This window comes from Arachis hypogaea, chromosome 15 (genome assembly GCF_003086295.3).
Source record: "Arachis hypogaea cultivar Tifrunner chromosome 15, arahy.Tifrunner.gnm2.J5K5, whole genome shotgun sequence".
NCBI lineage: Eukaryota > Viridiplantae > Streptophyta > Magnoliopsida > Fabales > Fabaceae > Arachis > Arachis hypogaea.
The window spans coordinates 12,441,455-12,513,543 of record NC_092050.1 but is presented as its reverse complement, the minus strand read 5'-3'; the positions used below and the strand labels follow the sequence as shown (position 1 = coordinate 12,513,543).

At 35.3% G+C, this 72,089-nt stretch overlaps 4 protein-coding genes across 7 annotated transcripts in view; 3 read left to right on the top strand and 1 right to left on the bottom strand.

Annotated features, from left to right (window-relative positions):
* Positions 1-2,467, top strand: part of LOC112749504 (zinc finger CCCH domain-containing protein 44) — an 8,185-nt gene extending 5,718 nt beyond the window's left edge. For both annotated transcript variants that reach the window (XM_025797769.3, XM_025797768.3), the window contains one exon: positions 76-2,467. In XM_025797769.3, the coding sequence (XP_025653554.1) occupies positions 76-2,291 (2,216 nt within the window). In that variant the 3' untranslated portion in view covers positions 2,292-2,467. The remainder of the gene's footprint in view (positions 1-75) is intronic.
* Positions 2,468-29,241: 26,774 nt separating this feature from the next.
* On the top strand, positions 29,242-33,232 carry LOC112749503 (uncharacterized). 3 transcript variants are annotated; one of them, XM_072218607.1, is made up of 7 exons: positions 29,242-29,369; positions 29,464-29,951; positions 30,140-30,219; positions 30,704-30,812; positions 30,981-32,597; positions 32,734-32,791; positions 32,921-33,232. In XM_072218607.1, exons 3-7 carry the CDS (start codon positions 30,209-30,211, stop codon positions 32,923-32,925), a joined length of 1,800 nt encoding a protein of 599 aa, XP_072074708.1. In that variant the 5' UTR covers positions 29,242-29,369; positions 29,464-29,951; positions 30,140-30,208; the 3' UTR covers positions 32,926-33,232. The 3 variants fall into 3 exon arrangements, with proteins under 3 accessions (XP_072074708.1, XP_025653551.1, XP_025653552.1); XM_025797766.3 differs by having other exon boundaries at positions 30,631-30,812; XM_025797767.2 differs by having other exon boundaries at positions 29,270-29,951.
* Positions 33,233-52,431: 19,199 nt separating this feature from the next.
* LOC112747912 (uncharacterized mitochondrial protein AtMg00810-like) lies at positions 52,432-52,884 on the bottom strand. Its single transcript, XM_025796121.1, has one exon. The coding sequence runs from the start codon at positions 52,882-52,884 to the stop codon at positions 52,432-52,434; it is 453 nt and encodes a 150-aa protein (XP_025651906.1).
* Positions 52,885-62,195: 9,311 nt separating this feature from the next.
* LOC140179116 (uncharacterized) lies at positions 62,196-63,398 on the top strand. Its single transcript, XM_072217738.1, has one exon. The coding sequence runs from the start codon at positions 62,196-62,198 to the stop codon at positions 63,396-63,398; it is 1,203 nt and encodes a 400-aa protein (XP_072073839.1).
* Positions 63,399-72,089: the final 8,691 nt, after the last annotated feature.

Genomic DNA, 72,089 nt, shown 5'->3' with positions numbered 1-72,089 from the left:
TTTCTTTATTAACCTTTGTTTTCATGCTGTCCAGATAATGCTTTTCTCATGGTAACTATGGCAATATTTATGTAGATGGAAATATATGGTCGAAGTATCCTGGTTTTGACAGAAAAGAGAAGGAGCCCACTTTGCCTAAAAGTTGTGATAGTGTCTTGAATGATGATGGATGCAAAACACAAGATTTTTCTGCTGCTGTCCATGAACAGAGTGGCAATGCCTGCGTGACAAAAAGTCAGATAAAACCTAATGATACAGTGTTTGATGATAACCCTAATGTAGTTGTGAAATCAGAACCATCTGGTGTTGCGTTGGACATTTCATCGTCTCCTCAATCTGTAGGGGTAGAACAGTCATTCAATGATTTTGTGAATGATAAATCATGGCATTATCAGGACCCAACTGGGAAGGTTCAAGGACCTTTTTCCATGTTGCAACTGTTTAAGTGGAATGCAAGTGGAGGTTTCCCTCCTAATCTCAGGATATGGAGGATAAATGAAAAACAAGATAGCTCTATATTGTTAACCGATGCCCTAAGTGGGAAGTGTTCCAAAAATGTGTCAATGCCATATTTCAGCCAACTGCTGTCTTTGGGGATCAGTGGTACAGTGGATACCAAAGAGGATATTAAAGATTATAGTCAGGATGGTTGCAGCACTGCAGCAAGGAATGAAACTCGTTCAGACAACCAAATTAATGAGCAGAACAGGGAGCTAAAGGTGGATGATACTCGTACCCAGTCTGATGGTAAAGATGAATCTGTTAGGAGCAATGGATGGCAGGAACAGCCCCATGCATACCATCCACAACCTTCAGTGGCCATTTCTGAGAATATGAAGGAGAATTCTGATAAATTAAATGAAGGTAATCGGATTGGGGGAAACTCTGCAGATAAAGGGAATCCTGGTTTGAACAGGACTTCTGATGGTCAGAGTAACAGTGGGCAGAGTTACCAGAAGCAATCATACAGTGAAGATAATTCAGGGCAATCTTCTGAACAGAACTGGAGAGGCCCTCGTGTTAACAATTCTTCCAATTGTGTGGTTACCACATCAGCTGAAGTTTTGGTTACAAAGACATCACCACCTAAGCTAGGATTTGATTTACATAGTTCTCCATCCCATCCTGACCAGAACTGGATAGGCCCTCATGTAAATACTTCTTCTGATTGTGTGGTTCCCACATCAGCTGAAGTTTCTGTGCCAAAGACATCACCACCTAAGCTAGGATTTGATTTGCATATTCCTCCATCACAGCTTGAACAAGACTGGAGAGACCCTCATGTAAATACTAATTCCAATTGTGTGGTTACTACATCAGCTGAAGTTTCTGTGACAAAGATATCACCACTTAAGCTAGGATTTGATTTGCATAGTCCCCCATCCCATCCTTCGACGTGGCAAGCATTCATCGGTGAGACCACTGACTTTAGCTCATTAGTTGACGTTGATGAATCAGTCTCAGATCTGTTAGCTGAGGTGGAAGCAATGGAATCACTTGGTGGTGGTGGTGGTGGTGGCGGCGGTGGCTTGGAATCTCCCACTTCAATCATGAAATGTGGTGAGGAATTGACTGACAGTTCTAAAAATGATTGCCTCAGTTTTGCAGACGGGCTTAGCCCAGTACTTGATGCAGGTAAAGGTGATGCACTTAGCTCCACTGGTGATTTGCACTTGCAATCTCAGTCAACAGCAGCAGAGGAACCATTGCGGCAAGCAGATATACATCATCATCATCATCATCATCATCATCATCAGAGAGTATCTGGGGAACATTCTTCAAGGAGTTCTGAAGTTAAGGTGGGTACAAAGAGCATTAGTGTTTCAGGTTATCAATGGGAATCAGGCTCAGAAAATTCAACCATTGGTCCATCGACTGCAACCTGGAGCATTGCTACAGACCCCACTTGGAGAGTCGGGTCAGAGAATACAAACTTGGGATGGAGTGGAATGGATAGAGGAAATGTGAACATTGGCTGGGGAGTGGGGCAGTCAGCAGTGCAGGAGAACAGGAGCACAAGTTCATACACTCCTACAGTTTCTCCAAGCTTTGGTGGAAGTCAAGCAAGATATGGCAGCGATCGACCTTCTGTGCCTAGAGATCGGGGTTTTCATGGTCATGGTAGGGAATCAGCTGTTGCTAGAGGCAGAACTGCGTGGAACCGGCAAACTTCAGTTGGTGTTGGAAACGGAGGCTCACACAGGCCTCTGCCCAAAGGGCAACGAGTCTGTAAATTTTATGAAAGTGGGCGCTGTAAGAAGGGGGCATCCTGTGATTACTTCCACCCATGATTTTGGGTTCCACTAGGCACTAGCATTGGTCAAATTTGATTTTTGTAATCCTTAACACATCTGGAAGTTGTCTATTTCCAATTGTTGTAATTTAACCTGACAGTAATAGTCAAGTGGCATAATTTTTTTTATAAGAAACTACTGTAGCATATCTGAGGTTGGTGATTTCCCACTAATATCTCGTGTATCCTATTGTCAATTTTACAACTCTTTTCTATGTTAGTTGTGATTCATTCTTTAGGACAGTAATATTTTTTCCGGGTAATGAAAATGAAAAAATTTATTATCCAATTCGTTCAATGGCTTGCTGGAGCTGAGAAGCAAAAAATGTAAATCTAAGGTGTAAGCTTTTATTAATTGATTTCATATTTCCAAATATCCGGTGGCACTTCTTATTTTATTCAGTTATCATGTGTGTGGTGTTAATGACTTGCATATTTAACTTTGTCTTGATCTCTCTCTTGTTATCATTTCAAATTAGATTCTAATTGTACTGCTTGCAGAGCCTAGTGCTTGAGATCACATGGTCTGGATTTGTATCTATGAGGAGAACAGGGCAATGAGAAGGACAGAATGATTACTTGAAGAGGTACTCATCCTTAAGTCTTCCATCCAATAAGGTTGTGTTTGGGCATTAATCATATGAATCATATAGGTTAAAGGTGTTGATACATTTGTGAATGTTTTCCTTGAATGTTATTTTCATTGGCCAAGGATTGTTGATGTCATCATTAGACATGAGCGATATTAAAGGAAAATTACCTTATTATTATATTATAATCAACTTGTCTTATATTGTAATCACCTGTAAGAATTGCAATGTCAATATTCTCAACCATTAAAGAGCAGTCGTAAAGTTTGGTATGCTACACTTGTGTCCAAGAGTCAGGATGTTCTTACCGCATTGTTTAAGGAAGTAGGAATCCCAAGACGAGAAAAAAGGAAGTAGGAATTCAAAGTGTTGATTTCCAATGAATATATTAAGGCTAATGTCTATTATGACTATGAAAGCAACCAAATTTTTATCTCAAACAAAAAATAGACACGTGTCATAATTTTGTATTTATATATAAATTTTAGTATCTAACTGAACTAATTTGAACAATAAAATTAATTTTGAATGTTAAATATCAATAATTTATTTTTGCGAAAATGAAATTCTTTTTATTATTTAAAAACTAAATTAAAAGAAAAATTATGTGTTTATTAAAATTTAAAAATAGTGTTATTATTAATATTAATTTTAAAAAATTGAACACAATGAATAATGATACTTCTTTGACATGCTGTGTCATAAGTAGCAAGAAGAATAAGAAATCGAAATATTTGGTAACTAAAATAAATTAGTCTAAAACAATCAAAATTTATTTTGTTTAATATTTATTAATTATTACAATAATTAATAAATATTAAATAAGACAAATTTTAATTTTTTTTTTCTCCTTAAAATTACAATACATAAGTACTTTAAGCATGGTAACTATTAACTATACTTAATTACGTATCATAGAAGCCCCCATGTATTTAACTTAGCTTTTTCATTTAAGCTTTTCAGTTTTAGTATCTTAATCAATGATTATGAAATTTGTTAGTGCAATCCTTTTAACATTGGGAATTGAGATGAAGCAGTGAATGGACAATGGTGGCCCTCATGATTGTAGCTTGACCCTCTGCACTCTGCAGTACATTAAGCAACTGATTATGTAGGCATAGCACGTGGACCGTTCCTTGCAACTGGTTTGCTTATTTTTATCTCTTAATTACAAGTACCATGCATGTAGCTTTTAATTTGCACCGTGACGGAGAAAGCATCTTCTTTCTTTCTTTCTTTTCCTTAATCCCACCACCAATTCGCTGGTTTCAACTTTCAATAATAATCGTTTCTTAGTGGATGGATACTGCCACGTCGCTTTATTCTCAAGGTTGAAAATGAATACCTGAAAGGCTGAAATCAATTTAAGCCGCCTCAAATTAAAAAAAAAAAAATGAATGGCTAAGTTCCTATTATATCTATATATAGTGCACATCAATCTTAAAGCACAAGCACTAGAGAGTAAATAACAACTAATTTAGTAGCGTATATAAAACGTATCGGCTTGCGTTAACTATATCAAGCAATATTCTACTTGTTTTCTGAAAAAGGTTGATGTTTAGTTCCGTGTTCTTGTTGTTAAACGTGCATTTCTTATTATACGTTGCAATTTAGTTGCTCTAAGTTGATTAAACCCAGTTTATTAGAACCTAAAGTAAATATTAATTGACCTATGAACTAACTGAAGTTGAAAAGACACGATTAAAAAGCATTTTACAATAATTTCCTTAAAGAAAAGGCAAAAGACAAAAGTTCTAAAATCACAAGTCCGTGGACTCGCGTGATGTAGGGAGTAAATAAATAAATGTGTATATTCACGGCAAAATGTTATTATGTATGGGCAGTATTGTAGTAATAATTGATGAACAGAATGCCTCTGCTCCACGTTGAAATGACTGGTCAGGTACAAGTTAAACTTGTAGTGGTCGCTGGGTACTCGCATAAAGAAAGGTAAAGGGAGGATTATTGGTTACTACCGTATTTGTTCTTTTGTGAATCCAAATTCTATTTAAGAATTTATTATTGGAGTATACAGAATATAAGATTCGAATTTCTTATACATACTTAAACAAAATTAGTAAGTTAGCTACTAGTCCAATCCAAATTAGCTAACAGAGGATTATACTTCGATTCGTCAAGTTTGTATAATGCCATGTTGTTTTTTTAAAATATATATATTTAACTAACTCCATGTTATTTAACTCGATTGGGTTATTACTTATTAATAGGGTCGTCAATATTGAATCGCATTTGTGCTCTAAATCTAAAGATCATCCCAATCTTAAAATTATTTTAGGGTTTATATACCGGTGTCATGCAGTTGATGCTTCTTGACTAATTAGCTTAACCTTTTCTTCTCGACAAATTAGCTTAACCTTTTCTGTTTCCAACCCTTTTCGATATTCTGATTAACACATTATTGAGCAAGTCAATTTTTTCTGGCTTGCATGTGTTGGCTTTGGCTATAAGCCATGTATAGATCCTATATGGGGTTTTATAATAGAATATGTTCGAAAAAATAAAAAACGAGAAATATAGGATAAATAAGACTTTATTGTTTTTTGTCATTACTTAGTCATTAACTCAATTTTTTTAGTATAATAATTTAATAATATATTTTATCTTATACTTTTTAATATTAATAATTAATTATAATAACCAAAAAATAATAAATTTTAATAGTCGTGCTCTTATGTTTCAGGTAAAAAACCACCCAAATATACATTGAAAAAGTGAATGGTAATAAAGAATGTATATGATTACGTATTTAGGGTACTCCCTGATGTTTAATTTTGATTTCCTAAAGGAGAATAATAATGTCATAAGACGAAAGTCAATGTACCAGCCATATTGATCAGAGCACAACCGCCCCAGCATACAGTAATAAATCAAGAGTCCGTTTGTGGAGCTTTTTTAGTATAATTTTTAAAATTAAATGATAATTTTTTAAAAAGTTATTTAAGTATTTATAAAAAAAATTAAAAAATAATAATTTTTTATAATAAAATTTTTTATTATATTTTTTTAAATAAATATTTTTAAAATTATAAAATCAAATATAAAATAATTTATTTATAAACTATTTTTAATATAAATATTTATTATTTAAATTATTTTTTTAAAAAAATTTAATTAAATTATTTATTTAAATTGAATCAAACGTAATAATAACATAATTTTTTAAAGATCTATTGGACTGTCCATTCAACTCGTTTTAAGTATCAAAACAACCCACAATTAAGAGGAGTTTAGATTAACAGAACAAGCAATTGCATAGGCGCATACTGTAAGCTTCGTCATGAAATCAATTTTTTTAAAAGTTTAAATTAATAAAAAATATATAAATTATTATATTTTTTAATTTGCATGCAATTTACATAGCTTTTTTTATATAATTTAAAAATTTGCATAGACTTTTTTTTTATTTGTCTAATATTAATTTTTTTTAGGAGTCAACAAGAATTAATTATCTATAATATTTTAGTTATAAAAATTATAATATCATATTATAAAATTATTTCTTCTAAAAAAGATGAAAACACTTGAATAACATGCTTCTTCATACATTAATTAGTCACAAAATGAGTAGCATTTCATGGTTTGTTCCTGCATGCAAACACACCAAGTAGCTAGAATGTTTTTTTTTTTTTAGTTCATGCAATATCTCTCAATTATAAGTCAAAAATTAATCTATCAAAAATTAAAATTCCATTTAAAAATTTGTTGTTGATTAATGGGTTGTTGCAACACATGATTCAAAACTGAAATTTAGAATATAATGTTAATGATAATGCATGGCATAGACATTGTATGGAGGTCTTCAATAATTGCCCCAATGTATATATTATATTACATATCAGCAACGTTAAAGGAGGAATCAAAGAAGAGCAGAAACGTAACCTTAGCTATATATGGTGCATGCATCATTTCCCCAACAATCATTTCAAGTCCAATTTCAGTCTGATAAAATATGCATAATTTAGGGAACGATGTTTGTCTTTATCTCTTGTTTATGATGGAAGTTGGAAGTTGCTAGCATCCCACATATAAAAAGGCGTGGAATTCAAGCCACCATGATTGGAATAAATAATAGTAGCAATATAGATAGATAGATATATGGTTTTCTTATAAACTCAACGTGTCCCAGATGTGCCTTTGTTGATATAAGTTAGCCTACTATATATTAGCACATGCTATTCTGTTTTGTGTGTATATATGACTGCATGCAATAATACCAACAAGAAATTAAGGAGCTTTATAAGTTCAGGAATCTTTGTATAGGATCTGTTGATGCTAATGTATGTCTATAAAAAGGAGATATTTTAAACAATAGAGATATGTTAATATAATTATTGATAAATATTAAATAAGATAAGTTTTGATTATTTTTTTTTATTTTTGTTGTTACTAAATATTTTTGTATATATATATATTGAGAATCAATCTGATATCGAAATCCAAAGTATTTATGATTGTTATATTTTATTATGGTGTTTTTATTATGTAAAAAATTGTGGTAAAGAATAAATATTACTATATTAGTTATCACTTCTAAATTGATTATGTCATTTTCATTTAGGAGATCTTATTTTCAATACAAATCAAAGTATATCCATAAAAAATTTGTCAAATTAAGACTAACAATATAATATTTAAATTCTAGCTAATTCTTTATTTTTAACTAACTTTGGGATTATGGCTTTATTATCTCCATAACTTTCTCATGGGATCATGCTTGGATGTTTTTCTATAATTGTTTTCTGAAGCCAATGTGAACGGGACCTATTAAATATTGGGGAGGGGGGAAGCAATATTAGCCATAAACAATGTATATGCACGTGAATCACATATACTCTCATCTACCAGGGAAAATGGAAAAATGGAAAATATTCAACCCGGAAGAAGAGGATATTTTATTATACCCATGAATTCAACATTTGTCCAGCAAAGCCAACCAAAAAAATTAAATTGATAATTATATTTCTTCATCTTCTCAAGTGATAGAAACCACAAGTCACACCAAGCATTTATCACGACAACATGGTTTACACCTTTTTTTCTTTGGTGGATTTAGGGGTAACATCTTATTAGCTAGCTAACATCAATAATGTGGGATCTTCATGTCAGGCACAATGATAGTGACGTAATTATCCTTATTAATGTGAACAACCGTAATTATCCTCATTTGTTATAACACGAGAGATTAAATAATTCATCACGCGCTCTTGTCATTATAAGCCCATTATATATACTTATTTAGGAATAATATATAGTAATGTTGATGATAAAATTGGATACATCGGAACTTTACATCATAATAATAATAATAATAATAATAATAATAATAATAATAATAATAATGGTTTTGTGAGTAACTGTTTTTATAAAACTAATTAAAAATACTAAATAAAGAATATTTTTTGTTAAACATATAAATTAAAGCAATTTTTATTTTCAAATTTTTTATGTATTTAATACATTGGAATATCAAACCCTTTTACTTTTATTCTCTTAATTAATGTCCTTAAGACACTATTTAACTTAGAAAAATTCTAATAATAATATAATAATTAGTATTTTTCAATTAAAAGTACAATATTTTACTTGTGAAATGATAAATGAATCATCTTAAGTAAAAGATAATATCTCTGTAATAAAATCAAACTATATGTGATTTAAATACTTGAAGCAAATATGTTTATTAAATTTAAATGCAACTTATAATTTGTATTAGGATTTAGTTAAAATATATTTTAATAACATATGTTAAAAGTATAAAATAAAATTTATAGTAAAATATACTTTAATAATTGTCGGTAAAAAAAATTCAAATTGATAATCAGCATATCAAGAATGTTGTTTGAATATTATCGAGCAAGTTTTTTAAAGTTTATCAAAAAGAGGTTATCGACGAGTAATGTGGACTGATTGAAAATGTTTGTCGAGTACAAGTCTTCGTGATCGAAGCAGTGATTCCATGATCGAAGCAAGTAGAAAGGTTAAATATTTAAAGCAGTTGAAGACGATTATTCCATCATTTATATGGCAGGAACGGTTACACTTAGTTTTCTCGCACTCCCACATCTCCAGCGACTTTCTGAGTTTGCTTAGAGCTTTCTTTTCTGTAGGATTCCTTCCATGTCTTTTAAATTCCTTGTAATCTTTCTTTTCTTGCAAATTTATTTGTTTCTGCAAAGTTTTTCTTTCCCTTCCTTTAATATTTTTGCATTGTATTTGAATTCAAAGTCCTTCGACCTTGTTGAAGGCATTTTATTGCTTTTCTTTCATTTGAAGCCATTTACTTCGTTTTCAGCAATTTCAATTTTAAGTCATTTACATTCTTTTACATTTCAACTTTCTCTTTATCTTTTCGATCAAGGAATATAATCTTTGGTGCACAACTCAAAAACTAGTACTCATGAAGAGGAGTAGATTTCGCTCTCAAATCACTAGATATTGAACTAGCCTAGATTTGCAAAAAATCTGCATAACAAATTAGCACGTCCAATGGGACAATTTTAAAAAATTGTGTCAAAAAGATTATTGTAATAATTTAGTTTGTGCGACTTAGAAGCAGAAAAGTTATACATATGGTAGATGATATTTCTAATACTAATATTGGATCATCTACGAATGATAATATTCCTGTGGTAGTTGCTCAAATGTCTATGGAGTTGACGTCGCATATGGAGGGTACTGGTAGCACTCAAAACCCAGGAGTTGTGTCTAGAGAAAATATGGTAGTTATTAATCCACCTTTGCAGAATAATGGGCGCAATCAACGCCCATGAACTTCTCAAATACAAACATAACCGCCTGTAAGAATTAGTTAGCTCCCTTTTGGTCTTCCTCCTGATTATACCCCACCTATTAGTAGTTACGTACCTCCAATTAGGTTTGAAAATGCACAAGGAGCGGTTAATAATTACCCACCAATACATCATCTTGAGTCTGCCTATGATTATCAGGTAGGGTCGACATCGAATAATTTTGGTTCGATGGCAGCAGTTCGACAATATGTCGATGAGAGTCATCATGATTTGGTCAATTTATTGACTCAACAAATGACTACTATTTTGAACCCAATGATGGCTAATCATGAAAAAAAATTTGAGCGTGTGGCGAGACAAGTCAAACGAATCGCTCAGATTGTTGATTATGATGAAGGTAATCGTCAAAATATGGAAGCAAACCTAAGAGATTTAGGGATTGATCCGAGAGATAGGATTGATCATATAAATCTCGATGGAAATGCTCCTCATATAATTCGACGTGATCAAAATGTGGATGAAGTGTTGGCTAGAATGCGAGTTAAGCAATGTGGTGAACGTTATCAGGTAACAAGAATAGTTGAAGATATTTTTAATAGGGTTAAAATCAATGTGGGATTTAGGAATCAACCATATTTTGTTTTCTCATTTTCTGTTGTAGTGCAGATGGCAGAAGTGCCTAAGGGTGTGAAGAACCCAAAAATAGTAACAAACTGTGCAGGAGAAGTAGGTGTATCGACTACTGAGCATGTTGCTCGATATATGGTCGAATTAGGCAATTTGACAAATGATGAGAATTTGAAAATGAAATTATTTCCTTTTTCGTTGACGAAAAATACTTTTACTTGGTTTTCAAATTTAATACCCAATTTGATTGTGACTTGGGCACAGTTGGAAAATGCTTTTCATTCTCAATTTTATATAGTGAATTGAACGTGACAATTACGGATTTAGTGGCTTTAAAACATGATGATGAAAAATCAATCGATGATTTTATGATCTGTTTTAAGAATGCCCGAAGTTGATATTATGTTTCACTTCCTGAAAGTGAGGTAGTGAAGATATCCACTATGGGATTAGGGTTTATATTTGTCGAAAGTTGCTTACTGTACATGTACCTGATTTGGCTCATTTAGTTGAAAGGGTTCGTCAAGTAGAAATTCTTTAGAAAGAAAAATAAAAGTTCAAAAATGAGAAAAAGTAAAAAAGCAAACTTTTTTGCTAGAAAAGAAAAAGTTTCATATGTTGTAATGAGATCTTCGAGTGAAGAGTCTGATTTTGAATTTCCTGAAGTAGATTTGGCTGAATTAAAGAAAAGTCCATCTTACGTTTCCTCTTCGCTTATGAAAATTGCAAATGTTGAAAAATCCAACGATTTGAAATATAAGAGTGGAGAAAAGTATAGTTTCGATATTTCAAAATAGAAACAGATATTTGATGTGTTGCTTAAAGATAAACAATTGATTTTGCTAGAAGGCAAAACTTTACTTTCGATAAAAGATTTGAAAGAAAATCCTTATTGTAAATTTCATCAAGCAACTAGCCATTCAACTAATAATTATGTCCGTTTCAAGGACTTGATCCAAGAGGCAATTATGGAAGGAAGGTTGAAGTTTGATGATGGTAAGAAAGATATAAAGCTAAGGTTGATACTGATCCCGTTTGTAACAGCTCAGACCACCCGCTAGCACGATATTGTTCGCTTTGGCACACAAAGCCTCACGGTTTTGCCTTTGACGATAGGGATGATAGCCAAAGCCCCCCACACTCACTCGTCAAAACGCTTCATGCTACGGAGAGGTATCCACACCCTTATAAGGCATGCTTTGTTCCCCTCTCCAACCGATGTGGGACCTTACAATCCACTCCCCTAAGGGAGCCAAGCGTCCTCGCTGGCACATCGATCCGATCTCTGGCTCTGATACCATCTGTAACAGCTCAGACCACCCGCTAGCACGATATTGTCCACTTTGGCACACAAGGACTCACGGTTTTGCCTTTGACGATAGGGATGATAGCCAAAGCCCCCCACACTCACTCGTCAAAACGCGTCATGCTACGGAGAGGTATCCACACCCTTATAAGGCATGCTTTGTTCCCCTCACTAACCGATGTGGGACCTTACACCGTTGATGCTGGAGAAAAATTTGTTGAGCTTCATTTCATGGGGATCAATATGGCTGGCTTTACCTCTTATGAGTTCGACTTTGCTTTGGGAGACTTTGAAACCAATGTGCGCACAATATATCCTTGTGTGGGTGAAGGATTATTGAAATTTTTGATGCAGCAAAATTAAAAGATTGAGATGTTTATTTGTGCCCTCGATGTAATGTTGTTTTCGATGCTGAAGCTGCATCGATTTTTGAGAAGGAAAGAATGAAGAAAGAATTAGCTCATAAAGAAGAACAAATTCGTCAAAGGCGTCTTTCTCGAAGGTAACAAGGTCAAAGTTATCAAAATCCCCGAGGGAACTTTCCTCCTTCGCTAAGTTACTCACAAGTTTTGGGAGTTCAATGGATTAAAAATTGCCAAGAGTTTCACAGTCAAGATGTTCAATACAAACGTCAACCCCAAAGAGGTCATCGAGGTTTTAGTCGAGGTCATTATCCATATCCTTGAGGAAGGGCTAAAGAAAATCGAGGTGGAAGATATGTGCGTCAAACAATACCAAAAAGACCATCGATTTCAACAGATAAGGGGGTTACCCTTCTGTTCATACTCAATTAATTTTTTTGTCTGATAGAGAAACTTATCCCAAAGGGATTCCTTTCCCAGCTAAGGTTGAAAAGGGCAAAGCTTTTGTAGTAGTCCTAATTGAAGTTAAGGAGAAGGACGCTGATCTTGATAAAGAATATTTTGATGAAGGAGATGAAGATATGGTGAGTACTATTTCTATCACACCAACAGAGTATTTGGGAGAATATGAAGGAGATTTGAGCGAAGATTATGATGTGGATGATGAAGAGGCTTTTACCTTTGTATGTGAGGAGGAAGAGTTGGGATGTTTCAAAAAGCCAACTAAAAAGCAAAAATCGCATTTTTGGCCTCTACACATTAGTATTTGTATGAGTGGTATATGAATCAATAAAGTATTGATTGATAGAGGAACAACAACCAGTTTGTTGCCAGAAAGAATATTGATGAAAGTTGGAAAGCACTTCAATGATCTGATTCCTACTAATATTTCAATTACTAACTATGGTGGAGTATCGACACCTGCAAAAGGCATGGTAACTCTCCAAGTTCAAGTAGGATCGTCATCTTGAATGATTGTTTTTGTTGTAGTTCCATCAAAGGCTAGTTATAATGTATTGCTGGGTTGGGATTGGATTCATGATGTTAGGGTTGTACCTTCGACTGTGCACTAAAGCATCCTTCTCTGGATTGATGAAGGAAAAACTGAAGTGATAAAGACAGATTCAAATCTTTATATAGAGCAGATGCATGTTGACTTTAAGGTTTATAACGACAAATTGAAACCACTTAATGTTAACAGGATGCTCAATTATTATAATTGCGAAAGCTGTTTTTTAACTTCAGAAGGGCTTAATGTGAAGCTGCGACACCCAAAGCTTGATTACACACCTACTGGTTGGGAGTGAAGGTCAAACACTCAGTTCGATTGTATCTTGTCATGGCTAATGGCCAAGATGTATTAAACTATCTATGTTCTTTAAAAAGTTATTTAGATAATTTAAGCGTCTCTTATATTAAGAATGATTCTTCCGATGAAGTTGAATCAAATAGTAATTTAAATTCAGTATTTTCAATTCCTAGTATAGTTTTGATTCTTAAAATTGAATCTAGTTGTGTGTTTGATGTTACATGTATTTTCATTCCTAAGGTTAGGATTATGGACCAGTTTGGCATATTTAAAGATCTCAGTTTTGTAAATAATTCGATTGCTGACTCAGTCAATAATAAAGTTTGCTTTTTTTTCATATGATCCAGTCGATCTCTCTTTCGATTGCATTTACGATTTGGAGCCTTTAGGTTTTGAAAAAACTTTAGTTAATAACGATCATATCAAAAAAAGGTTTCAAGTCTCAAGATCCACTTGGAGAAATTAATTTAGGAAATGATGGTGATTTTAGACCTACATATATTTGTAAAAATATTGATGAACAATTTTGAGAGAGATTGATTAATTTACTAGTCGAATACAAAGATTGTTTTGCTTGGGACTACGATGAAATGCCTGGTCTAGATCGTTCATTAGTGGAACATACATTGGTATTGAAACCATTTTCTCGACTTGTGAAACAGGCACCTCGACGTTTTGCTCCTACAATCAATCTTAAAATTAAAGAAGAAATCGAAAGACTAATCAAAGAAAAATTTATTCGAACAGCTCGCTATGTCGACTGGGTATCGAACATCGTGCCAGTAATAAAAAAGAATGAAAAACTTCGCATTTGCATTGACTTTCGTGATTTGAACAATGCTACTCCTAAGGATGAATATTTTATGCCTGTAGCAGATATGTTAATCGATTCGGCAGCTGGTAATGAGATTTTGAGTTTCATGGATGGTTATTCTGGTTATAATAAGATTTTTATAGCTGAGGATGATGTATCGAAAACAACTTTCGATGTCCTGGTGCTTTGGGGACTTATGAATGGGTAATGATACCTTTGGGTTTAAAGAATGCTGGGACAACATACCAACGTGCTATGAATACTATTTTCCATGAATACATAGGAAAATTTATGGAAGTATATATCGACAATGTAATGGTAAAATCGAATTCGATGGATCAACATCTCGATTATTTAAGCCAAGCATTTCAAAAATGTGACAAAAAGGTTTGAAAATGAATCCTTTAAAATGTGTATTTGGAGTTTCGACAGAAAATTTTTTAGGGTTTATAGTACAAAATAAAGGAATTGCAATCGATCAGAATAAAGCCAAGGCAATTTTCGATTTTCCACCTCTTTCATCAAAGAAGGAAGTTCAGTCGTTTTTAGGAAAAGTTACTTTTTTGAGACGGTTTATTTCTAACTTGTCTGGTCAAACCCGTATTTTCTCATCTTTAATTTAAACTTAAATATGAATCTCAATATTTACTCAACAAGCATTCAATTCGATCAAGGATTATTTGTCGAAAGCGCCAGTGATGGCGACAGTCTGCCCTCTCGAACCTTTAAAATTATATATCACAGCTTCGACAAATACTATTGGGTGTATGATAGCTCAAGATGATGAAGAGGGGGCATGAAAGAGCAATTTATTGCCTAAGTCGAGTACTATCTGACTTTAAGACAAGATATTCTCCCATCGAGAAGTTGTGTCTTTCTCTTTACTATGCTTGCACAAAACTAAAGTGCTATATGGTTGCGAAAACTATAAAGGTCATTGCACAAACTGACTTAGTAAAATACATGTTATCTTACTCGATATTGAGAGGTCGATTAGGAAAATAGATTCTTGCTTTGACGGAGTTTGACTTACAATATGTCACAGCCAAAGCTGTTAAAGGATATGTCATTGCAGATTTTTTGGTCGATCGAGCGAATAATTTTAATGACTAGGGGGCAAATATTGTTAATATTGATTTTGAACCTTAGAAGTTATATTTTGATGGATCGACATATATAGATGGTGTTGGTGTTGCCATTTTGATTATATCCCCAGAAGGAATCTCATCAAATTTTTTGTTTGGATTAAAGTATCCATGTTCGAATAATATAGTTGAATATGAAGCTTTGATATTGGGATTAGAAATTTTAATTGACAAGGGGACATTAGATGTTCAAATCTTAGGAGATTCTAAGTTAGTTTTAAAACAGTTGTCAAAAAAATTCAAATGCAATAATGAAAAATTGCAAAAGTACTTGACGACGGCATAGAAGTTATTAGTGTCTTTTCAAAAAGTATCTTTGGTTCATATTCCAAGGATTCAAAATGAGGTCGCTAATAAGTTGGCTCGAATTGCGTTGAAGTATAAAATTCCTTCTGAAACTTTAGAAAAATTGGTAGAGGTTCGACAAATCCTTGTACCCATCGAAAAAAGAGAAATCTTAGTCATTGTTAAGTGGGATAGTGACAATTGGAGGAAACCAATTACAGAATATTTAAAGTATACTAGCGTTCAGGTCAATCAAAAGGTCAAATTAAAGGCAATGAATTTTGTAGTGATAGGTGATGAATTGTATAAAAAAGATATTGAAGGAAGTCTCATGAGGTGTTTGAGTCAGTCTGAAAAAACAATTGCTCTTGGTGAAGTCCATGAGAGTATATGTGGTGCCCACCAAGCTGGTGAAAGAATGACATGGGTACTTCGACGTGATCAAGTATATTGGCCATCTATGGTCAAAGATTGTATTGATTTTGCAAAAGCATGTCAAGAGTGTCAGAAACATGGGGTAATACAACAGATTTCTACTTCTATGTTACGCTCGATTATAAAAGCATGGCCATTTAGATGTTGGGCTTTGGATTTAATTGGAATGATTCATCCTCCATCATCTAAGAATCATAAGTTTATCTTAGTAGCAATTGATAATTTTATGAAATGGGTCGAAGCTACTTCTTTAATAGAAGTCGGCCAAAATGAGATTATCGATTTTATAGAAGAACATATAATACATTGATTTGGAATTCCTCAGACTCTAAGTATTGATCAAGGCATGATGTTCACAGACCAATGTATGCAAAATTTTGTAGTATCAAGAAGTATAACTATAGTAACTTCAACCTCGTATTATGTGCAAGCAAATGGCCAAGTCGATGCTGCAAATAAAATTTTAGTCAATTTGATTAAGAAGTAAATTAGTCGAAAACCTCACACTTGGCATGAAACTTTGAATCAAGTGTTGTGAGCTTATCAAAATTCGCCAAGAGGCGCAACAAACACATCCCCTTATAAACTAGTTTATGGTCATGATGTAGTTTTACATTTGGAAATTAATCTTAATACCATAAGGGTAATGCGACAATGATTGCTTGTTAACACTTGATCATATTATTCATCAAAAAGAGAATGTGGCTCGTATATATAATCGACGAGTAAAAGAAAAAGTGTTTGATATTGGCGAATTAGTTTTAAAAGTTATTTTGCCGATCGATAGAAAATCAAGAGTTTACAGAAAATGATCCCTTTGTTAGAAAGGGCCTTTTCAAATAATCAATTTGTATTCAGAAAATGCATATCGAATTAAGCATATTGATATTGAAATCGAAATTAAATCAATAAATAGAAAGTATTTAAAACAGTATCGATGTTTGTGAAGCAATAATTAAGTTTGAAGCTAAAGTAAAGGTAAATTCAAAATGTCTTTACAAACGAAACTTGGCATTCCAAACCTTTAGTCTTCATAAAGTTGCAAAAGTTGGTCCAATTGTTCCTTTATTTGTGTGCATCCTATGCAAGCGACCGAAGTTCTTGGAGATGTTCGCTTTCTGTAGTCTGATGTTGGAGAGCTCGATTGTCTAAATCATATTTTTCTTTTGATAAATAAAGGACCTCTTTGTCAAGAAAATGTTTGATACTTTGAAGTTTGTCGAGAGGCTTTTGAAGAAGAATTTTATTTTTCCTGATTTCAGCAAGTTCTCTTTTGAGCTCTTTTTCTCTAGTGATTAGTTTATTCATTTCGACAGAAGCATCGATCAGATGAGTTTCATAATCTAATACTTTTTTTTCTATTAGCTAAGGAAATCTCAACGTTGACATTTTTATCTTTAACCTCTTTCATTCCTTTTCGATGGAGCTCAAGCTCGTTCTAATATGAGAAAAGTTTTTTGGTGTGATTGATAAAAGATACAAGTGGTTTGATATGATCAGAAAGATCTTGAAAAAAAAATTAGAGCTTAAAATCTGATTAAGTGCAGCATCAAGACCATCTTGTGAGAACCATGCTTTAATAGGGTTGACAAGCAGAAGTTTTAGTTTTTGAAAAAGATCGAGAAGACTAGGATCAATGGGATTTTTTTGTGACATTTGGATCATGTGTGCCTTCAGGAGGATTAGAAACTTATGGATTTTGATCTAGATGAACTGATTTATTCTCGAAACTTGATAGCCTAGTTTCTTTGCCTTTGGAGAACTTCAAGATGACTCCAAGAAGCTCACTCAAAGCATCATCACCCTGGCTGAGATTGATGGTTTCTTCCTTTTGGTTATTGACGTCATGAATGGTTGATGGTGCATGAATGACAGCTTTGGTTTGCAACAAATTTGTTTCTGCATTTTTTGTCTTCTCTGGTTCAATATTGATTGGTGGAGTCGAATTGGTACTGGAAGATATAAAGGATAATTGGTGAATGGTAGGACTGGCATTGGTTTTCCTTGGAGGAGGAGTTGCTTCCTGCAAACAAACCTTTTTGATAAAGGGATTGTACTTTTATTTTTTTTTTCTTTAATAACAAAAGAAAATACAAATACCTTGGTAGTTTCAGAATCTGATAAGTTGGAAGAACTAGAAGATATATCTTCAAATTTGACCTCGAAACCTTCAGTGTTCGATGGAGAATTTCTGGAACTTGGATTTTCTGAGGGGGATTCAACAAACTTGCTGGTGTATTGTTGTTTAGCCTAATAAAAATATTCTTTGGACAACTTTAATATTTGAGATGTAAGTATAGAAATGAATACAAATATTTAGTTTGTTTTGATATCTCTACTAAACTTGATGCTGCAGAAGAGGCTTTCGAGACTTTCAATTTCTTTCTTGAAACTTTTGAAGACTCTACTTTCCTCTTTGAGATAGCAATGGTGGCAGGCTTTTTACACATGCTTGGGAAAACTCTCAACATACCTTTAAGAATTTTTTTAAGGCTACGATTATAATGAAAATAGTATTTTTACCACAAAACAAGAAAAGATTTGGTCACATATTGACTCGGGACAAAGTCGATTACTTCGTACTCAGATCGACGACCTTTGTTGTGTTTCGATTCTCGAATTATAAGCGATATGGAGTTGTAGATTTTTTGGCCCACTTGACTTGATAATTTTGAACCAAATGGAGCTGGCAAGGCTTGAGAAAATCCCATTTGTCGAGCCACAAAATGGAGAGCATGTAAAGTGACTCGATATTGGTCTTTCTTGTACATAAGGATGCCAGTAGTGAAAACTTGGATGGCAGTATAATTGCTCCAATTTCTATCATTTGAGCATTGCACCTTCTCATTATTGTCCTTTGAAATTCTTGGTGCTTGAAACCAAGTGGAACCACATTTGCGGTCGACAAAAGGTGCAAAGTTAAGTTCTGTCCTGAAAAGTTTTTGCATGGTAGTATTTGCTGAAGGCTACCCAAAAAGATCTTCGATTTTGGAACCAAGAAAAGTTGGTTTCAAAGATAGAAGACGGATGTCTTCGATGGGTTGTTTAGCTAAAATCGGGATGCCATCGACTTCAATGAATTTTTCAAAGACTGCATTTAATCACAATTGAAGAAGTCAGAGTGATCCTCCTGCACTGAGATGAGATCAATTTTTGAGACTTGTTACCATGTGGCCAATCTCATCATACAAGTTATCTAGGAGTAGTTTAGAAAGACATAAAATTGATGTACTCTCATGGATCAGGGCAGTAAGAGGTTGATAGAGTCTTTGCATGGTGACATTTTGAGAGCAAAAAAATACAACATTCAACCAAAAGCATAATTATTATTAAAAAATTAGTAAAAAAAATTAGAAGATTAAAATTTATAGTTTAATGAAGTAGAAATAATTAAAATATGAATTTTGACACTAATTTTAAAGGTTTTGGCCCAAAATTGGGCTGAACGAGCCGAATCGAACGCATCGGACTCATAACAGGCCCAAGGCACAACCCACTTAACCATTTATGATGAGCTTCAGCTTTCTTCCATCTCATTTCATGGAAGCACGCTGCATAGAAGAGAAAGTGCCTAAGAACACCCAAACCCTCACTCAAACTTCAACCTCTCATAACTTTTGATCCGGAGCTCCAATCGTCGCACCGTTTGTGGCCACATGACCACTGTGTCGAACTCTAAAAAACCCATAGAACAATAGTACTTCACTATTTTTCGCTCAGTCACTCTCTTCTAATTTTTGAATTTTAGGTTTTGATTTTTGAGATTTTGTTGAATTTTGATTTTTAGGAGCATTTTGACCTTGTGAATTTGCTGGGTCTTGCTTCAATTTTGTGTTGGTAAGCTGAAAAACCTCAATTTCTTGTGAAATTATTGGAATAGCAAATCCTATGTTAATTTAAGTGGTATTTATATGGTATTAGATTAAATTATGCGATTATGGAGGCAAATTGACGAACATTGGTAGCTTGAGTTGATTTTTGGTGGATGGATTTTCTGTTGGTGTACATTTGGGGCATTGGACAATTGCAGAACGGTGATGCTTGTGGCGTTCGGGGATTAGGAAGGAATCGGCCAATGTATGGTTTTGGTTTCTCATAGATAACATGTAATATTTCGTAAAAACTTAGACTAGATGACCCTAGGATAAGTTGGATAATATGTATGATTTAGGATTCGATACTTGTGGTTTGAATTATTGAGTGAGTGGTTGATATGTGTGGTGAATGATAAATGATTATTTGAGTTGAATAATTATGTTGATGAGATTATGCCATGATTAATGATGATTATGTTGAATTATGTGTTTGGTGCATGCTTAGTGGATAAAGTTAATAGATATTGAATGGATATGAATTGTAGTTGAAATGAGTAAGTGATATTGAAGAATTATATGTTGAATTGATGTGGTGTAGTTTGATTTGATGGAATTATTATGTATATGCATGAATATATGGTAAATAAGATGTTAAGTTGATAATGAAGTGTTGGTATTTTGGGAACTTAAATGATTGATGAGTAATAAGTTGGGGTTTGATGAGTTATGATAATGGTTAAGATGGTTTTGTTTAGGATTTGGTTAAATTTGGTTTGGAAAGCTTGAGTTTTAAAGTTTTTGTAAAACTTGATTTTTGAACCAAATTTGGCGAGCTATAACTTGGTCTTTGGACCCTCAATTTTTATCAAACTTATTTTCAAAAGAATATTGGATCCGTGAAGTTTACGTCGCTCAAAGAACGGGCAAAAAATATTTTAAAACGAAAGAGTTATGCGCGTTTGAAGTTTGGTGTGCGAAAAGTGAAAAGTGAAATCTGCAACTTTGTTGTTTTTGGAAGGAAAAGGAGGCATGCGTACGCGGGCCATCATACGCGATGCGGACAAAGGGCACTACCCAGCTGTCTCGCATACGCGGAGTAAGTCCTGCGTACACGGACCATTGGTTTCTGGAGGCTCGCGTACACGGACACTATGTCACGTACGCAGAACCCTGTTTCGACAACATAAGTGATTTTTTTGAAGTCTTACCAATTCTCTAGTTTTCCAACCCCTTTTAATTATCCATTAGTTTGATGCCCAATTTTGAGCTTAGGAAGGATAGTATACCCATAGAGAAAATTGAGAAAAGAAGAACTTGAGTTAGGAAGTTGTAAATGATTATGTATATAAGGTGAATAAAAGTTAAGTTGATATTGAATGAGCCGAGGAAGTATGGAAGGCTGAGTATGAGATGTATGAGGCTAAAATGGTGCCGATTAATTAAAAATGATGAATTATTATTGAAATATGATTGATGATTAAATGATTATGATTAATTGAGGAAGTGCGGAAATGTTGCGAGTATGCTAGAGATGCATATATGAGTTAATAAACGAATATGATAATTGAGGCTTGATTGAGATTGTTGATGTTGAGTATGTTTAAGTTTTTTCTCTGATTGTAAAGTATGTCGGACACTATATCCCATGAGTGTGTCGGACACTATATCCCAAGAGCGTGGCGGACGCTATATCCTAAGAGTGTGGGAGCACTTTACCCTAGAAAGTGTGTCAGGAACTATATCCTATGAGTGTGGTGGGCACTATATCCCAAGAGTGTGACAGGCACTATATCTGAATGTTGAAGTTCTAGGATTGCCTGGACCGTACATCTTATATATGTAAGCACCATTACCATATTGAGAACCTCCGGTTCTCATTCCATACATATGTTGACATTTTCACATGCAGGTTGAGAGGCATCTCGCTAGACGTCTGGGGTTTCTGTTGCAGCAAAATTGGGATATTGGTTTTATGCCTTTTGCTTTGTTTTATATATATATATATATATATATGTTTAGACTTCTCCTTTTGTGTGTGTTTCACTCTTACCTTATAGAGGCTTTTGATAGAGAACTAGGGTTATTTTGAGTATTTGGAAACTTAAGGTTGTATATCCTTATGTAAATATCCTCTGGCCAACCTTAACTTCGCAGATTGAGCCTGGAGTTTACATATTTATATCATTGACACTCTACTCTTATCATATATGTATATCTTTACCTTTCTTCATATGCAAGTAATCGTTATTTTGAGAGTTGCGCTTTTATTTTTTCATATTTTGCTTAACCAACCTTTATGGCTCCTAAGTATAACTTTCTTCAACTATATATATATTATTTTAGAGGTTGTAATACCTCACCACCTCTGTTTTACGAACTTAAGCGTAAAACTCTGTGTGGTAGGGTGTTACACTCGTCATCAAAAACGGAATCCTTACCTTGACCATGTTATTTTTATGAACTTTCCGTAAGAAGAGCTCTTCCAGTTGATTTTGTATTTCTTTGTTAGTTCCATGTCAGTGAAAATATCGATTCTAGAAGGAGTTAGTCCTGTGATAGTTGCTACATAAAAAAGGGCAGGACCAACCATCCCACATGGCAAATGGAGGTTATTAGTCGATCGACTCCAAAAGTATAAGGTATCTTCGGTCATCTAATGATGAGTAGTAAGTTGGTATTGGAACAATCGAAGGAGGTCATATATGCCACACCAGGCCCAAAAGTCCTTCTTTTCTAGTTCGATCCTTTTGAACCAGACCATATAGTTAACACTTTTTGAAGAAGTTTAGGATTATTTCGAAATGGCTTTGTATGGTCATCGAAGGGAGCCATATACATGTTCTTTTTATCAATAGTTCTTGACCAGGGAGAGAAGAAAAAAAAGGAAGGACTTGATCAATTTCAGAAGGAAGAAGTAAAGGGCTCAAGAAGCAGTGCATTTAGTCATCAACAGTAAAAGAAAAAAGGATTTTTGTGCATTGACAACATCAATAGGGTCTTCAATAATAATGTCATGGTCCTGAGCTATAATATGAAGGTTTATACATGGGATTTCTTCTATGGTTTCTTTTTCTTTTGTGGAAGAAGAAGGGTTGCTGCTAGTGGTCATGGTGATTCTAGGAAATGCACAGTGATGAGATGAGTAAAATAAGAATACTCCTTTATAAAACAGATATATCAAATTGATGGCTCAAATATATATGGCGGGTACATGAAAATACCTTGAAGAAAGAGAGTAGATGGAATTGAGTTTTACGAGCGGTGAGAATTTTGAAAGGAAGGTGTTTCCTGTTTTTAGATGCAGAACTAGGAAGATGAAATGATTTAGCACTGGAAAAAGGTATGTGATGAAGAAGTTTTTGAAAAAGTTTCAAAATCTAATGGAGAGGTATTTATAAGTGAAACCAGTGACGGACCCAGAAAAATTTAGTAACGGAGGCAAAAGTATAAAAAAATTTAGGTATAGATATTTTTTTTTCTTCCTACGATACCCAACAAGTTAAGGACTAATCTGTCATGAATTTGAGTTCCATTTAAGAATATACAATTGGCCGGCAATAAGTTACTATACATACGAGACAGAATTCGAACTCTCAATACTTACTTAAGCGGACGACTAAGCTAATCACTTGAGCAATTCAAATTAGTTTAGATATATTCAAAATTTTAAATTAAAACTATCTATACATATAAGAACTAGAAATATACACACAATCACTATTATAATATTTAAAATAATAAAAATATAATTTCATACACACAGTATAATATTTAAAATAACAAAAAAAAATATTAATAATTACTTTCTTCTTTATTTTTAACATGACTAAATATTATTTTTCTGTATATGTTCTTAAATAATTATTTTACTTTTTATTATCTTATATTTAATTGTCAAATCTACTTATTATAATCTTTATAGTATAAATAAATTTTTTACCCAAAATAATTACAATATATTAATATATAAATAATATGTTTTTTATCTTAAACAATTTTTAAAAAATTACTAATAATTTAAGTTGTATTTAATTAAAAAACTAAGTTTTAATTTAATTATTAATTAATTAACTAATATAATAAAATTAATTATCACTATTTTTTAAGTTTATTTATTTATTTTTCATATTAAATCAAATTTAACAATATAATTGTTATTATGTGTTAAGTTTAACAAAATATTTTTTAATATAAAATACAAAAGAACTATTTATATTTTATTTTGAGATAAATAAAAGGGATAAGTACTTTTTTCGTCCCTAAGGTTTGAGGTCAAAATCAAAATCGTCCCCGACCTTTTTTTGTTATTAAAATCATCCTCAACATTATAAAACGTTATAAAATCGTCCTTTTCTACTTCAATTTTATTTTTTTTTACCAAATTATCCTTATTAGATAATAAAAATAATTAAAAAATTAAAATAAAACGTAAGCCCCACCCCCTCACCCCCTCCCATAACCCCCCTCCCCTTCCTTATGCCCTTCTCTTCAAAACCCCAACCCCAATTCCAACCTCAATTTTTCTTCTCTCCGTTTTCGCTGCCCTACTTATTCGTTTCTAGGGTTCGCTGTCGCCGTCGCGTCGTCATCGGGAGGGGGACCCGCCGGTGCTGCTTCTTCTTCTGTGACTGCCTCTACTTCTTCTGCCTCTTCTTCTTCTGCTTCTGCTTAAACTTTTGCTTCTACTTGAGTTTATGCTTCTGCTTGTGATTTTTTAATTTTTTTAATTTCTGTTGTTTGATCTTAAAACTGAAATTGTAGTTGATGATTATTGAATTATTATTTAATCTGAATTTTTTGTTGATTTATTTTGTGAATGTTGCTGTTAATTTATTTGGGACTAGTGTTGTTGGTGAAAAAAAAAAGTATTGTGAGTAATGAATGGCTATGGTGGCAGTGGTGATGGTGGTGAGGAAAGAGAGAGTGAGGAGGTGCGAAGTGAGAAGAGGTGATGACTATGTTGTTGTTAATTTAATTTCTTGCTTCTACCTTTTGCTATGTTTTGTCTGCCTGGTAAAATGAAGAAGAGTGAGAAGCTGGAAGGGAATTGGAGAAGAGTGAGAAGAGGAAGGGGAGGAGGGGTGGGTGTCCTTCGTCAGTGATAATTGTCGCGGCGAAGGTGAGAAGAAGAGGGTGATGGTGAAGAGTAGAAGGAAGGGGATTGGGAGAGGGGTGGGGGGAGAGACCGAAGAGATGCTGGGGAGTGGGTGGGGTGGGGTTTTATTTTTTTTAATATTATTTTTATTAATAATGAAGGGTAATTTGGTCAAAAAATATAATTGAAGTAGAAAAGAATGATTTTATAACGTTTTATAATGTTGGGGATGATTTAAATAAGAAAAAAAGTCGAGGACGATTTTGATTTTGACCTCAAACCTTAGGGACGAAAAAAGTACTTATCCCTAAATAAAATATACTAAGTGGTACATACATACATATATATATATATATATATATATAAGTATTAATTTTTTTTTTAAATTTGTGGGGGCAAATACCCCCTCTATATTAAACGTGGGTCCATCCCTGAGTGAAACTGAAAGAGTTTGAAATGAGAAAAAGTTAAACATTCGAAATTAATAGAAAAGTGTGCATGATGGAATGCGCATTTAATGGATGTGCCGAGTAGTTTCCCAAATATAATGTCAGTTATGAATTTCAAGAGTTTTGGTTCGAAAGCTCTTTTAGTTTTGTTAAAATTGGATTGAAAGCTTTTCTTTTACAAGTTTTTCTGAAGTTGAGGAAATGAGGAATTCATTGAATCCACAAATTTTTTGTTTCCAAGTTAAAAGTCATCAATTCAAGGAGGCAATTTGTTAGTAAAAATTAATTCAAATTGATAATGAGCATATCAAGAATGTTGTTTGAATATTATTGAGCAGGTTTTTTAAAGTTTATTGAAGAGAGTTTATTGACAAGTAAAGTGGACTGATCGAAAAAGTTTGTCGAGTACAAGTCTTCGTGATCGAAGCAGTGATTCCATGATCGAAGCAAGTGGAAAGATTAAATATTTGAAGCAGTTAAAGACAGTTACTCCATCATTTATATGGCGGGAACGGTTACACTTAGTTTTCTCACATATGAAACACGTGATGGAATTGGATTGATCGAAAAAGCTTATAAATAGATAGAATTTGGAAGGAGTAGAGGTTAAAATTCGATTTCAGAAAAACATTCTTGCACTCTCACATTTTCAGTAACTTTCTGAGTTTGCTTAGAACTTCTTTTTCTGTAAGATTCATTTCATGTCTTTTAAATTCTTTTTAAATTCTTTGTAATATTTCCTTTCCTGTATATTTACTTGTTTTTGCAAAGTTTTTCTTTTTCTTCTTTTAACATTTCTGTTTGTATTTGAATTCAAAATTCTTCAACTTTGTTAAAAATATTTTATTGCTTTTCTTTAATTTAAAGTCATTTATTTCGTTTTCAACTATTTAATTTTAGGTCATTTATATTCTTTTACATTTTAATTTTTTCTTTATCTTTTTGATAAAGAAATAGAATCTTTGGTGTACAACTCAAAACTAGTAATCTTTTAAGTGATAGATTTTGTTTCTAAATTATTAGATATTGAACCAATCTACATTTACAGAAAAATTTGCATAACAATAATATTTTAAAAATGTATTCTTAAAACACTTAAGAGAAGGTTTTTTGTATTATTATATATAAACTGGACTCGATATTAATGGAAATAATTTGATAACTTATATATGCGCTATATTCAGGGTAGATTTAGCACCATTAAAATCGTACTCCTTAAAAGGGATAGTTAAGTAAAGGAAAGAAATTGTGTGTTGCCCATACTATTACAACATAAAAGAACAAAAGAATATTATATGGATGGGGAAGTTGATGAAATGAAAGCAAAAATAGCTACGTATGCCCTTATCAATTATCACCATATTCTACATTCCCTCTAACGCCACACAACAAATAAAGAACCCAAACACAACTTTCCCGAATAATGCATATTGTATTAGCTGATCCGATGCAGATCAATTAAATTAGTGTTTAATAGGAATCTAGAATATGTGCACGCAAAACATTAACCTGTCTAAATTCTATGTAAATTCTCCTCATTATACTATATCAATATATCTCGCATACCTTGCCCAACTGCAGCATTAAAAAGTTAAATAAATTTCTGCATGTACAATTTTTTTTTTAATTCTTAATATTTGTTTAAGCAAATGAGTATATTAATTACTCAAATAATTTAAGTTGGATAGTTGGTTGTATTTTTTAATTAACTATTATAATAATTTTTTATAAACACTAAAAATCAGTGAATTCCGATGCCAAAGTTTTGTCTTTTTTTGTTTTTTATTGAAGATAAGGAGACTCAAATCCATGACTTCTTAAGCAAGTATATAAGAAAATTATGTCATTTGAGTTATAATTTGTTGCTCCGATGCCAAAGTTACCAGATATTTTAATAGTTTTAATAAAAACTAGATGGAAATTATTTGAAGAATAATAGTATTTATGCTGGTAGTAGACAATTATATATATACAACACACATGGAGAGGACACATAATATATCTGGTTTTTTTTCTAAAATAAATTATGGAAAATGATTAATTTTTTAAAAATGATTTTTCAATTTTAATTTCTTAAATACGCGTTTTTTTTTTTTTTTTTTGCATTTGGGCAAGTTCGCCGAACCCGACAAACTCCATAAAAATTAACAAGTTCGCCTTACATTCTGGCGAACTCTATAAATTTTATAGAGTTTGCCTTATCTTCGGCTAATTCCACTCAAAATTTTTAAATTGATCCATATCATTGACTCCAAAATAGTATATACAATATATAGGAGTACACAAAAATATACAAAAAAAGCATGGTTCTTCAAGAATATTTTTAATTATAAATAAAAAAAAAACAAGCCATATTTAACAATAGTAATTATTATTATAGTTTCCAAAAATATATAATTACACCGGAATAAGTCATATTTAACAAATATTTTTTTAATTATAAATTCTAAAAATAACTATTTTTTCAAAAAAAAAATCCTTGTTTAATATGTATTTCGATGTACCTGCGTATTTTTTGAGACGATAATAATAATTGCCATTATTAAATATAGCTTGGTTTTTTTTAATTTATAATTAAATAAATCCTTGAAGAATCCATGCTTCTTGTCTGTATATTTTTGTGTATTCCTATATATTGTTTGTAGATCTATATACTATATTAGAGCCAATGATATGGATCAATTTAAAAACGTTGAGTGGAGTTCTTCGGGTTGCTAATTTTTATGGAGTTCACCGGCACAAATACAAAAAAAAAAAACGTGTATTTAGAAAATTAAAGTGAAAAAATCATTTTTGGAGAATTAATCATTTTTCATAATTTATTTTGGAAAAAAAAAACCTAATATATCTACACTAAATAGATAAACTTTTTATGAGTTGATGTACTTATTATGAGCACCTATTTTGTCCTGTAGTTTATCAACTATGTTACGTTAATCTAAAAAAAATATATTTATTTTGTTATGTGGATGATTACTGTAGAGGGAATACCATTACTTTTCTTGCTTGTAAGATAATCCAAGTAGTGCAAGTTTTTTGCCTGTTCTCCAAATCGGATAGGAATGACCCAAGTCGGGTAAAATGCCCCAAGTTAACCTCTCCTTCTCTAGTGTGTAATTTTGGGCTTTAAACGTTTTAGACTAATGTAAGAAACATAATAATAAAATTATTTGCATAAAAACTAAATATAAATTCTTAGACGATTGGTAATTGATGATTGTTGACTTGTGTCTATAACATTATTTTGACTATAATTGATAAATAACAAATTTCGATTATTGTTTAACTTAAAGGTAAACATTTATTTAAGAGTAAAGTTTTTTTAGTATTAAAAGAAAGAGGCAAAGAGCTGATGGTGGAAAGGTGAGGGGAGAAAGTGAAAACAAATAGAAATAGATGTGGTGAAGGTGTAAGGTGAGGAGAGGTGGGGCGAGAAAGAGAGGAGGGGGGTGGTGTTGGTTGGATCATGTTTTTGGCGTTTAGAAAGGCAAGTGGGGCCCCACAAGCCCTTCTTCCTCATTGAGTGCCTTTTCCTCGGCAACAACAACTAAACACGTGGTGGTCGACACCACAACACACCACGTACACAATTGGACACACTAACAACAAAACAAACTTCAAAATAAAACTAAAAAGAGCGTCGCGTTTTGACGATCCATTCCCATACACACACACCCCCCCACCTTTGAATTCTCATCCCCCAACTGTTCAATATTCCTAACTAGTCATCACAATCACAATCACAATCGCAATAACTATCCCATTCAATGTCATAAATCATAGATATAATAATAATAAATTAACCCGCGTGTTGTTGCTAAACTAAAAAGGTTGCTAATAATAAGGGATTATATAGTAATGTATTAGTAAAATAAAACAAATTATAGTAATAAAAGTAAAAAAAAAGGGAAAAGAGAAGAATAAAGAATAAAAAAGGTTATGTAAATGGGGAAAGAAAAAAAATAAAAGAGGGGGGGGGGGTTGAAGAGGAGGGTGCAGTGGCCACCACATTCAACGAATCCGCAGTGAGCGTGTCGTGCTTTCTTCTCTTCTTCTCACTCTTCCACAAGTCAGGTCAGAGTCTCTTTCTATCTCTCACACTTTGTCTTCTCTCTCTCTCTCTCTCTCTCTCTCTCTCTTTGGATACTGACACGAAATTACCAACAAGGCCTTGTCACATCTCCATTTGCATTTCCATGTGCCCACACCGACCACGCTTCATTTCCTCTCGATACTCCTCTTAGGGTTTCTCTCTTTCTTTCTTTCTTTCTTTCTATCTCTTTCCTTTCGATTCATGTTCTTCTCCTCTTGATTTCCTCCTATTCATTTCATTTGACCCGATTCGGTTGACTTCATGGACCAACCGCTACAACAACAACAAACCACCACCGCCGAGGTCGTTAGGGATTCCGATTCGCAGCTTTCTGGAGTTCCCTCCGATGCTGACGTGGCCGAGAGAAGAGCGGCCTCTGCCTGCGCTCCCAACTCGGAGGTCGCCGTACCGGACGCCGCTGGTTTGAAGAGGAAGCGCGGTCGTCCGGCCAGGGGGGTTCCGAGAGCCACGGCGGCTCCTGCTCCGGTGAGGCAGAAGAAGGAGGAGGAGGATGTTTGCTTCATATGCTTCGATGGCGGAAGCCTCGTTCTCTGTGATCGCCGGTGAGTCAACGCTTCTGAAAAAAAAAAGAAGAAATTGGACTTTAATTTGAACTCTACATGTGTGTGGAATTGAGCTTGTGTTTTGTGAATTCAACACCATTTTGAGTTCTTTATATGGGTTTTTTGAGCTGCAAAACATTCGCAATTGTTGTGTATTTAATCGTCTTTCTTCTGTTTTTCAATTTTAGGGGTTGTCCTAAAGCGTATCATCCTGCTTGTATTAAGCGAGACGAAGCCTTCTTTCGTTCAAAGGCCAAATGGAATTGCGGTATGTTGCTTCTTTAACTACTTTTCCTATTGGATTCGTATTACTTTGTTGGGATATCAACATGCGAGTGGGTTTAATTTTGCTATCTAGCTCTACATGCTTATTGAGGTGCGGTTTAATAATTTTCCTATATTGTTTGTGCATTATTATCGAGTTTAATCGAAGTCCAGTCATAAATAATTTACCAATTATAGTGTTCCTCGGTTATGATAACTCGGTCTTCTTTATTTATTTGGATATTGACTCTTTGGTATGTAATGAATGATTGCATAGCCTTGGTTTAGTAAGTGTCATTTTTCTGTGCAACTCAGGTTCTGTGTTTGTTTTGGATATTAACTTTTTGGTATGTAATGAATGATGATGATCGGCATAGCTTTCGTTTAATAAAAGCTCATTTTCTGTGCAACTCAGGTTGGCATATATGTAGCGTTTGTCAGAAGGGATCCCATTATATGTGCTATACTTGTACGTATTCTTTGTGCAGGGGATGTACAAGAGATGCTGATTTTGTTAGTGTAAGAGGAAATAAAGGATTCTGTGGAATGTGCATGAGAACTATAATGCTGGTTGAGAACCCTGGTCAGGAAAATAAGGTAATTGATACGTTAGCTTAATTTCTTATCTGTGAACATCTCCCTCTCTCTCTCTCTCTCTCTCTCTCTCTCTCTCTCTCTCTCTCTCTCTCTCTCTCTTATGTGCTGGGGAGAATGATGCTGGTCTAAGTTTGATTTATTTTCCCTCTTCTGCTGCTACCATTACAGTGTGAAGTTGATTTTGATGACAAAACCAGCTGGGAGTATCTTTTCAAGATGTATTGGGTGTGTTTGAAAGAGAAGCTATCTTTGACAGTAGATGAGCTCCGCCAAGCTAAAAAACCGTGGAGAAGTGCTACTCCTTTAAGTTGTAAGGTTGAAACTCCCCATCAACTTTATCATCTTAAGGACGACAAAGGTGCTGCTTCTGAGAACTCTTGTATAGACATAGAATTTGATCATTTGACAGACAATAAGCCTAAGAGATGTGAGAAACAAATATTTATTTGGGATGGTACCTGGAATGACGTTAGATACCGTACACAAGACATTCCAGTTACCCGGGAGCTGATTGGAAACATATGTACAATGCCAAACCAGGTCAACCCTAATGTTGTAGCTGTTAATAATACTAATGTAGGAGTTGTAAAATCAGAACCATCTAGTGCTGCAGTGGACATTTCATCATTACTTCTCTCTACGGGGATGGAGCAGCCGTTTGACAATTTTGTGAACGATAAGTTGTGGCATTATCAGGATCCATCTGGGATGGTTCAAGGACCCTTTTCTATACTGCAGTTGCATAAGTGGAATGCAAGTGGACATTTCCCTCTGGACCTCAGAATATGGAGGACATATGAGACACAAGAGAACTCTATATTGTTGGCTGATGCACTTGTTGGGAAGTGTGCCAAAAATGTATCCGTGCCTTACAACAGCCCGATGTCTTTAGAGTCCTGTGTTACATTGGATAATAAAGATAACATTCAGGATGGTGGGAGGAATGAAACAAGGGTGGAAATTCATGCTGACAGCCGAATTATCAATTCCGGTGGAGCTGAGAAGGTTGATGATGCTGGTACCCCGTCTAACTGTAAAGATGAATCTGTTAGGAGCAATGGTTTGCAGTCTCATTCTTCTAGTTGGAATATGGCAGTCGACATGAATGAGGGGCAAAGTGGAAATCTTGAAAGGAGAGAGGAGTCGTCCAAATGTGAAATTTTGAATCCCATCCAGCCCAATTTGCTACCTTCAACCACCTTTTCGAAGAAACCAAATGAAAGCTCTCCTGATACAGTACAGGAAGGTCATGGAGTTGAGGGGAACACTGAAGATAATGTGAACCATTGCCAGAACAGGACTCCTGAAGGCCAGAGTAATAGTGGGAGTTACCAGAAAGACTGTGAGGAGAATTCAGGGCAGTCTTCTGGGCAGAACTGGGAATGCCCTCAAGTAATTAATCCAACGTGTAATACATCTATGTGGCAGGCAATCTTTGGTGAACCCGCCGAATTTGGCTCTTTAGTTGATGAATCGGTCTCTGATCTGTTGGCTGAAGTAGAGGCAATGGAGTCACTTGGTGGTGGTGGTTTGGAGTCTCCCACTTCAATCATGAAGTGTGATGATGAATTGACAGATGGTTCTAAAAATGATTGTCTCAGTTTTGCACTTGGCCTTGGCCTTGGCCCCATGCTTGATGCAGGGAAAGGTGATTCATTGAGCTCAACAGGTGACTTACACTTACCATCGCAGTTCACGACAGCAGAAGAACCATTTCGGCATGCTGGTGTGCACCAACATCAAAGAATACGCGGGGATCATTCTTCTAGCAGTTCTGTAGTTCAGGTGGGTACAATGAAATGAAACATTAGTCTTTCTGGTAACGAATGTGTCTGAGACCTTAGAAAATAGAAATCACTTCCATTTGTCTCATCCAATCTTATGCTATGGAAATTAATTTTTAAAACATTACTTTATGCAGTCTACTTTCTCTAGCATTAGCTGGAATCCAACCAGTCAATACTCCTGGGATCCTAAATGTAAGTTGCTTCTACTTTATTCACTCTCCCGGCTATAGAAAAAGTCTATTTGCAAGTTGCTATATTTTATGATATAGTTTTAGTGGTAGCATTTATTGGTTTTTGATGTTATGTTTGTGGTATTTGTAGGTTGACGTGGTAAATGACGTGGAAGGCCATCCTTCATGTCTGTAGGGTACGCAATAGAAGTTAGACCGACCCAACTAGAGAATTGGATACCGGATTATCTATCCTGTTTATATATAACAGCATTCTTTGCAAACTGTAATCCCTCGCCTTTCTTCATTGTTTGTAAGGAAGAAAAGGAAAGAGCGGGGAGGGGCTTTCGGTAGTAGTCAAAGTCTCACCTACTTGTTTATTTTGCTTATGTAATTTCATTGAATTTTGAATGTGAACAAACTTCGTATCGAACTAATGAGATTCCTCCATATTCAAAAGAAATTGATGGCATAATTTACCTTTTACCTTAGTCTTGGGAGCCCCCACCAGTGGTGGGGGGATGTGGACGTGAACGCGAGTTTCATCTACCTTGCAAACAAATTCAATGTCAACTACCCTTTTGCAGCAACATTCAAGGGCCCTAAACGTGTCTCGGGCATTTGGAACGCCAAACAAACACACGTGGATACGACCACCGCCGATTAAAGAATAGTAAGATTTTGCGTGTGGATACTATCTTGTCAAGTTGTCATAAACAATGGATGCCGTCTAACGTGCCAGTGTGCCACGCTGCATTGCTGGATTCACCCTGGTAGTGGCCAGGAGATTAAAAAACTAGAGAGTTGGATTAGGGCTTGGACTTTGACTCTCTCCTCCTAATTCCTAAATCAGGATATAAATATATTTATATTTTTCGGTACTGATAGGTAATTAGGTATCATGCATCAGAGTATTAGAAAACAGATTTTTAAAATGATAGGGACATAGGTTACATGCAACTCGACGGTAGGGTATCACTAATGTGAAAATACATATAAAAGAAAATCAACAGTTTTAAAACCTAGTATTAGTTTTTCTGATAGGTACATAAGTTACATACAGTGATGGTCTGATGGATCCAGAAAATTTCAGAAAATTTTGATAATGAAAATTTCAGAAAATTTTGATAATGGTGACAAATATATATATATATATATAATTTTTATAATAAAAATGGAGTAAAATATCGTTTTTGTCTCAACGTTTTGGGTAATTCTCAAAGTTGTCTCTAACGTTTCAATCGTCCTATTTCCCTAACGTTTCAAAACTGACTCAATGTTGAAATGTTAGGAATTTAAATAAGACGAAAACGTTGGGGACAAAAATGATACATAGAAATAAATTTTAATTTTATCTTTCAATAATATCAATTTCTTACTATACATAGTATTCAATTATTTTTTAATCACATCTAAGTAAATTACACTTAATCATATTACTTTCATTTTAAATAAATAAATTTTTTTATAATTTTACTCTTAAAGATTTTTAGTTATCACGAAATATTTGTAGAATGACTAGTATATAAACTTGCAAAAAAAAATAATATATATACAATAAAATATAAATTATACCTTTTGTCTCTAATAAATCAAAATTCTTTAAAATTATAAAAAATAAATTTATTTAAAATAAAAATAATGTGATTAAGTGTAATTTATTTAGATGTAATTAAAAAATAATTGAATATTATGTACAGTAAAAAATTAATATTATTGAAAGATAAAATTAAATTAAAATTTATTTGTATGTATCGTTTTTTTCTCTAATATTTTCGTCCTATTTAATCCCGAACGTTTCAAAATTGTCTCAATTTTGTCCCGCTGTCAATTCTGTTAACGGATCCCTAACGACATGACAACATTGAGTCAATTTTGAAACGTTAGGAACTTAAATAGGACGATTGAAACGTTAGGGGACAACTTTGGGACTTACCCCAAACGTTAGGGACAAAAATGATACTTTACTCAATAAAAATATTATGTGTATGTACATAAAAATTAGTTATCAAATTATTTATTAATCATTATGTATACGTATATAAATGTATATATTGTTTAATTTATTTTTAATGTGCATTTTTTATTTCAATATATATTCACAGATAGTTATTTTCGATGTAAATATAACATTATTAGTTTTTATAATATCTAATTTTATAAATTAAAACACTAAAATAATCATTTATAAATAGGGTAAAGTATATTTTTTGTCCTTAAAGTTTGACAAAAGTTTTAAAAATATCCCTAAGTTTTATTTTGTTTCAATTTTGTCCCAAAAGTTTTCGATTTGCATCAAATATACCCCTGACGGCTAATTTTTCAAAAAATTTAAGATCGATTCAACAACAATTTCATAAGAACAATCTCTCAACACAAGCAAATCAAGCATAATTTTTATGCATTATTGTTATATTGGTCTTAAATTTTTTGAAAATTTAGCCTCCGATGATATATTTGATGCAAATCGAAAACTTTTGGGACAAAATTGAAACAAAATAAAACTTAAAGGTATTTTTAAAACTTTTGCTAAACTTCGGGGACAAAAAATATACTTTATCCTTATAAATATATGTCTTTTTATATAGGACAATACTACATATTCATATTTTTTTGTTAACCAACTCCAATCAAATTTGTCTAAGACAACAAAAAACAGTTATGACTAATATTATTTTAAGTTTTATTGTTTAACTTGGTTAGACTTAGTTCATAAAAAGAGTTGGATGTGTAGTATTTCTTTTACATATATATAAGTAAATACTTATTTAGAAATTTACTTCGTATATAATTAGAAGTCAATTCTTATTGAGATTTATAGTTGAAAAAGTTCTTTCAATTAATGTAATTATAAAAAAAATTAAAATTAATATAAAAAAAAAGATAAATAACACTCTTTCGAGTTGATTCTAAGAAAAAATACAAATTTCATTTAAATTGAGAATTGATCATTCTAATGACATCTAATATAAAATTTTTAAATTGACTATAAAGTACCAGAAGTTGAATAAAAAATTATTGTAGAGTCAAATTTTAATAATTTAGTAAAAATAAATAAATATTATCATATAATACTCAAAAAAATTTCAAATCGTAGTGGGGCGATTGCCCCATGCTCATATACATAAATCCATCCCTGGTTACATACAACTCGACGGTAGGGTATCACTAATGTGAAAAATACATATAAAAGAAAATCAACAGTTTTAAAACCTAGTATTAGTTTTTTTTTTTTAAACGTGATACGAATTTAAAAACTCTAGATTCTAATGGTAAGTATTTGGTTGACAGTATCAATGAATTATATCTCAAATGGCATAATCTTCTCTTACTTATCTAAAAAGTCATGAGATTCGAGTCTTTCTATTTTTGGTAAAAAAAAAAAGTATTTGGTTGACGGTGAATGTTATTAACGTAGAATTTTTTATATCTTAAGAGAAAAAAATTAATTTTTTGACCATAAAAATTTTACGTTCTTAAGAAATATCTTTCTTTTTTATGAATTGTTCATACCTTGGCCCAACGATAAGGTCCAGGTACAAATAAAAGGCCCAATCCGAAGGGTTGAGCCTCACCTAGCACCGACCTTCCTCCTGCGAAGTCGGTTCTTACCACGACTTACCCTAAAGAAGTCGGGGACGAGAGTTAGCTGGCAGATAAACATTCGTTTGAATGAGTAACTGCCCCTAAAATCTCTCTAACCACTTCCAAGAGCCATATCTTAACCTCCTCGAGATAAAGGGACGGTTAACACCCTAAAAAAGTGGCACTACTTCAACGGTGGTTATTGGTTCACCACTATAAATACACTGACACCTCTCAGGTATCTCTAAGTCCCAATACTCTCTAGACCTGCTCACACCCTTGCTGACTTAGGCATCGGAGTGTCTTTGCAGGTACCACCCCCATTCGTTCATACTCACAAGTCGGACGGAGGCCCCCAAGGCGCAGACCCGCTCGAAGGCTTCCTTCCTCAGACGATTGGGCCAACCCAGTAAGTCCAGCCCAACAATCTCCGGGGAACCGAGAGATCAACCAGTGATGGCGGACAGATCCCTTGAAGAGGGTCATGTGGAGTCGGATTCCGAACAAGAGAATCTGGACACCGGAAATAATGACGTGGACCTAACCCTCCACCAGGGAACCAACGATCAACATAGAGAGGGTACCTCCGGAGTCAAAAATCCGAAGGTGAATTTCTCAAAAGGGCGCGAATCGGAGAAGGACGGACAGTCCCATGCAACTGAACTTATGGGATTAGTCCATGTCCATCAAAGCCGCCTGGAACAATTGGAACAGGAACGAGAGCGACAAAGGGAGACCGAAAAGAACCTAAAAGAGGAGATGGAACGGCGAAAAGAGTTAGAAAAAAAACTCTTGAAGTTAGAATCCTCCCTCAAAGGTCGGAACTCCCGCGACGATCGAGAAGAGTCGCCCCTAAGAGGGAAGGACCCCTTCAGCGAGGATATAATGAGGGCAAAAGTTCCGAGAAACTTCAAAAGCCCCGATATGGACCTCTATGACGGAACCACAGATCCGAAGCATCACTTAAGCAATTTCAAAAGTCGGATGTATCTGGCTGATGCCTCCGACGCTACGCGATGAAAAGCTTTCCCGACTATCCTGTCGAAAGCAGCGATGAAGTGGTTCGATAGCCTCCCCCCGAGCTCGGTCACCAGTTTTGAAGACCTCTCAAGGAAATTCTTGATGAGGTTCTCTATCCAGAAGGACAAAGTAAAACATGCGCCAAGCCTCCTGGGAATAAAGCAGGAGGTCGGAGAATCCTTACGAGCCTACATGGAAAGGTTCAACAAAGCATGTTTAGAAATCTAAGACCTGCCCACCGAGGCAGTCATTATGGGGTTAGTCAATGGACTTAGAGAAGGTCCCTTCTCACAGTCCATATCAAAAAGACACCCCACCTCCTTAAGTGATGTACAGGAAAGAGCTGAAAAGTACATCAACATGGAGGAGAATGCTAGGCTGAGAGATTCGAGTTGGCGACCTGGGCATCTGCTCTTAACAAAAGAGAGGGAGAGGGAACCCAAGAAGAAGGAAGAACTTGATCTCGATAGACCAAAAAAATATTACTCTTATACTCCTCTAAAGGTTTCTATAGTGGATGTATACAGAGAGATTTGCAATACTGAAAGGCTGCCTCCTCCCAGACCTATTAAAAATAAAAAAAGGGGAGAGTCGCAGCGACTACTGTGAGTACCATAAAATATATGGTCACTCGACAAATGACTGTTACGACCTTAAAAAGGTAATAGAAAAGCTGGCTAGAGAAGGTCGGCTTGACAGATATCTCATAGAAAGGTCGGACAGTCATGGGAAGAGAAAGCGAGACGATGTGGATAGAAGAGACCCACCACCTCAGACCCCGGAGAGACATATCCACATGATCTCAGGAGGGTTCGCGGGAGGGGGACTCACCAAATTCTCTCACAAAAGGCATCTCAAGCGAGTCTATCAGGTCGGAGGAGAATCATCCGACCTCCCTACCATTTCATTCACAAAAGAGGATGGGCAAGGAATAATCCCTGGACACGACGATCCAGTGGTAATAACCATGATCCTAGCAAATGCCCATCTCCACAGAATCCTAGTAGACCAAGGAAGCTTAGCGGACATCCTTTTCAAGCCCGCTTTTGAAAAACTAGGGTTGGAGGAGAAAGAACTAAGAGCCTACCCCGACACCTTGTACGGACTAGGCGACACGCTAATAAAGCCACTGGGATTTTTGCCCCTTCACACCACTTTTGGAAAAGGGAAAAAATCCAAGACTCTGAGTATAGACTTTATAGTCATCGACGTAGGGTCAGCATATAATGCTTTAATCGGCAGAGCTACCCTTAATCGACTCGGAGCAGTGGTGTCCACTCCCCACCTTTGCATGAAATTCCCGACCTCAGCGGGAATAGCAACGGTGAGGGGAGATCAGAAATTGGCAAGGAAATGCTACAATGAAAGCCTGAACCTAAGGGGAAAAGGCAAAGAAGTTCACACCATAGAGCTCGGCGGTGCAAGGGCCAAAGAAGAGCTGCGACCACAGCCGGGAGGAAAAACCGAAGAAATACAGGTCGGCCAAGAAGAAGGAAAAAATACCAACATAGGAGCCAACCTAGGGGAAACCCTAAAACAAGGGTTGACTAAACTCCTAAGAGACAATTCCGACCTCTTTGCCTGGAAAGCCTCCGACATGCCCGGGATAGACCCCGAGCTCATGTCCCACAAGCTCTCGGTATACCCAGGGTCCCGACCTATACAACAAAGAAGACGCAAGCTCGGCCCGGAACGAGCCCTAGTAGTAGAAGAACAAGTACAGGCACTCTTAGAAGCCAGCTTCATCAGAGAAGTTAAATATCCAACATGGCTAGCCAATGTAGTGCTAGTCAAAAAGCAAAATGGCAAATGGAGAATGTGTGTCGACTACACCGACTTAAATAAGGCATGTCCCAAGGACCCTTATCCACTACCAAGTATTGATACCCTAGTAGACTCTAGCTCGGGATATCAATACTTATCGTTCATGGATGCCTACTCGGGGTATAACCAAATCCCGATGTATGAGCCCGACCAGGAGAAAATATCATTCATCACGCCTAGAGCTAATTTCTGTTACGTGGTCATGCCATTTGGATTGAAAAATACAGGGGCCACATATCAGAGGCTGATGAATAAGGTGTTCGCTTCTCACCTTGGAAGCTTAATGGAAGTCTACGTCGATGACATGCTAGTAAAAACCAAGGGAGAAATCGACCTCTTGACAGACCTCTCGCAAGTCTTTGACACCATAAGGTTACACGGGATGAGACTAAATCCCGCAAAGTGTGCCTTCGCGGTAGAAGCTGGAAAATTCCTGGGTTTTATGCTAACACAGAGAGGGATTGAAGCAAATTCCGATAAATGTAAAGCTATCCTGGAAATGAAGACCCCGACTTGCTTAAGAGAGGTTCAACAGTTGAATGGCCGACTTGCAGCCCTCTCCAGGTTCTTGGCAGGATCAGCATTCAAATCCCTTCCACTGTTTTCTTTATTAAGAAAGGGATGTCAGTTCGAATGGACACCTGAATGCGAAGAGGCGTTCCAAGAATTCAAAATATTCTTGAGTCAGCCTCCGATACTGACCCGACCCATTGTTGGAGAAGACCTCGTCCTATATTTGTCGGTAGCAGACAAAGCTGTCGCGTCAGCTCTGATAAGAGAAGACGAGGTCGGACAACATCCAGCGTACTTCATCAGCAAAGTTCTACAAGGCCCCGAGCTAAGGTATCACAAACTAGAGAAGTTTTCCTACTCCTTAGTAATAGCCTCATGAAGGCTACGACCTTACTTTCAAGCGCATACAATAAGAGTCCGCACGAACCAACCCATGAAGCAAATCCACCAAAAAACGGATGTTGTAGGGAGAATGGTTCAATGGGCAATAGAGCTCTTCGAGTTCGATTTGAAGTACGAAACTCGGACAGCAATCAAAGCTCAATGCCTCACCGACTTCGTAGCTGAGTACACGGGAGACCAAGAGGAAAAGCCAACTACATAGGAACTCTATGTAGATGGATCCTCAAACAAGACAGGAAGCGGCGCAAGCATAATATTGGTCGATGAAAGGGGAACCCAAATAGAGGTTCCCTCAAATTTGAATTCCCAGTTTCAAATAATCAGGCAGAATATGAAGCCCTGATTGCTGGATTAAAGCTGGCAGAAGAAGTCGGTACAACAAAAGTGATGATATATAGCGACTCCCAAGTGGTGACTTCCCAGATAAACGGAGAGTATCAGGCAAAAGATCCAAATATGAAGAGATACTTGGAAAAAACTTTGGAGTACCTCGGGCGCTTTGCGGAAACCGAGGTCAAACACATAACTCGGGATCTCAACAGCAGAGCAGACGCCCTCTCCAAGTTAGCAAGTACCAAGCCAGGAGGGAATAATAGAAGCTTGATCCAGGAAACTCTCCAGGAACCCTCCGTGGTAAAAACAGAAGAAAGGCAAGTGGTCTTTGAGGTAATCGGATTAAACCTCGGATGGATGAACCCTTTGGTCGAATACCTGAAATTCGACATCCTCCCCAAGGAAGAAAAAGAGGCTAAGAAAATCCAGAGGGAAGCGCAACATTACACTCTGGTGAAAAATATCCTCTATAAGAGGGGAATATCAACACCATTGTTGAAGTGCATACCGACTTCGAGAACCACCGAGGTACTAGAGGAAGTTCATAACGGGATCTGTGGAAATCATCTCGGAGCCAGGTCGCTAGCCAGGAAAGTAATCCGAGCTGGATTCTACTGGCCGACCTTGCAGAAAGATGCCACAGAATTTGTGAAAAAATGTCAACCATGCCAAATGCATGCAAACTTCCACGTGGCTCCCCCCGATGAGCTCATCAGTATAACTTCTCCATGGCCCTTCGCAAAGTGGGGAATGGATTTGTTAGATCCCTTTCCCCAAGCATCAGGACAAGTTAAATATTTGATCGTGGAAATAGACTACTTCACAAAATGGATAGAAGCAGAACCACTGGCTACCATCACAGCCCAAAGAAGTCGGAGGTTCCTCTACAAAAATATCATCACAAGGTATGAGATCCCTTATTCCATCACTACAAATAATGGAACCCAGTTCACCGACTCTACCTTCAGAAGCCTGGTGGCCAGTATGAAAATCAAACACCAGTTTACCTCGGTGGAACATCCACAAGCCAATGGACAAGCCGAGGCAGCCAACAAAGTCATACTGGCAGGGCTGAAGAAAAGACTACAAGAAGCAAAGGGAGCCTGGACAGAAGAGCTCCCACAAGTGTTGTGGGCTTATCGGACAACGCCACAATCTGCCACTGGAGAAACGCCCTTCCGACTTGTCTATGGGATAGAAGCTATGATACCAGTAGAAATCAGTGAGCAAAGCCCAATGGTGATTCTCCATGATGAAATCGGAAACATGCAGGGGCACAAAGAGGAGCTAGAGTTGCTCCCCGAAGTCCGAGAACAAGCCCAGATAAGAGAAGCAGCGCTGAAGCAAATGATGGCTACCAGATACAACAAGAAAGTCATTCGAAGAAGTTTCGCACTAAGCGATCTGGTCTTAATCAGAAACGACATAGGAGTCAACAAGTCAGGGGAAGGAAAACTCGCTGCCAACTGGAAAGGACCCTACAAAGTCAGCGAGGTCTTAGGAAAAGGTTATTATAAGGTGACCGACCTAAGCGGCGCCGAGTTACCAAGATCGTGGCATGCTTGTAATATGAAAAAGTACTATAGTTAAGAGCGAACTCTACTCCCTGATGTACTCTTTTCCCAACTTCACGATTTTTTCCCAAACATTAAAGGGTTTTTTCTGAAGAAGGGTTTTTAATGAGGCATCATAGTAGAGCTAAGGGAAAAATTATTAAAAACCCTTAGTAGCAGTAAAGCACATTCCCAAATTAATAAAGATCTTTTACAATATCTCTTATAAATTCCTTCTCGTTTATTTTTTCTTCCTACGAAACCGGCTGACTTAAGCTCGACAAAACGTGAATCCCATGAACCGACCTAGATGGTCGTCAGGATAAAACGACGAGGTACAAGTCGGTGTAAAGAGGTTATAAAAGTTGATCGTGAGAAACTCGGAGACATTCCGACTTATAAGTCGAAATGAAAAACCGAGTAGAAAAGAAAACGCATCGCAAAAATAACCTAAGTCATAGAACTCAATAAAACAAAGTTGAGTATAAGGAATAACAAAAAAGAGATAAAAAAAACCTAGGAAAACGCTTAAAGAATGTCCTAAAGAGAAAAGGCTTAGAAAGACAGACAAGCAAAAGGTTTTCAGAAAAGATTGAAGAGACTTCGAAAAATCAAAATCAGAAAGCATGCACACAAAAAGGTAACTAAAAACCCTTGTCCAAAAAAAGGGTATTTCTTCCGAAACTTAAAATCCTTATCCAAAAAAGGGTAATTATAAATATTTTGTTTACGGCCTTAAAAGGCCAGAGAAATGTTAAGTTATCATCACCACCAACAAACAATAAAGAGTTTAAAAAAGGGGGGACCCACAGGCCGGGCCCCCAGATAGCCAATAAATCTTTAAAGAGGAGTAGACGGATCACCACCAAAGTCGGGAAGAGAAGTCGGAGCGCCATCAGGACCAGGGAGAGAAGTGTCCATAGGAGTCGGAGAAGAGGTGCCGAGAGGTCGGGAGGAACTCGGAACATCCTTTTGACGAGGAGGGGACTCAGTGATTATCTGCCCCCGAGTCTTCAAATCTGACTCGGTGACGACCTCGGGAGCAGGGGGATAAACTATGGCACAATCAATAATGACCTTGTTAGGATCCAAAGGAGAGAGATCCAGGTCGGGAGCAAGGACTCCGACCTGCTCCTTAAAAATCCTCCAGGCCTCCTCCGCCCCCTCAGCAATAGAGTCCTCCAACTCGGCATAGGCAGTTCGAGAGTTCAACAAATCCCTCCTTACTGCCACAAGGTCCTCAAATAAACTCTGATAACTCTCCTGCGCCTACTTTCTCAAGCCCTCCTCCATGTTACATAGGGCTTGTAACTTGCTCTCCTTCTCTCGGAGGCCATCCCTCTCCTCCTTCAATTTGGCGACCTCCTTCTTCAACTCCTTCTCATGTTCCTGATATATGAGAAGCCTTCCCTCCAACTCTTCAACCTTAGAGGTTGAACCCAGAGAGCTAAGAGGAGTCTTCTCAAAAATATCAAGGAACTTGGCACAAATCCCCGCCACCATGATGCTCTCCTCAGCCAGAATAGTGAGGTGGTTCCGAATAGAAACATCATCCATACCTATACGGGTATGTGGATAGATGAACTTTCGGATAAATGCAGGAGCATCCACCTTAGCCTCACCTTCAAAAGAAGAGCCAGACTCTAAAGCCTTGCGCTTCTTCTTCTCTGGCTCAGGAGAAGGTCGGGGAGGAGGGGACGGCTGAGAAGAAGCCGAAGCAGGAATAACAATGGGTTGAGAAGGAGTCCCCAAATTTCGGGAAGAGGGGGGAGGAAGAGGAGAGCTAGTTACCCTGGCACCACCGGTTCTGGCGCGAGACCTCGCCCTGGCCTCCTTGACTCTCTGGTAAGACTCATTGGAATTCTTCCTCGCCATCTCTGTAAAAGAAAACAATTAGTGAAACAAGTCGGTAAACTTCAAGTCAGTAGAAACAAGTCAGAAACAAAATATTTAAAGGCTACCTAGTTGTGTCTGGACAAAAGACGTGGAGAAATTTTTTGGTATCCAGATATGGGGCCCTCCCCCATACTTCTCGGAGGAACCCCACAATGGCTGCCTCCACTTCATCCAGATCCTCCAAACCATATTTTTCACAAGGGGAAGCCTCTAACCAGTACAAGGGAAAGCGAGGGGAAGAATTCTCATCCAAGAAAAAGGGGTGGTAACCCTCTACGCCTTGAACTTTCAAAAAATAATTTTTGAAGTCATGAAAGGATTCGTCAAAAAGGGTGAAAACTCTCCGACCTTGTATAGCCCGGAAAGACACCCATTGTTGCTTATTATTTTGCCCACTGAAGGGCTTGGTCATATGGAAGAGATGAAAGAAAATTCTCCAAGAAGTCGGAAAGTCTAAAGCATGGCTGATAAACTGGTAGATTTTCAAAAAACCCCAGGAATTAGGGTGAAGTTGAGTAGGAGCAACTCGGCAGTGACGCAACACCGACATCTCAAAATCAGAAAATGGAAGAAAGACACCCAAACGGGTAACCATGCTCTCATACATAAAAAAGAAATGAGGGGCCGCCTCAGTGGCCCTCCCGAAGCAAACCCGGTCTTCCGGACCCGGGACCACCAACTCATACTTCGGCTCATCCTCCTCGGAAGTACAAATTCGGTGATGAGTGCGAAGGTTGGTGATAAATTCGGTGTCAACCAAAGGTTCCTCCCCCAGGACCGTAACATCAACCCACTGAGCAAGACTTTCAACAGAAGACATTTTCTTTCTTTTAAAAAGGGGTTTTTGTAAAACCTACAAAGGAAAAAGAAAAGAAAATAAAAAACATGGTCTCTAAGGGGGAAGTACGGAATCAAACAGAAACCTACGAATCAACCTATCCATCTGAAAAATAAAAGTACGCAAACCGAAAGCATGTTAGAAGAAGAAAAATCTAACCTTTATCTGAAAAAGGTTGGAGGGAATGAAAGCCTTCAAACGCAAGAATACTGCACGAACAGGTGGAGAGAAAATTTGAAAAATCACAGAAATGAAACAATGAGAGGGAAAGTATTTATAAACACGTTAGGGGCACAATGGTAAAAACGGGACAGTCATTAATGGGTGCACCGTTACCAAGGTAATCAATACCTACGCGAACCTCTAACAGACACGACGTTTGATTAGACGTAACTGTGAAAAATCAAAAGTCACGAAAGTCACGTCGGTTCCAAACAAACACGTCGGTTCCCTCCCAAGTCGGCTACGTCCCCGAGTAGAATACTCGAACCCAAAATCTTAAAATAAATTGGACTCGAGTAGGGGCACTGTTCATACCCTGGCCCAACGATAAGGCACAGGTACAAATAAAAGGCCCAATCCGAAGGGTTGAGCCTCACCTAGCACCGACCTTCCTCCTGTGAAGTCGGTTCTTACCACGACATACCCTAAAGAAGTCGGGGACGAGAGTTAGCTGGCAGATAAACATTCGTTTGAATGAGTAACTGCCCCTAGAATCTCTCTAACCACTTTCAAGAGCCATATCTTAACCTCCCTGAGATAAAGGGACGGTTAACACCCTAAAAAGTGGCACTACTTCAACGGTGGTTATTGGTTCACCACTATAAATACACTGACACCTCTCAAGTATCTTTAAGTCCCAATACTCTCTAGACCTGCTTACACCCTTGCTGACTTAGGCATCGGAGTGTCTTTGCAGGTACCACCCCCATTCGTTCATACTCACAAGTCGGACGGAGGCCCCCAAGGCGCAGACCCGCTCGAAGGCTTCCTTCCTCAGACGATTGGGCCAACCCAGCGAGTCCAGCCCAACAATCTCCGGTTACCCATCGTAACATGAATAAAACAAAATTATGGGACATATGGAGCTTGAGATTTTAAGGTTACAGAAATGTTAGATAACAATTTTATTTTAACTAAATCAACCAATTCAAATTTATATACTCACTCTTTTGTCTCTTTTTTTAGGGTTCGTTTGAAAAGTTTCAAAAGTAATTTTTTTGAGCTTTTGATTTATAAAAAATAGTAGTATTAATGTTTGGTATAATTTTCAAAACTAAATTGTAGCTTTCTAAGAAATTATTTAGGAGATTATAGAGAAGTTAAAAAAATGACTTCTCTCATAATACTACTACTTTTTATCACATTTCTATAAAATAAGAACTTTTAGAACAAAAAATCTGAATACAAAATAACTTATTTATAAGCTACTTTTAATATAATAATCATCATCATCATCATCATCATCATCATCATCATCATCATCATTTCCTTCTCCTCTACCATCTCTTCCTCTTTCTTCACCTTCTTTCTCTTAATTTAATATCACACAATTAGTTTAACGATAACAAAAATAACACATAAATTTTTAATTAATGGCACAAAAAATCTATTGAAAATGATACCGAAATTTATTATAAATGACAAAAAATTTTTTAAAGAACAACAAATTCAAAATCTTAATTCACTCTACCAACAAAATACATTTAAATGTGGTTTAAAATCACAAAATACAATTTGTTACAAATAACACAAGAATGGTTAGACATTTTATATATGAGTTTAATACTACTCAATTAGTTCAATGATAAAAAAAATTAGTTAAAATTTTTTTTGTGTCATGGTTAAAAAATTTCAGTGTCAAAATAAGGAAACTTCATGTCTCACAGTTAAAAAATTTTGGTATTATTATAATAAATCCTACACAACTCAAAATTCTTCTTCCTCTTTCTCTTCTTTTTCATTATGTTTTTTTTTTTTTACATTTTCATAATTCTTCTTATTTCATCCACTTAACAAGAACATGCGTTACGGTTAAGAAATTTCGATGTTAGAATTAAAAAATTTTCTGAGTCATGGTTAAAAAGTATGATACTATTTCTAATAAATTTTACACAATTCAAAATTCTCCTTCCTCCTCTTCCTTCATCATCATCATCTTGTTTCACATTCTCATCATTTTTCTTATTCCACCATCTTAACAAAAATTTGTGTCACAATTAAGAAATTTTGGTATCAAAATTGAAAAATTTTCTATCATGATTAAAAAATTTCGATGTTACTTTTTTGGATAAATTCTACACAATTCAAAGTCTCTTATCCTCTTTTCTAACATCATCTTTTTCTCTTTTTATTTCACTTACTCATAATTCTTCTTATTTTACCCTCTTAATAAAAAAAAATCATACATATAAAAAGAAGAAATAAAAAATGCTCCAATAACGAAAAAGAGGAGGAAGAGAAAAAATAAAATAAAAAACAACAATAACAACAACAACAACAACAAAAGAATAATAATGAGAAAGAAACGAATGAAGAAGAAACGTAAAAAAAAAAGCGTGTGATTCATGCACATGTTGTGTGAGTGATTTTTCTTCGATTTAGGCTAACTTAGTTAAATTTTGTTGACAAAAACATTCGAATGTATAATAGAACGGTAAAAAAGGTTAAACATAGAATTAGAGGTATATAAGAATTAAGAAAAAAAGACTATTTTAAGGATACTACTCTATTGATTTTGGTCCTCCACAAACTTGAATATAGAATTAAAAAGAAAAACTCTTCATTAGTTCATTATTGGCTTATTTTTAGTATTGTATATTGAAAGATTATTGAATTTTTTGTATTTTTATTTAATGATTAATTAATTATTGATTAGGTCTGGTTGTTATGTACTACTGTTTTGTGCTTTTTTGCATAGTAATGTGATGTTGGAATGTTGGAATATTATGCTGTGCTTTGTTTATATTTTGGGTTTAATTGTGCTTAATTTGTGATTGTATTAAAAATTTTAAAAGTAATATAATGGGTATTAAGTTATTAATATTATGACAAATTTTCTGTTGTTATTTTATATTTAAATATTTTTTGTGTTATTTAATTAAGTTTGTATTTTATTAAAGATTATAAGACTTTGATTGATAATATTTGATATAGTGCTTTAAATTGAAAAAATATTTTAAGATTTATATTAAATTATAATTATGTTTTAGTATTATTATATATATTTATTTATTATTTTATTATAAAACTATTTTTTTTATTGAACCGATTGAACCAATAAATTAGTACTTAAAATATTTCAATACCGATTCGATTTCTAGAACCTTGGTAATAACCAATATAGCTCCCAAAAAATTTATACATAGCAAGAAATATGCTGGAATAAATTTCGCAACATTAATTTACTTTATAATAATAATACACATTTTTTAAGAGTTAAATTAATGTTATGGATAATTTAAGAAATTACATCAATTAATCTCATAAATATTTAAAAGACTAAAACAATATGTATTTTTAGGGTTTTAACTTCTAGTTCATTCTTTTAAGGGTCTTTGAAAATTTTTAGGAATTAAATTAAATTCCAATGTTAAAAATACAAAAAAAAAATTAATTTAAAAAGAATTCAATTCATTTTTATTATTTTCTCTCAAAATACAATCTTATTTAATTAAGCCTGATTCAAAATTTTATGCCATTAGAATTTTTTTTAAAGAATAAAGTATCATTTTTATCCCCAATGTTTGGTGTAAGTCTTATTTAATTTGTGTCCCTAACTTTTAAGTGGTTCTATTTGTATCCCTAACGTTTATAAAAGTAATTCAATGTTATTCTGCCGTTAATTATACTAACAGATCAGATTGTATTTTTCAATTATTCTCACTTAGATATATTCATTCTCAATTAGGTCTCACTTGGATGTGTTTGATTTTAATATTGTACCCACTATTTGTGTTCACATTTAATTATGTCCTTAAAAAAGTGAATAATGTAAATGTTGTATGGATTAGTTTCAATTTTTGATGAACTATTATCCAGAGTGGATCATCAATTCTATCTCAAATATTTGTATTCTAACTCCAAATAAAGCTCATGATGATGTGTAATTGACGGCATCATAATATTTAATCACTTTTACAAACGTTAGAGATACAAATAAAACGATTTAAGCATTAGGGACACAAATAGAACTTACCCTAAAATTTTAATTCCAATTCTAGTCAGCAAATACAATACTAAGTCTCAGTTCTCAGCCTTTGAAAATCATAGTTATCAGAACTAAATTGGTAATCAAACCGGTCAGACAATCAGATCACTAGTTCAACCGGCGGATCACAAGTTGAACCGATTGATCCAGTCATAATTAAATAATTATATAAAATTTTATTTTATTTTTTATCTTCATAATAAATATCTTTTTACTTTAGTTTTATTTTGTATTTAATTAATTATTTTTAAATTTTAATAATTCATCAATTAGTTTATATTTATTATACTCTTTAAGTATTTATAAATAAAAATAATGATCACAGAAATAGAAAATATATTGTAGTTAATAATTTTTTTTAGATTTGTAAATATAATTTAATTTTATTTATGTAATACATTTAACAAAAAAATTATGTATAGAAGATAATATATTTTCTGACTTTATTGGGTTTGACCGAAATTGGATCAAGTTAAATCGATTTTGAATCAGTTTGACTGGATTTTATCAAGTTTATTTAAGTTTGACTAAGTTAATTATTTAACTGATTTAAATAATGATTCATTTTTTTTTATTTTCATCAGGACCCAAGGCCCAAACAAAACACACCAACTACTCAAACAAAGTTTTGGGGAATTTTACCCCTCTCCTATAAGCATCAATGGTTGACACAAAAAATGGTGGAGTGTCGAAACAAAGAACTCTATGGACCATGATCCATATCCTGAGCTCGCTTTGCTACGATGTCCGCAGCAAAATTAGCCTCTCGAAAAATATGCGAAATATGAAAATCACCATGGCCTGCGAGCAGTTCCTTGATAGCACGAATGAGCAAAATGCTCGCATGGAGCTCTGTATCTTGCCTTCCTATCAATTAAACTGTGCATACTGAATCTGACTCCACTCTCACGTTAGTAATCCCAATCTTAGTAGTAATTTTTAATCCCACATAAATTCTCCAAAATTCTGCCATTGTGATAGTGGTATTTCCAATCCTCATCATGAACGGAGCTACTATTTTTCCCGTTGAATCACACAAGAGGCCACCACAAGTTCCCATGCCAGTGGGGAGAAGAACTGAACCATCAGTGTTTAGCTTAAAACAACCTTCATTTGGGGGTTCTCACCCAATGTCTTCCACTTTTTTGTACCGAAGAGCTCCTCTGTTGTTCTCAATCAGTGTAAGAATTTTTTCATAGTTTCTTGCCAAGTTGCTAACTATGTGGAGAATTTCTATACTAAAGATACCTCTTTGATTAAATATGAAATTATTTCTGTTTCTTCAGGCAGTGTTGCAAATTGTGATGAAAGGGATGGGCCATGAAGTCCCATTGTGAGCAGCTGAGAAAAGGTTTTCTTCTAACCAATTCTTTAAATCTTGGTTAAAAAAATCCCTCTTATAGCTACTATTAACACTACTTTGCCATGTATTTCGGATACAGGGACAGTCGAGGAGCACATGAAGCAGTGATTCTTCTTGGCCAGGGTATTATGCATTATAGCATCCTCGGTAAGCTTTCTTCTTGGCCAGGGTATTATGCATTATAGCATCCTCAGTAAGCTTTCTTCTCTGTCTCTTTTTATTGTTAAGCAAAGTATTATGCATAATGAGTCAAGTAAAAGTCTTAAGTCTTTGGGAGATTTTTAACTTCCAAATATTTTTAAAATGAGGTTCTGTTACCTCTCCTTCTCCATAAAAATGATTATACACAAACTTAATAAAAAAATTTTCACTCGCCTCAGATATCCAACAAATAGAATCATCGCCCATATTGGCATTTGGGGCTTTTAGAATATGAAAATGATCTAGAATCTCTTCTGGTAGGATTTGATGCACAATCTCCCAATTCCAACTCCCATAGGTAGTAGCATAGGTGCTCACCATCTCTTGTAACATCTCCTGGCTGAGGTTAATAAGTACAAAATTCTTTACATTTGGTATTCCCAGAATCCAGTGGCCTTCCTAAAAAGAAATCATCGTACCATTGCCAATTCTCCAAACCAAATTAGTACTAAAATTATCCCAAATTTTGACGATGTCATTCCAAGCATTTGAATTACTATTCTTCAAGAAAACTTTGGGTATAACACTATCTCCACACCCATATTTTGCCCACATCACCTGAACCCAAAGCGCCTTTCTATTGTGGATAAGATTCCAACCCAACTTCACGAGGAAAAGTTTGTTGGTCTCATGAGCTTTTCGTATTCCTAGGTCGCCTTGATCTTTCTCCTTGCAAATGTTGTCCTAGTTAATTAAATGAATCTTTTCTCTTCCTTGCTGCATCCTCAAAGAAAATCTCTACATATCTTATCAATCTTGTTACAAACTGGTGTAGGAATATTCATAGTTTGCATGCAATAACTAGGAATAATAGATAGAATAGACTTCACTAGGGTGCATCTGCCTGCTGGGGAAAGGGTTTTCTGGTTTCAGCTAGAAAGCTTGTTTTGGATGCGGTCAATGATAAATTAAAAGTATTTTCGATTGCATTTTTCATGAATGAGAGGGACACCCAAGTACTTGTTAAGGATAAATAGAGATAAGAGATGGAACTAGTTGAAGTGTGAGGCGTATGATTGAAGAGTTCAATTGGTGTTTTTTGATCTGTAGTGTATGAGGGTAGTAGATTAATAAGATGAGTGGCTGTAAAGAAGGCTTGATCCCAAAACCTTAGGGGCAAGGAGGCTTGAGAGAGTAGTGCTAGGCCCATTTCAATTATGTGTCGGTGTTTCTGTTTAACTCTACCGTTTTGTTGGTGAGTGTGAGGACAACTAAGCCTATGAGCAATGCCATGCTGAATGAGGAATTCTGTGAAACTGTGAGAGAGGAATTCACCTCCATTGTTAGTTTGAAAGCTTTTAATCTTGTGTCCAGTCTTGTTTTCAAGTAGAAATTTGTATTGGGTAAAGGCTTAGAGAGCTTTAGCTTTGTTTTGTAGCAGGTATATGCATGTGTATCTGGTTTTGGTATCAATGAAAATTATATAATATCTAAAACCTGAACTATGAGAAGATATCAAAAACTCTGATAGATCTGAAAAGAGATCTAGCAGTGAGAGAGAAAGGGAGTAGAGAGTAGAGATATGAGAAGAGAATGAGAAAATGAATTCATTGATTCAGAAAAGCTGCTATATAGAGGAGGTTTACTCTTGTATTTATAGTCACGCTGAAGCAGGTTTTCTAACAACTAATTACCCTTCTAACAAACTTGACAACTAAGCATAACTAACTCCTAATTACATGCCTCATACTTTAGCTAGTTTCATCTTGTATCTCTATTTATCCTCAACATTCTCCCTCAACTTGAGCTTGGATTGGTCAACTAATCTTAGTTTGCATCTAATCTTCAAGAAGGCATCATATTGACTCATTGGCTTGGTAAGAACATCTGCAATTTGATCTTGAGATGGAATATGGGCTACACATGCCTGCTTGTCCTCAACTCTATGTCAAATAAAGTGGAGATCAATTTCGAAATGTTTGGATCAACTATACAGAATTGGATTCTGACTCATGAGCACTGTGCTTTGATTGTCACAAAATAATATTAGAGGAAGTCCAGTTGGTATGTGCATTTTATAAAGGATTTTTTGCAGCCACATAGTGTTTGTCATGGCATCAGCAATGGCCCTAAACTCAGCCTCATCACTTGATTTGGCTACAGCCGTTTGCTTCCTGCTTGACCAATTTATGAGATTCACCCCAAGGAATATGCAATACCCTGTTGTTGACCGTCTATCCACAGGATCTGCTACCCAATCTAAGTCACAAAAGGCTAAGATTCTGAAGTCGTTGCTTCTGTGAATTTCAACCCCAAAATTAATTGTCTCGGCCAGGAAGCAGAGTGTTCTTTTTACTGCCTTCCAGTATTGTTCTAGGGGTGCATGCATAAATTGGGACACTTTGTTCACGGAGAAGGCAATATCAAGCCTAGTCATGGTGGCATATTGCAGCCCACCCACTATGGATCTGTACAGAGAAGGCTTATCAAATGTTGTACCTGACTACCTGTTGTATCAAGCTTTAAGGTACTAGCCATTGGTGTGGTAACGGATTTAGACTCTAACATCTCAACTCTCTTCAATAGATCCTTGACATATTTCGACTATTTCAGCACTAGGGTATCAACTTTAGTTCTTTCAACTTCAATTCCAAGAAAAAAAATTCATTTTCCCCAAGTCCTTTAGAGTGAACACTTTATTTAATTGTTGGATCAAAACATCAACTTCAGTTTGATTAGTGCCAGTCATCAGTATGTCATCGACATATGCTAGAAAATAAGTTGTTGGAGCTTTACTGTGTCGAACAAAGAGACAAGGATCTGAGGTTGTACTTGGAAAACCAAAGCTTCTAAGTGTGCTACTTAACTTCAGAAACCAGGCTCTTGGAGCATGTTTTAAGCCATATAAGGCCTTCTCCAATTTGCACACAAGGCCAGAACCAAGTGCATAACCCTTAGGTTGCACCATGTGCACTTTCTCATGTAAATTCCCATTGAGAAATGCATTGCTGAAATCAAACTGCCTCACTCTCCATCCTTTTGAAACAGCAATAGACAAAAATGTGCGTATTGTTGCAGGCTTGGAAACCAGACTAAAAACTTGATCATAGTCCAAACCTTCTCGCTGATGAAATTCCTTTGTGACCAACCTCGCTTTGTACTTCTGAATTGTCCCGTCTGGCTGTCTTTTGATGCGAAAAACACATCGACATCCAATTGGTTCAACTGTTGGTGACTCTTCAACCAAGTTCCATGTCTTTAACTTCAAAAGTGCTGCATAATCCTTATCCATTGTGACTTTCCAATGCGGAGAGGTTAGTGCTTGTACCACTGAAGAAGGTTCAACTTGTGTAAGGTATAAACTCTAAAGCATTACCCGAAACCAATGCAGTGAATAGTTTTGGCTTACAAATTTCTGCCTTACTTTTAGTAACCATAGGATGCATTCGAGTAGGCGCTGTAGTATGCAGAGCTGCGTGTCCTCTTTCTAGCTGCTCAGCTAACCCTGCATTACTTGAGAGAAACATAGAAGTAGAAGTAGTCATAACAGTATCATCAGTTAATGGATAGTTATGAGCAGCACTAATATTGACAGAAGACTCAGGTTGAGCTAAGGGTGTGGAGGATGGTAGAGATGGTTGGGAAAGGAATTGTTGTGTTGGGTCTGGTATTTGACGGTGAAGAGTGGTGTCAGAGTTAGGGACATGTGTTTCATGTATGAGAGGGATAGTGTTGTTGGAAGGACTGATTGAAGATGTGGCTAGAGTGTTGAGATGGTTTTGTTGGACAACGATGGGGGTTGGAATGAGGTACAATGGTGTAGAGCTTATGGTTTGGAGGCGTGGGACAGCAGATTTCAGTTTTGGAGTTTGATTAAAGAAGAGGGATTGACAAGGAAACTCAGATTCATCAAATAAGACATGTCTGGAAACGTAGAGTTTGTCGAAAGGTGAGAGACATTTGTACCCTTTATGATAAGAAGAGTAACCTAAAAAGAGACATTTGTGAGTTTTAAAATCAAATTTATGTGTTGTAGGGTTTAAATTGTGGATAACATGCACATCCAAAGGTTTTGAGGAACAAATAGTCTGGTTCTTTGTGATTGAGGAGTTCAAATGGTGTTTTCTGATCTGTAGTGTGTAAGGGTAGTAGATTAATGAGATGAGTGGCTGTCAAGAAGGCTTGATCCCAAAATCTTAGGGGCAAAGAGGCTTAAGAGAGTAGTGCTAAGCCCATTTCAGTTATGTGTCGGTGTTTTCGTTCAACTTTACCGTTTTGTTGGTGAGTGTGAGGACAACTAAGTCTATGAGCAATACCATGCTGAATGAGGAATTCTATGAAACTGTGAGAGAAAAATTCACCTCCAGTGTCAGTTTGAAGGCTTTTAATCTTGTGTCCAGTCTTGTTTTCAAGTAGCAATTTGTATCGGATAAAGGCTTGGAGAGCTTGAGCTTTGTTTTGCAGTAGGTATAGGCATGTGTATCTTGTTTTGGTGTCAATGAAAATTATATAATATCTAAAACCTAAACTACTGATGATTGGTGCTAGCCCCCAAATGTCAGAGTAGACTAATTCTAGGGTTGTGTTATAGTCAGTGAGTGAGTCAGAAAAAGGCAAATTATGATGTTTTCCTTGACAACATGCATTGCACAAAGGAGTAATAGCTGTTGTGTCTCTTTTATTCATATCATCATCCATAATTTTACAATGCTGCATTACTTTTGCTACTATTTTTGTAACCGGGTGTCCTAACCTTCTATGCCATACTTCAAACTGTGACACAGACGCAACTTTACAATGTGCATTTCTTCTTCTTTTCTTTTCTGTTTTTGTTCACTTTCTTTTTTTTGCTTTTCTGTTCAAGCTCAACACGACCTGGTCTAGACTTTTATACACTAAAATGAGATTCATGGTTACTACTATCAGATACAGTGGCTTTTATTACTTGCAAAGCTTTTTTTCTTCTTTTGAATGAAGGTAAACTGCTTGATGGTGCTGCCCTGGCCAATATGCCAATGTTATCAAATTGATAAAGTCCTCCTCTAAGAGACCATCTGAGAAGCAGTTCATTGGTCTCCTAAGCCTTAACCAAATAATCAAAAGGATGGAATTCAAAGAACACGTGATTATCTTGCGCACACTAATGAGGTTCTTTGTACTTGAGGGAACATGTAGTAGGTTTAGTAGTTTGAAGTAGTGTGTGTTGGGCTGATAAGGTGGGTTAGACACAGAAAATAACATAGTTCTATTAATATTATTGATGCACATACCTTGATCATTACATGTGAACACCTGCTCTGAGCCTTCATACTCTGAGCTTGTAACTAGATTGTTGCCATCAAATGTAAGGTGATGTGATGCTCCTATGTCCAGATACCACGTTCTATCTGTCAAAGGTGTAGTTGATGGCGCAGCTGCAACCAATACTCTTGGTTGTGAATCTGTTTGTGACTGAGGCTGATGAAAGGCTGAAGATGGTGGAGCTGGTGGATTTGATGCTGCTTCATAAGGTCTTTGATAGTTTTGATTAAACCTGTGATAACAATCTCATATAGTGTGTCCCATCCTTCCACCTAGCTGACATTGCGGCCTTGAATTGCCATAATGGAAGGATCTGCCACCTTGAAATCCTCGACCACGAGCTTGTCCTCAAAACTCTCGACTTCTTCCTTGATAGTTATATTGTTGATTTTATGAATATGTAGAGTAATTGTGGTGGTGTTCTTGCAGTTTTGATTTTGAACCTTGAGCCAAATTTACATGCATAGTGCCAAGTACATTCTTCTTAAATCTCTCAACTAATTCTTCTTGTGCTACTATTAATGCCTTTACCTCACTCTCAGTTATTTCATCAACCTTTGAATTTATCATAGTAATAAAAGCACTATAATCCTCATTCAAGCCTTGAGCTACTACTTCTACAAATTTCTCACTAGTAAGAGGTGCACCTAATGTAGAAAGTGAGTTTGTTACCTTTTTTATCCTGGACATATATTCAGTTACAGATCCTTGAAGTTTGATGGTCTTAATTTGTGTTTTCAGCTGCTTTACTTTTGATTTCATCCGTTTTTTAAAATAATCTTCCAGTTTGGATTGAGATGATCCTTGAGCGATTTTATGAAGGCCAGTGGTTGACGTCTTCATCGAACGAAGTTGTTTTCATCGTGCTTGAACGCGATGGTGTTGATCATTGTTCTAGGGTTCATAGTTGCGAAAGCTGGAATTTCACTTGGTAGCACCATGGATCAGAACCTAGAGCTCTGATACCATGAGAAGACATCAGAAACTCTGGTAGATCTGAAAAGAGAGCTATGAGCGAGAGAGAAATAGAGTAGAGAGCAGAGAGATGAGAAGAGAATGAGAAAATGAATTCATTGATTCAGAAAAACTGCTATACAGAGGAGATTTACTCTTGTATTTATAGTCACAACTGAAGTAGGTTTTTCTAACAACTAATTACCCTTCTAACAAACTTGACATCTCAACATAACTAACTCCTAATCACACACCTCACACTTCAGCTAGTTTCATCTCTTATCTCTATTTATCCTCAACAGTACTTTCCAAGGTTTGCTGTGAGAGCGTTGCCGAGCTCCTGGCTTAGATGTTGTCTGACTGTATGGTTGACATTTCTAGAGAAGTAAACACATGATTTATTGAAACTGATCTTTTGTCTAGAGCTATCACAGAAAATTTGAAGGGCTTCCTTAATAACTTTGACTTGCTTCTTGCTAGCTTTAGTGAATAAAATAAGGCCATTTGCAAAAGCAAAGATGAGAAATCTTAAGACCATTTCTGGATAGGGTTATAGGTTCTCACTTCTTGTCCTCCACTAATTTATAAATAAGCTGAGATAATCTTTCAATGCATAAAACATAAAGAGAAGGGGATAAGGGGTCTTCCTGTTTAATTTCTCTGGTTGGGATGAAGTTCTCTAAGGGTGAGCCATTCCAAAGAAGGTTCATAGTGGGAGTAGATATGCAATATGCAATAACATTAATGATGCTCTCAGGGAAGCTGATATCTTTCAAAGTATCAACAACAAAGGACCAGTTAAGTCTGTCGTAAGCTTTTTCCAAACCTATTTTAATGGCCATGAGACCTTTCCCATGAGTTTTCTCATGGTATGAACTACCTCTTATGCAATTAAAATATTGTTTGCACTAATCCTGTCAGGAACAAAATTAGTTTGGGTGTAAAAAATTAGAGTAGGCATATAATTTTTCAGCCTCAAGGCAATATAATTTTAGTGACAACTTTATAACACACATTGCAAAAATGCAAAGGCTAATAGGCCTAAAATGACTAAAATTCTCTAGAGAGAAAATTTTGGGGATAATAGCAATAATGGTTTGATTAACTATTGCAATATTATTAGGCTCTCTAAAAATCATTCTCACCCAATCAAAAAAAGATTCAGCCACTACACTCCAAGAATGTTGAAAGAATTTAACAGGGAGTCCATCGCTTACGGGTGCCTTCCAACTTCCCATGCTAAAAATTGCATCCTTGGTTTCCTTTAAGGAAATTTCGCGTGCAATGTCCATATAATCTTCGTCATTTAGCCTAGGGAAGCAACCTGAAATTAGAAACATATTAGTGTTGCAATCTATAGAGTAAAGAGATTTAAAGAAATTAACTCCCAAAGCCTTTAAGGTGGCCACATGGTTTCTCTTCGTTCTTCCATTTGCCTTCTGGTAAAAATAACTTGTATTCTTGTCCCCAAATTGTATGACCTTACATTTTGACATTTGTTGTTAGTATGATTCCTCCTGAATAACAATAATTTCATACTCTTTCCATAGTTCTTTTTGAAGTTTGTCAAGAAAGGGGTTTGGCTGAAAGGACAAACTATTATTGATACCTTCCAGTCTTGAAATTATTTGTTGTTTCTTCTTGAAAATGTGACCGAAGACTTCTTTATTCTAGATTTTGGCATTTTCGATAATTCTTTTAATGTTCATAGGAAGAACATCTTGTCTACTCCAACTTTCAGCCACTAACTTTTCGTCATCTTTATGCAAAATCCATGGCGCAATAAACCTAAAAGGCTTATTATTCTGCTCTCTATCCTATCCCTGAAAATTCAGCAAGATAGGGAGGTGATCAGACTTTAGTTTAGGTAGATGTCTAACCCCTACATTAATAAATATGTTAGAAAAGTCTAGGTTGCTCAAGCAATGATCAAGTCTTCTTTTTATCCTTCTCCTTTGCCAAATGAAAAGAGGGCCTGAGAAACCTAGGTCCTTCAAATCACTACAACAAATATGGCCTTTAGCAACGCCAAATTTTGCAATGCCTTAAAACCGTTCTCTTAGATAGGTTTAGACAACAGATTTTTAAAGTGTTACTGTTGAATTCAATTTTTCATCAATTTATAGCAACAAATTAAAATCGTTCTGTTTGACTATTTTAAAGAACGGTTTTATAACCGTTACCATGATTTGGCTTTAAGCAACGGTTTTTTATCGTTGTTTAAAGAATTACACAAAGAAAACGCATTAAAACTGTTGCCAAAATGCTACACTTTAAAACCGTTCCATTAGATGGTCTTAGAAAACGGTTTTTACAGTGTTGCTGTTGAAGTTCATTTTTTCATTATGCTATAGTAACCAAATAAAACCGTTCTCTTTGACTATTTTAAAGAATGGTTTTACAACCATTACAACAATTATTTATGAAACAACCATTTTCTAAATTATTTAAATAATTAGACAAATTAAACAATACTAATAAAAATAATTTCAGATAATTATATAAATTGAAACTATTTTTTTATAAATAATGAATTTATAAAATACTCAAAAACTACTGTTATAAATAAATAACAAATATTATTTTAAAAAATAAAATTGAAATAAATTTATTATAAATATTATATATTATTATAAATATATAAAAAATATTATATTTTTAACACATATAGCTAAAATAAATTTATAATAAATATTATATATTTTTATTATAAATATATAATAAATATTAATATAAAAAAATAAAATTAAAATAATTTTAAAATAAATATTATATATCTATTATTGATTATTAATTTTTTCCTAATTAATAAAGGAATGAATACATAACAGCAAATAAGACTAAGAAAGCCCTCCTTCTCTTCGAAACCAAAGAGCTTCCTCCCTCCACCGTACCGAACCCTAACCCACGCCTCAGAATGTGAAAAGTCATCGCACCGCAGCTCTCCATGAAGCCGTAAATCTCACCATCATCGCAAGTCACCAGGAAGCCCCAAATCGCCACTCACCATCGTCGCACCATCATTGTCGCTGCATTCTTCCCGATATCGTCGCTGCCTCTTTCTTCCCGGCGTCGCTGAGTCTCTCCGTGGCGTCGCTGCTTCTCCCCTCTCCGAGGCTTCACTGCTTCTCCACGGTGTCCTTGCTTCTCCCCTGTTCTTTTTCTACGTCGCTATTTCTGCTTCATTGTCTTGGCTGATTGTGGATTGTGTTTCGCTGCTGCTGCTGCTTCGCTGCATTGCCGGTTGTGGTTTGTCATCTGTGGTAAGTGGTCTTCATCTCTGATTTTTGTTGCTTAGTTAGGGTTTGATTGGCTGTTGGGTGTTTTTGTTGGCTGTGGAAAGTGGTGATGTTTGTGAACATGAGCAAGATGAGTGTTGAATGTTGACTGAGTTTCTGTTCTGGTTTGAATTTGGACTGCGAACTTGTGAAATGAACCTGGGGCTTAAGTCAGTCTGTTATTTAAGGTAGCAAAACTTTTATTATCTGCGAATAGTGTGTTCGGTGGCATTATGGTTCTGTTTCTCTGCTTTCTTTGAGGTGTTTTATGGTGGATGCCCAATAACTCTTTATTGAGGATTATAGAGTAATTTCTATATCGCTGTTTTTCAATTGTTTATTTTTTATTTTATTTATCTGCTTTGTTTATTTTAGCCTTATTTTATAATGTTATTATTTCAGTGAGTTGTGGACTGCTTTTCATATTGGTTGGTTTCATCTGGGATAACAGAGGAATTTCATGCTTATTCCAACTATTTGACTTAGAGATCAGCATAAATTATGCTCTTCTTCCTACATGCCTCAATTAATCAGGAGAAATATTTGTTGTTTTAAATATTTGATGGAATAGATAATTTTTTTTTCATTTGAATTAGCTTAATGAGAATAAAATTTATCATTTTATTCTTTGAACTACCCTGGTAATTGCTTGCTAGTTGCTACTTGCTATCCATAAGTGCACTACAATATAAACCAGTTGCCACTCTTGTAAAAAAAGTTACAAAACTCCTTTCTTTTTTATTTTGGTCATGGGTTCTGTTCTGAAACTTCATCAGAACTAAATTTTATATAAAAGACCTTCAATTAACAAACTTAAATATACTTTATTAAAAGTCCTTTAGTTTAAAAGTGGGCTAAATTATATTAACAAAATAATTTTTTGGACCTCAATTATAGAAGGCATTTGAGAAGAGTTTCAATTGAAATACTCTTTGGTACAGTGCTATTCTAATTTTGATTTGGCAATTTGTTATCTCAAAATGCTGTTCTCATTTAAAGAAAAGTTATCCATTATTTGGTCTTTGTCAGTTTACACTTAGTTAGAACAGTTTATTTAAAGTTTCAAAAAATGCATTTATATATCATTCATTGCATCTCTGAGTAATTTATTTATATACTTCGTTCACTTTGAACGGTTTGTTGCTTATTTTGAGAAATCAATTTATTTCAGGCATGAAAGTGATAGTAACGTTAGTATTACAGTTATGGTTATGAATTGCTTATATTTTTATTCTTTGTTGCTGTTGTAGTTTGTCTCTTTAAAATAAAAAAAAAGGGTTGTCATATGTGGGTTGTCTCTTTGCTGCTGCTGCTTCACTGCATCGGCCGTTTGCGGGTTGTCATCTGTGGTAAGTGTTCTTCTTTGAGTTTCTGTTGCTTAGTTAGGGCTTTGGCTGTTGGGTATTTTTGTTGGATTTAAGAAGAAGAAAGGAAAGTGGTGATGTTTGTGCATTGTTCAAAAATTATTTTGAGGCTTTATTTAGCTAATAAGATAGAAAGGGAAATTTGTATTTGGCCGTTTGTGCATTGTTCAAATTCAAAAATTGTTTTTGCATTGTTTATTAATTTGAGTTCTAGTTAGCAAAACTCATCACTGTACTAATTGTTTTAGATTTTTTCTTGGGGATAGAGTGTAGTAGAAGAAACATATGATGATGCTGTCTATTTGAAGATGAGCACGTTTTGTTAGTGCATTGTGTTCTGGATTTCTGTGTTGCTAAACTTGATAATTCTATTGTTTGATTTTTTAGTTATCTATCACTTTTGAAAATAAGATTTCTAAAAATTGGTTTTAAAAGTGAATTTTTTGTTAAAAAAATCTGGTTATGAATTACTTATATTTTTATTCTTTGTTGCTGTTTTAGTTTGTCTCTTTAAAACCAGAAAAAAGAATCAAATAACGGGTCTCTCTGTAGCTGCGACTACCTTAGACATTGAGCTACACTACAGGTAAATTATTTAATATATTATCTTTTTAAATTTGTTTGAACATTTAATTGTTAAGAATATTTACTGATTAATTGATTGCTTAAGCTTCTTTGCATAGTTTGTTAGATACAAATTGTTAGTCTCATGATTGGTTGAGATGTTCTCTTTTGAATATGTGTGGTTGACTTCTAGAAATTCTTTAGATGCAATGAGCTCTTGATTGAAAAAATCACTTATAGTTAGTCTAAAACATATGTCCGTGTCTTTTATTTTAGTTGACAAAGTAATGGACAAAGGGTGGACTAGTTTACCAAGACATACTGAGGGTTACCAACATGGTGTTAATTCATTTTTGGATTTTGCCTTTTCTAAAGGTAGACCACAAGGACAAGAAATTCTTTGTCCTTGTTCTATATGTAATAACTTTAGTTGGGGGCGAAGGGATGAAGTTTATGATCATTTAATAAGTAAGGAATTTCAAAAAGGTTACACTGTGTGGGTTCATCACGGCGAAAGGATAAGTCGCATGGATAGTGAAACCGATGAGAGTGAAGTCCATGAAGGATTTGTCGACGACATTCATGGGCTGCTAAACGAGATGTTTCGGCATGTGCTTGAAGGAGATAAAGATGGTGATGGGCCAAACGAAGATGCAAAAAAGTTTTATAACTTGCTTGAAGAAGGAAAACAAGAGTTATATCCTGGCTGTAAAAAAATTTCGACATTATCATTCGTTATCCGATTGTATTTGTTGAAGACTCTTAATGGTTGGAGCAACGCATCCTTTACTGCTCTACTTGAATTACTGAAAGAAGCGATTCCTCATTTGAATATTCCTGATTCTTTCAATAAAATCATGGCCATGGTAAAAGATTTAGGACTTGGTTATAATAAAATTCATGCTTGTCCCAACGATTGTGTTCTGTTCCGGGATACATATGAAGATGAAGAATTTTGTCCTATTTGTGGAGCTTCCAGGTACATAAAAAATGTTGAGGTAGATATAGAAGTTGATAAGTTGAAGAAAAAACATGTGCCTGCAAAGGTCTTGAGGCATTTTCCCTTGATTCCAAGGCTTAAGAAGTTGTTCCTGTGTTCAAAAACAGCTGAATCATTAAGGTGGCACGATGAACATCGTTCAAAGGATGGAAAGTTAAGACACCCAGCTGATGGCCAATCATGGAAAGACTTTGACAGGCTTCATCCCGATTTTGCTGAAGAATCTCGTAACATAAGATTAGGGCTAGCTAGCGATGGATTTAATCCATTTAGAACCATGAGCAATGATAATGATGGCCTTATTATGAGCTGTTTAATAAGTGCTGATTTGGTTTTAGTGAGTGGAGTGCTTCGAGTAGGATCCGACCCCATCCCAGCAGTCAAACTCCTTCCTGACCCCGCTCACCTGCCTCTGAAGCTGGAATGCCTTTCTAGAGGGGGCTACCCTACCCGAGGAATCGATAAGTTTGAAGTGGGATGTGGAATGTGATTGGGGATGCCCATATTAGGGGAAGTTTCGGACAGTACTTCACCAAAGCGAAAACGAAAGAGACGAACTCCTATATTCTTAAGAAAGAGACAACCACTTATTCGTGCTCAACCAACCTACGCTCCTTCTTCTAAGATAAAGGACGAAGAACGAAGCTCCAAGACAGAACCGAGACCGATACCCATATTATCGCAGACTAGGCGCACAAGACCCCATAGCGCACCCAACCTCCAAGACCGGTAGTTGTGTTTTTGTCTTCCTTCTTGCCCGCTTTGGGTTTGGTTGGTTTGAACATAGGATAGGCTCAAGATTGGAAGATCCTAGCTACGCCATACGTTCAATACAAAATCTGGAAAGCTGCAGGGATGACAAAAAGCCTGTGTTGCACTGAAAAAAAAAGGAAACCTAAGAGAGAGAAGACGCTTTTAGGTTTCTTCCTCCCGCGCCCGCCGCCGCCCGGCCCGCGTTAGAAGGGAAGATTAGCAAAGCGAGAAAAGACAGAGGGAGGGGGAGCAGCATCTTATTCTCTTCGCGAGAACTTCCCGATTGGAGAAGCATTCGGAACGGGCTCCGCGTTCATTTCGTTGGCAAAAACGATCCACAATCCATTCGGGGCTTCGGGGAACCCAAAGAAGTCTTTCGACTTGATTCATAGATTGAATCAATGATAGATAGAAAAAAGATATCTCGTTCAGCTATCTTTTTTTTTTCTCTACTCTAAAGAGGAATAGAATAGACACCCCTTAGATTTCTATGTATCCTAAATCCCCATTTTTTTAGAGAGAGCAGATCAGATATAACGCTAAAAAAAATGGAGAGAGAAAAAGAGCAGATGGATCCTATCCCCTATATCGAACACTAAATCCTATCTATTGATAGATATATCTTCCTTCGTCAAATATTGAACTTTGCCTTTTTGTAGGAATTCTTCATACTCATATCCAAGGCAGCTTACCACAAGCACCCTACCCCATACGACTTGTTTTGTTGGGGTTCGCCTTTTTATTTAATCAAACAAAGTCAGTATAAGTAGTAGGGGCTTCATAGCGACTTTCATTCTAAAGGAAACAAAGATCCCCACGCTGAGGGATGAACCTCGCCAAATGATCTTATGGATCGCCCATCCCATCTTTTAGGTTCAATTTGGGCAATATGTATCCCGCTGGGTATGGCTCGTAGTAAACCTCTGTAAGATAAGTAGGATCATAGGGTAGGTAACCCTTTCACCATTCTAAAAGAATGGTACCTTCAAGTAAGCAGGTCTCTTCAGGCACTCCCAAAAGAAAAGAGAGAATTCCATTCATTTTAGCCTCTGAGCGAGGATACTCCAACAAGAAGAGCCTAACCAGGCCCTTGAGATAACAGCCCATACTCCGGGATCAATGCTGGGCACGGGGGTTAAAGTAAGAGTGATTGACCTACCTTCATTCCATACGTGCCTGCTTACCATGCTTGAAGAGTTACTTCTTAACTACATGAGTAGACTGCTTTCCTTAATCGGCTACGCTCCTCTGGAACCGCTATTCTAAATTCCAATCCAGTAACCTGGGAAAGGAAGAGAAGGGGAATGAAGGAAAAACCTTCTTCCATAGAAGAGGCTAATCGTGCTGATTTGGTTTTAGTGAGTTCATATGGGTTGATTTTGCTGTTTAGTGCTGCTTTATCCTTGTTAATGGCTGATTTCATGCCTTGTTTTGATTGAGCAATGATGATGATGGCCTTATTCTGAGTTGTTTTATAAGTGCTGATTTGGTTTTAGTGAGTTCATATGGGTTGATTTTGCTGTTTAGTGCTGCTTTATCCTTGTTAATGGCTGATTTCATGCCTTATTTTGATTGAGCAATGATGATGATGATGGCCTTATTCTGAGCTATTTTATTAGTGCTGATTTGGTTTTAGTGAGTTCATATGGGTTGATTTTACTGTTTAGTGCTGCTTTATCCTTGTTAATGGTTGATTTCATGCCTTGTTTTGATTGAGCAATGATGATGATGGCCTTATTCTGAGCTGTTTTATAAGTGCTGATTTGGTTTTAGTGAGTTCATATGGGTTGATTTTGCTGTTTAGTGCTGCTTTATCCTTGTTAATGGCTGATTTCATGCCTTGTTTTGATTGAGCAATGATGATGATGATGGCCTTATTCCGAGCTATTTTATTAGTGCTGATTTGGTTTTAGTGAGTTCATATGGGTTGATTTTACTGTTTAGTGCTGCTTTATCCTTGTTAATGGCTGATTTCATGCCTTGTTTTGATTGAGCAATGATGATGATGATGGCCTTATTCTGAGCTATTTTATTAGTGCTGATTTGGTTTTAGTGAGTTCATATGGGTTGAGTTTGCTGTTTAGTGCTGCTTTATCCTTGTTAACGGCTGATTTCATGCCTTGTTTTTATTGAGCAATTATGCTGATGGCCTTATTCTGAGCTCTTTGTATAGAGACAACAGTGAAGAAAACACGAGGTCCTACACAATGCTTGAAGATTCATGTAAGACAGTTGGAAGATAGAGAAGAAATTACTCTAGATATTGAAGAAGAGGCAATTGGTCCTACTGATGAAGCTGTAAATAACTTGAGCAAATTTTTGGGCACAGTGGCAAGGAATTCAGATTTTTGTCCATTAATTTACACAAATTGGAAGGGATTAAAGATAAAGAAGCCATTTGGGAATATGTTCAAGTGAGAATATTATTATTGTTTCTTTTAAAAACTATTTGGAAATGTACACATGTATTTTATTCTTACTAGCAAATAATATTTGTGTTTTATAGGCTAAGTTCATTACTCCAACTGAAGGAAAGAGGATAGTCCTTGCTTGTATCAATGACAACTGGAGACGGTATAAGACCACAATCAAGCAAAATCATTTTCTGCCATACAAATGTGTTAATGAAATGCTGAAAAATCGTCCTAAAAGCATACTTGAGAGTCATTTTCGCAAGTTGATTGCTTATTGGAGAACTGAGAAAGTTAAGGTAAGACATGTGCAACTTATTGTAGTCTGTTTATGCAATTATGAGTTATATACATTTATGAGAGAAATATGATAATTTTTTGATAATACTTGTCTCTTGCTATGTAGAAAATGTTTACGCAGAATAAGAAAAATAGGGCACAACAGAAATTTAGCCATCGAAAGGGACCAATAAATTTTGTAAGAATACGTGCAAGATTGGTACAATTTTTTATTCTTTGTGCATTTGTATGTGTATGTGGGGTGCAAGAATACGTGCATTTTTAACTCTATATAAATGCTTGTTGAACTGGACTTATAGGCTGCTTCTAAGGAAAATAATGAACCACCTACTCAAGCAGAAATGTTTGTTGAGACTCGCCAAAGCACAAAGGGAAAATCATTGGATGAAGACACTTTGGATGTTATTGTAAGTATTGGGAGTTAATTTGATTAAAATAGGTTATGGATTTCTTGTGTCTTGGTAATTTGTCCATCATTTGTGGTTATCTTTATGCTTGCAGTTGAGTTAAACAATGCTGATACTATTCTTAATTGCTATTATTTGATTTGATGTTGTCAAATGATATATGTTTTGAGTCCAAGTGTGTCGTTATTCTTTTTTGTTATTATTATTTTTCTTCACATTAATATAGGCACATCTGCAAGCTGAGAATAAAAAGTCTAAAGAATCAGCAATTAGAGCTTTTCAATCCATATTTGGGAAAGAGAAGGCAGGGAGAGTGCGATGTCACGGAAGAGTTACCACACCAACTTTGTTGAAAAAAAAATGAAGAAATTGTCACCCTTAAGCAGCAACATGCAGTTGAGAAAGCATCATTAGAGGGTAAAGTTGATGTGATGCAAAAAGAAGTAGATGAACTAAAATCGCTTGTTAAGATGATGTTGCAACAAAAAAGTTCAGGAGTGGACCTTGAGATGTTAGCTGCTCAACTAGGAAGCACTTTAGGCAATCCGAACAATGATGCACATGAGGAGGTATTATTTATTGTTAAAGTTTCTATATTGTTATCATATCTTAAATAATGGTTGATTATGTTGATGCTAATTCAATTGTTTTGTGTATCTAAATAGAAGAATGTTATGATATATATGTTTCTCCTCTCTCTCTCAAACATTTTTAGTAGACATTATTAGTATTAAAGATGTGTAGTTTTATATTTGATTTTTTTCTTTTTTTACAGGAAAACTATGTTGAAGGGAAAATCGAACTTGATTAAGGTCAAATTTTTAAGAGCAAGTGTTATAGAGTAAAAGTCATGAACTTGTGGATCGGACACGATGATAAATCTATTTGCTACTTAGCTATTTCAACTCTTCTTTGTTATATTTTTTGCAACATTAGATGATATAGTTCGAGGTTGTCATGATAGTATTGTGGTATTTTAAATGTGATTGTGGATCTTACAACAATCTTTGTAAGTCAAATTTGATGAAAAGTGTTCAATTATTTTTCTTTAGTGACTTTATTCAAATAGTTTAGATTATTTATTGACTTTAAATAATTAAAAAAATGAAATTAATTTTATTCACGAGAAAACTACTATTGTAAATAAAGAATTATATATTACAAAAAACCGTTGTCAAAAGTTACAAAGGACAACGGTGTTAAAACCGTTTGCCAAAAAACAACATCAACGGTAACGCTTTAAAATCGTTGTCTTAGATGACTATAAAATGGCAATGATTTTAAAATCGTTGCCAAAAAAACTAACGGTAACGCTTTTAAACCGTTGTCTTAGATGACTATAAAATGGCAATGGTTTTAAAACCGTTGCAAAAAAACCAATGGTAACGGTTTTAAACCATTGTCTTAGACAACTATAAATTGGCAACAGTACAAAAATCGTTACCAAAAAATGACACCAACGGTAATGCTTTAAAACTGTTGCTGTTGTGGATAACAAAACTACAACAGTTTAAAATCATTGCCAATTCAGGTACTGTTTTAAACCGTTGTATCAAGAAAAAGAACGGTCTAAAATCGTTGCTTCTCGAGTAACGGTTTGAAACCGTTGTTTAAAATTTGTGTTCAAAATCGTTGCCTATACCAGTAACTTTGGCAACAGTTTTTTGGTTACCGTTGCCTTAGGTCAAAAACCGTTGCCTTTGAGCATTGGCAACGGCCGCATATACCACAGGTCAAAAATCGTTGCCAAAGCATTGCCTAAAGTTTAGGGAACGGTTTTTCAATATACGGCAACGATTTTTGACCGTTGCGAAAAGCCTTGTTTGTTGTAGTGAAACCACATTTAGTAATACAGTTTTTAAAATATTGAGTATCTTGAGAGAGATTAGAAGAACCCCTTGTATCCTATAAAGAGAGAATATAGTTAAAATCATCCCCTAAAGTCCAGGGTCCACCTATATTGTTAGCTAAAGTCTCTAAATATCTCCAAAGATCTTTTCTAATTCTTACATGGGGGCTCTCGTAAATGATCGTGAAGTTTCAAGGTTCCATATTATCCCATCTCACTTCCAAATGAATAAACTATTTATGGATGATAATGGGTTTGACAGTCCAATATCCTTCATCCATAAACACCATACGCCCCCTGTAAAACCATTTGCGTCACTAAAGCAATGAGAGTTAAAACCCAACTTAATAACTGGTTCTACATTGGAGCCTGAAATATAGGTTTCAAGTAAAATATAGAATTTAGTGTTATATCTAAACCTTAAATTGGAGATAATAGATGTAAACCTCTTAGAAGAGACTCTTTTACAGTTCCAGATAATAATATTCATGATATACATAATTAAATAAGAAATAAAGAAACTGAAGCAAGAGAGAAAAAAAACTCCCTGGTTCCAAGCCAATTGAAAACACGCTATGCTTCCATAGTGCTGGGTATCGCTGACCCTTTATCATTTCCATTTTGGAAACTATCACTTTGGATAGAAATATAATTTTCCAACATAACATCATCTTGAATAGAATTTTCTATTTCTAGCGGTTTCTCCTTAAAGTGCCCATATTCCTAATCCTTATGAGCCCCCTCCAGATTTTTCGATATCATAGGGTGTGAGTTTATATTCTGGATGTCTTTAAAAGAGGACAGAATGTCTTTTTGATGGTGGTCACTGAAATCTTTAGCAAGTCTATAAAATTGATCCTAATGATCTTGATGCCCGACATCATCTTTTTTCCAGATTTTTGATTCTGTTGATTTTTTTCTTTGCGTGCAACTGTAGTTTCTTTGTCTTACTTTGTGCTTCCTATGTGGTTTTAACTGGTAATATTCTTTTTAACCGTCTCTTCTTCCTCCCCGTAATAGTCTTGCCGCCATTGTTATTGTTGGGCCCCATTCTCTAATTTAAAACATTCTTTTCATTTGTAGCATGTTAATGGTTATGTTTCATAATTCTTTCCTCCCCCTGTTGACTACCTATTTGGTTAAGCTTATCATAATTTTCTTGACTTTTCTCACTTGGATTCATATCTCGAAGGACTTCAAATCTAAAAGAGTAATTTCTTCTTTTATGATAATTATGAGCATCCTCCAATTTTTGTCTATTTCCTTTTTGTAATTTTTTTACCACCATCCATGGTCCAAAGTAACTTTTCTTATTTGTGACCTCGGATTCTTTTTCAAATATTACATTTTTCAAATTATTTGAATCACCTCCAGAAGATTGATTTCTGGTATCTTTCTCTGAATTTTTTGCCTCAATCTTTTCTTTCCCTTTTGGGCCTCCTTGTCGTCTTGTTGCTATCCATCTTGTACGGCGGCACCACCATTATTCTGCTCCTGGTTGCTATCAATTGGCAGCACAAAGGTATTACTTCCAGCTTTTTCTACCATCTTTTTTGGGCAAACATCCATCTTGTGACCATATCTCCCACAAGCAAAACAAATTTGGTGGAGTCCTTCATACTCCAATCTAAAATCCTTCTCAAGTGCAGTAAATGATGGAACCATCTTCTTCCACAGGTCAATTTCCACGCAGATACAGGAAAATTTTCCCCTTGAGTGGATTGAAGTTAATTCATCAACCCTAAGCTTAGTCCTTAATACCTCCTACCTTCTATAGGAAATGCTTGTTATACAATTCAGCGGGTAAATTTGGGATTCTCACCCAAACTGCGACTTGTTGGACTTAAGGTACCTCCATCTCTGTATTAGTAGATAATGATCAGCAATCATCCACGGGCCCTCAAACAGAGTGTGATTGTACTCATTCTGATTTGCAAAATGCACCAGGAAGCCAAGTCCATAGCGTACACTCTCTTTTTTAGCCCATCTTTTAATAATCCAGCATTCCATCACCTTTAGACTGATTCTCTTGCCCAATGATTTTAATATGAGCGCCTGTTTTCATGGCCTACATCATTCGTCGTATTCTTCCAAAGTCACATCAAGTTTTGGTTTTAGATTGAAGGGAGTCAATATGTCCTCTACAGGATCCATGAACTCCTTGTTTGAGAGATAATCCTCCGTAACCAAATCTACAATTTCTTTCGGATTGAGGTTGTCCAAACCATCAGCCACCAAACAGTCTTTATATGAGACTTTTGGGGATCGATTATGAATCTCACCAGTATCATTTGTAGTCTTTCTCATATTTTCACTTTCTTCCTTATCCATGTCTACATCTTTAGGACCATGAATTTTTTCTCCCATATCTTCATCTTTCCTTTTATTGCTATTCATTTTGACTTTTTTAGTGCTTCTAGCCACCAAATCTTCTTTTTTCGGTGACCGTTTCTCAGTGTTGATGAGAGAGAGATCAGAGCTCATGATTTATTTAAGGTTTTCTATTGTAATGAATAAATAAGTAAATAAATAGGCCTTTGAGCAATGCAACATAAAATGCTAGTGCAAAATTTCAAATCTATATACTGTGCAACAACGACATATTCAATCTAAATTAGTGACCGGATGACAGAGTTTTTTATCCAACCGATTGGATCGGACCGAATTTAATAACTATGTGAAAACAAACGCTACTAAGAGTTTAGATAATAGTAATATGAAAAAGATAAGTGCTACACATACAAGTTGAGCCAAATCCAACCAAAAAGACGCTCACCCATACGAGCGTGTTGACACGCGCGCCACTCAACGGTTTTCATAGCGCGCTTCGCGTTCCTCCTCCTCCTCCTCTTCCTTCTTCTTCTCCTTCTTCTTTGCGTTTCTCCTCCTTTTTCTTCGCGTGTTTCATCTTTATCGTCGTTTTTTTATTACTTTTATTGTTGCTGTATTTTTTCTCTTTCTCTTTCTATTGATTTTGCAACATTATGTATTTTTTTTCTTCTTTGTTTGATTTTTTCCTCCCAAGAAGAATTATGAAAATATGAAATAAGAAGATGAAGAAGAAGAAGAAGTAGCAGAAGATGAGGAGGAGAAAAAGGAAGAGTTTTGAATTATGCAGAACTTATCATCACACATACACAAAAAATTCTTAAAGAATACACCCAAATATCTTCGTGTTACACCCAAAGTATTTCCTCTAATGCTAGCAGCGCTGCATTTTTTCTTCTTCTTCTTTTTTTCTTTATTTCTTTCTTTCTTTTAGTTGAACGAATGTAAGTTCATCCTATTTCAAGTAATTTTGTACCATTATGTGTTACTTCTTCTTCTTTGTTTGATTTTTTTGTTTTTATTCTTATTAAAAGAGTAAAATAAAAAAAAATTTGAGAAGATAAAACAAGAAAAAAAATATGAATAAGAAAAAAAAGAAGATGATGATAATGATGAAAAATAAAAAAAAGCAG

Coding starts and splice junctions, on each gene's coding strand:
- LOC112749503 (XM_025797766.3), top strand. CDS start 29,650: ATGGACCAACCGCTACAACAACAACAAACCACCACCGCCGAGGTCGTT. Junction 30,220..30,630: donor AAAGGCCAAATGGAATTGCG/GTATGTTGCTTC, acceptor TGTGCAACTCAG/GTTGGCATATATGTAGCGTT. Junction 32,598..32,733: donor CTAGCAGTTCTGTAGTTCAG/GTGGGTACAATG, acceptor TACTTTATGCAG/TCTACTTTCTCTAGCATTAG.
- LOC112747912 (XM_025796121.1), bottom strand. CDS start 52,884: ATGACTAGGCTTGATATTGCCTTCTCCGTGAACAAAGTGTCCCAATTT.
- LOC140179116 (XM_072217738.1), top strand. CDS start 62,196: ATGGACAAAGGGTGGACTAGTTTACCAAGACATACTGAGGGTTACCAA.